Source organism: Lytechinus variegatus, chromosome 1 (genome assembly GCF_018143015.1).
Source record: "Lytechinus variegatus isolate NC3 chromosome 1, Lvar_3.0, whole genome shotgun sequence".
Lineage (NCBI taxonomy): Eukaryota > Metazoa > Echinodermata > Echinoidea > Temnopleuroida > Toxopneustidae > Lytechinus > Lytechinus variegatus.
In genome coordinates, this window is record NC_054740.1 from 36,348,512 (window position 1) to 36,420,600 (window position 72,089).

Below are 72,089 nucleotides of genomic sequence, written 5' to 3' on the forward strand. Positions count from 1 at the left end.
CAAGCAATAGAATTGTGCATCTTTTTCACACACGAAATACTTGATATTTCTTTCATATTCACCATCGTTACATTGCTTTGAGATATGTATAACCTTATATCTCCTCCCTCGGGAAGCTGGTGCACAAACGCTAGCACCCATTAGCCAGACAAGTATGTTTTTAATCTATGGTTTCCTTTTGTAAATTAACAATTTTTTTTTGGGGGGGGTGTTTCACAAAGATTTAATGTGACTTAGAGTGGCACTAACAGTTGCTTGCACTAAACAAAGCATCACCGCATTGGTCAGATTAAGCGCACGGGACACGCACTACCATCAGATTAAGCATTAAATAACAGGCAAGTTGACATTAAAATGTCAAGTCCACCGTAAAAACTGTTGATTTAAAATCTATAAAGAAAAATTCAACAAGCATTACGCTGAAAATTTCATCAAAATCGGATGTAAAAGAAGTAAGTAATGACATTTTGGAGTTTCGCTAGTTTTCACAAAATAGTCATATGCGCCAATCAGTGAGATGCAAATTAGATGGTTGATGATGTCCCTCACTACCTATTTCTTCTGTTTCTAATTGTTTGAATTATGCAATATTTCCATTTTTACAACTTTGCCAATAAGAACCAACTCCACTGAACCACAAAATGTTAAAAATGGTAATTCCACATATTTAGGGAGGAATAAAAACTCCTTTCACATGACAGTGAGGAGAAAATTAGAATATTTCACATTTCATTTAATAAAATACAAAGAAATAGTGAGTGAGGGATGCCATTAGTTCCCTCATTTGCAAACCGACCAGGATGTGCAGATGTTTTTGTGAAATTAAGTGAAATTTACAAATGTCATAACTTTCTTATTTTACATCTGATTCTTTCTCTTTTTATTCAAATTAACTTTCTGTGGGGGTGGACTTGTCCATTAAGCATGACTCTAATGCTGATTTCATACTGAAGTCGAAGTGGAGTTACTCCAGATTGAGTTGATACGCTTGTACCGCGTACCGACATTACACCCCCTTTCAAACTCGCAAGCTCCGCAGCGGTGTATCCGCTGTCGTTTCCACGGTTTCCAAGCAAGTTCGCGCCATATGTGTGGCACACGGAATGTCCCCATGCGGAAATGAAGTGAAGCGCGTGATAGGGGATACTGCACTTCCTGTGCGAACTAAATCCGTTTGTAACCCTCTTCTCGAATTGGTGGAGTACTCGGCTTTGAATCTGGATCAAAATAATCCTTGACTTTTCACACTGCCCTCCAAAGTGGAGTAACTCCTTCTGGACTCCGCTCCGGAGTAACTCCACTTCGGCTGTCATTACCCTTAGTGAAACCCACCCCCTGGAGTAAATAAAGACAAGCCAACTCTGCTGTTATATTGTACTGTGCTTTTTCATTGGAAAGAGCCCTATATATGACTTAAGATTTAATCGGATGTTGTAAAAAAAACTTGCAACCGATTCAGAAGATTCACAATATGGTGCGCCACAGGTAGGTTGCAGCGGACAGGCCAAAATTTACGATGCCTCATGGGTAGACGTAGAGATCTGCTGCGCGTGCTAGTGCATGCATGCGATTATGCTGTGCTGGCCAATGCAGCTACGCCCGCTTTCATGAAATTATGCTGTTTATCAGGGTCCAGGAGGTGACTGGAGAGAAATTTGCCACATATTTCTTTGCAAAATATTTGCGAATTCTTCTTCCGCTTTTGCCTTTATATGGTTTTAATTTTTGTAGCATCACAGTCACGTACAATAAACTGGCATTGTGTGCTGCCTGCGCCTGCTGCGTGCATGACGACCCTGAAAATAGAGATTGGCCTGTCCGCCGCAATCGATAGATGGCGCACCGTATGGTGAATCTACCAAATTGCTGGTCAATTTTAGGTCTTAAAATCAACCACAAATCTTATTGATTTGCTATAATTATCAAATTTATCTATCACTTGTGATTTTGCAACTGAAATTTGCAATTGATTGCTAAGATTTTCTTGCGACACCCTCTCAAGCCTGTACCCTGAAGTCACGTTTGATTCAAACTCTGTGGTCTAAAGCTGTGGTTTGACTGTGGACAGCGAGTTGTGACTTAAGTCTCTTACAAACGAGGTTAGATGAAGCAGCTCATTTGACTCTCAAATCATTTTTAAATATCTGGGAAGGATTAATCAGACAGCAGTCGTCACCAATCCAGGATTTGGAAAGAGCACAGTAAACATGATTAGCATAAAATGTACACAAAATTTTGACACGTGTGGCTTTCCATAATTCTAGCACAGACTTAGACCAAACGCGACGTCAGAACATTGGCCCTAGCATTGGAAGTTATTGTGTATAAACTTTGTGTACATATGCAGATTATCCCAGTCGTAAAGAAATTTCCAATTTCACTCTTTGCAAAGTATTGAAAATGTCCACAGATTATAATCACCTGTGCTAGGCAGTGGGAAAATTATAATTGCAGTAATCAGATTCATCGTATCAAAGCAATATTTTTCTTTTCAATGCATGACCCTTAATTCAAAGTTTTAAGTGCACCCAACATCAGGAACCCATTTCATAAAACTTGTTACAACACCTAACTTGCGATAGCAGTTTAAAGCTACTGAAATCCTCCAATTTGATTGGCTGATTGTAGACGTGCTAAGGAAATTGCTCATTTGTTATTATGAAACAAATCCCTGGTCATCATAACATAGTGACTGAATAACCTCATGAATAAATGCAACAGGTAAATGTCCGCTTAAACTCAGGACAAGAAAAAAAAATCTGAGTTTAAAAAATGCAGTAGAATGCTTGTAGTATAAAATATATCTATGCTCATAGAAAACAACCAATTAAATAAAGATCTGTTTGCGTGTGCTTAATAGTAGTCAAAATCATATGTCATAATTGACGGGTATAATGCCACACTAAGAAATAATTATGTAAATTATATTCAATACTCAACACACAATTAACAATACACATGATGAAAATAAAGTGTGTGAATGCACTGAAGAAATTGTACAAGCAAGCAAGGACTGAATAAAAACATCTGAAACCTCGAAATGGCGAATACAGTGCTGTTCTGATAACACATCAGCACCCCGTCATACAAAGAGTTACATGTACGAGTGATATAATCAACCTCGAGTATGTTATCAGCGTTTGTTTGGCGTCGCCTGTGCCAGGGAGGCAAAAAGCGAACTGAATCACTGTGACCTGCAGGTCTCTCCTCCCGATATAACTGATTGGGGAAGTGCAGGTGGACCTCTACACCAGGGTTTCCCCCTACTCCTATACGAATCATGCAGTGGGTTCCTAACGTGCAAAGGTGGTGACTTTCCCCTACACGGGGCCTCCATTTAACGTCCTATGCGAGGGATGGAGTGTTTTCCACTGTAACATGCATCTATGCAACAGGGGAGAGACGTTTACACACAACGCACTGGTTTCAGTCATCCGACTGGAGTGGACTCTAACCCATGATCTTTGGTTCGACAGGCAGACGCTTCACCGACTGAGCCAACTTTGTTCTAATGGAAATCCATCAATGTCATAATTTTTTCTTTAGGAAATTTGCAGAATGTCCTTTGAAAACAAAGATAAGCATACTGAATGGTCAAATGAACAATGAACGTATGAATATACAGCATACAGAAATTTTTTTGAACATGTATTATGGATGTTGATGGCTTTCCATAGTTGTGGTTGATTGGATCAATCGTAACTATTTGTAAGACAATGCCCCGACATATTCCTTAGTTAAACCCCCATTACAGAGAGCAAGACCTCTGAAAGACTGCTGTAAGACCATGAAACTTGCTTGATCTTTCAAGGGTCTTTCAGCAAACTTTCAAAGATCTCCGAGCTCTTTCACAATTCCTGATGGATTTTTCAGTGATCTTTGTGGTCCTCATGATTTCCCAAAACAGTCTCTCAGCGGTCTTTCGATGAACTTTTAAAGTTCTCACCAGTCTTTCAATGGTCTTTCGATAGTCTCTCAAAATTTTTACAGAGATCACTGTAAGACTCATGAGAGATCATTGAAAGATCCTTGAAAGACCAGGAAAAGTCCATGGAAAGAATTCTGAAAGATGATCACTTGTTGCATAAGAGATCTCTGGAAGACCATTGAAAGATATCTACAGGACTAGTCCAAGTCCAGTAAGACAAGACGTATCAATCAGTCGTTCAGAGTTCTTTGAGGTGTCTTTCTGAGACTGAGCCATTTCATAGAGATGAACAATTTCAGTGATCTAGGAGACTGCTGTAAGATCTTGCCAATGTTTGGTCTTTCAAAGGTCTCCCCTCTATGGAATGGGGGCCTTAAAGACATCAGTTTCTTGAAAAATACTAATACCTAATCTGTACCCTGTCCGTAGGCTGCATTGTAATGGTCGGGGATGCGAGGAAAACTTAAAGCGGACAGACCAACACTGTGAACGATCTCCCATTGGCTATGTATTATGAATGGTAAATTGCCAATTCGTCTACTGCCAACTCGTCCACTCACTTCATGGTCTACCTTCACTAGTCTAATGCCATTCTGTCCATCAACATTTGTCTTTAACCATTTGGTCCCATCAACACTACTTAATCACCAGTTCGTCTATTACCATTTCGTCTAATAACCAGTTGGTCTAATACCCATTTTCTTTTCATTCATTTTACACAATTAACACTTTGGTTTAATTAGACCAGATGGTTTTATGGACTAAATGGCTACTGGACTAACTGGTTATTAGACGGAATGGCTTACACTAAATGAAAGTAGACCATGTGGTGAGTGGACGAACTGATGGTAGACCAAATGATAGTAGACGAGTTGGCAATTAGATGAGTTGGAAACTTAGCAATGACTGTATAACATTTTTCTACAATTGATCGCATTGACATCAATGTACAATCAATCATGAAAATCAAGCGTTCGATTAATTGCTAACCTTTGTTATGAGACCCAGATCTTGAAGGGGAGGGAGGAAGCTATCTAAGCTCTTTAATAGAGCGTTGTGGCCCAGTAGATTAGTCTTCTGATTTTGAAACAGAGGGTCATGGATTCGAATCCCAGCCATGGCGTAATTTCCTTCGACAAGAAATTTACCCAAATTGGCTGCACTCAACCCAGGTGAGGTGAATGGGTTCCTGGCATGATTAATTCCATGAATGCATGAGCGCTGAAAGGCAGCTAGAGCTAAAGCCGGAGTAATAGTAATAATAATAACATTGCGTCTTGGAATAAAATATTTCTAGATACATCCCTATTATTTAAAGATCGTAACATCTGAGGCAGACATAATAAAATCGGTGTTGTAAGAAACAGGAAAGGAGTGCTGGTCATGCATATGAACAATATAGAATTATCATTGCATTCTGGGAAGATCACAAGGTCAAGAGGTCATATTTGGAGTGAAAACAAATTAGATATTATATCTCCCTTCAAACAAAACTGAAAAAAAAGAAAAAGATTTTAACAGAGAGATAGTGTTGTTTGCTCCAACAATATCACTATGTACAACAAAATGACATATAAAGAATTTTGTGTTATCTGCCGCGATCATGGAAAAAACAATAACATGTATATGCTGTCAAGTGGATAATGTCAAGTGTTCTACCACCCCCACCCCACACCCTAAGCTTGCAAAGACAGACTAGTTTCCTTTGCAGAACAGGGAAGTCTTCCATGAAACAAATACTCGGTGATCTTCACAATTTGTTATAAGCTACTGAATTCCTTCCATCTGATTGGCCAAGAGTAGATACGTCAGTGAAAATCACAGATAAGAAGTTTCATGAAATATGCCCCAGGTGGAACAGAGTCAGCGGTTCTTCTCACACTGAGCGTTTCTCAAAGGATAATGATCGCAAAAATGCAAATGCAGCAGGTAACAAGCCGTCCTGTCCATGTAATTGGCTCTAATACCATTCACGCAGCGTCCACTTTGAGATTAATGCACCGGAATCTCCTCCCCCACAGCTGCTCCTGAAGCCTTTACTCCATCTCAAACGGACACTTGTCTGACTTTGGTTTCGCGCACTTGGCACTGAGTTCATCGTATGATTTTCCTTGAAGCAAGCTAACCAGGACCACCGTCATGTTATCGCATCCAAGCCCGCCCATCGAGCAATCCGGAGCCAGACATCTGTTCATTAGTTCTTCGCATATCTGTTTATCAAACAGGATTAGTATGAAATAAAATTTGGGTACAGGAAAAAATACAGTATACTGGTCCTTAATCCATTTGAAACCTTCAAATGTTCTGTAAAAACAATGGTACAATAGATTCAGAATAAGAGTAATATTTAATAGTCAATTCAATTTCAATTAAATTAAATAATTTTATTAGAGATATATATTTTTGTCCCTAGATATTCCGAAGTGTGTACTGTATATAATAGTCCACCTCAGAACAAATTGTATCTAGATAAATGGCACTACATACTATAGTAATGGCGTTATTTTGTTAAGAGCACACACCGTTTGAAGACACTCAGGGCGCAAGCCCAGCAACAGATATATGCATATTGTTATCCATGAGGGTATGGTTTAAAAACTTCTGAAAGTTTTTCCGAACAAGGTTTTCTGATTGAAAAGTGCAACATACCTGTCCTTCATCCATCTTATTTGCTATCCTGGTTCGTACAAAGTCCACTACTTCCTGATTAGTGAGCACATCCCAGATACCATCGCATGCTAATAATAAGAACTCGCAATCGGAATTGATTTCTGTTTCGGTTACATCGGGTACAGCTGAAAAAAGAAGGATCATATCATATTTCAACGACACTGACTTTAATACATGTAACTGGAGGGAGATATGAAATACTGCAAATGTAATAATCAAAATAATTGTTAATTGTTTGGACTCTTTACATAATAACAATCAGATTCAGAGTTTGGATCCAGGGGTAAACACAACATGACCCATGCAATTTTTCATACAGATTGTTTTGATCTTTTCTGCATTGTGGCTTGTTCCTTGCATTTTCTAAAGCATTTTTAATCAAAAAGAGGAAACCTCACATTTCAATTCTTAGAGAGGAAGGGGATAGGCAGAGCAGAGAGGGAGAAGAGTACGGTAGAAGAGGTGGGAGAAAGAGGAAGTAGAAAGAAGGTAGGGGGAAGATGCAGAATAAGAACAGGGAAGGGGAGATGGGGCAAGAGGAAGAGTGAGAAGAGGCAGGGAGGAGAGGGAAACAGGTGAAATCAGGGAGAGAAAGAGAAGGAGGGAGGGAATATTGAAAGAGAGGGAATAGAGAGGGGAAAGATGATGAGAAGAGGAGGGAGAAAGGTGGAACAACGTGGGGGAGGGGATGAGGAGACAGTGGAACAGGTGGGAAAGAGGAAGAAGTAGGATAAATGGGGAAAGAGTAAGAGGGGAAAGATGAAGAAGAAAAAAACGGGGAGGGAGAGAGGTGAAGTCAGAGAAAGAAAATGGGGGAGATGAGGAGCAGACAGTGGATGAGGGGGAGAAATGTGGCAAGAGGGGAAAGAGAAGAAATGGAGAGGGGAAAGGAGGAAGTGGGAAAAAGAAGAAGAGTGGGGGGGGGCAAGGAAGAGGGGGAAGAGGGAGGGCAAGAGTGGAAGAGGAGGAGGGGATGTGGGGGAGAGGAAGGAAAGAAAAGAAAAGATGAAGAGGGGAATAAGAAAGGGGAAGGGGAAGAGGAGCAGTGGGGAAAGAGAAAGAGGGGAAGAGAGAGAGAGGGAAGGAAGGTGAACGGGGGGAGTGGGGAAAGAGATATAGCAGAAAGAGAAATAGTAGAAAGAGGGGGAAAGGGGGAAGAGGTGGAAGAGGGAAAAGGGGGAGAAAAGGAAAAGGTGAAGAAGGCAAGGCTGGTGAGTGGAGACGATGAAGAGTTGGAGAATGTGAAGAGGTGTAATCAGGGAGGGATGGAGAGCAGGAGTGGAGGAGGAAGAGGAGAGAAACAGGCATTTTCCAAGGTATCTAGGCACAACATATCAACTGCCATGCTCCTGGCCAGAAGATATAACACTTTGTCTGGTATGACTCAGTTAGGATCAGGGCATTGGCCTCCACGAGGGCACCATACCAAATCGACTAATATGGAATCACTACTCACCCGTCACTATCTGTTCCTCTGGTGGTTTCCTTGTATTCCTTTTGAAGACAAAATCTCCTAATGCTCTTGATAATGCAAGGTTTCCTGCATCAGACAAAAAAAAATCATATTTCTTCGGAATAAAGCTTTTATTTTGGGGTAAAACCCTCCCTCAAAAAATCCATGAGTTTTACTAAATAAATTAGTGCATTTTACATCAAAATTGAATATGATCGGGTGCCCTATCTAAATAAAATATCCCCATATTTATGTTTTATTCATATAAAACCCCTTTTCAAGCATGGAATGGACTGATAATTTAAATATATAATCTTTGAGAGTAGCTTTCGTATTTTAAGTCTGTAAAGTATGTGCTCGAAGCCAACTTGTTCCATGGGTTTCATTCTCCTTCAATATAGGAAGGAAAATTGGTTTATCACATTTAGCACAAGACCATATTCCGGTAATTTGTAATGTAGGGCATAACTTTACCTGCAGCTTAATATGTAACAGTTCCAAATTCAAATCATCTTACCATTTACTCTATCAAATTCTACCCATCCACCAGCTGCGATTATTCTCCTACTCTCGTTCTCATTGCCCGGTTTGTGGTCAAACGACAGAGGCTTCGCATGACCACAGATACTCATCACACAACGTGAATCACCTACATTTCCCTGAAGTGGAAAAATATGAAGTAAATCATAATCAATAACAATAACAAAATAACAGTAGTAATAACAAATGCAAAGAACAACATCAAGAAAACCATATTAACAACAATAATAATATCTAGAAGCACAATTGTCTAGTAGTTGTGACTCTCAGCGCTAACTTCCCTCAGCAAGAAATTCACCGCATCATGCTGCACTTAACCCGGGAGAGGTAAATGGGTACCAAAAGAATTTAATCTCCTAATCAATTAGTAAGCACCAAACACCTATATTGGTATACTATTTTTGCAAGGGTAATGTAACATTGCCTTAATAAGAGCCTATACTAATATCATCATTATCATTATCATGAATATATCATGAAATGCACAAATATATCATTCCACGTACAGATATTTTAGCCAGTAGCTCAAGAAAGGATTATACCCTTCACCCCTCCTCCAAAAAAAAAAGAACTCAGGACTTAAAATACAATACTTACACAATAAACTTTATTATTTTTCAACACAGCGACTAGAGCTGTCGTACCGGCTGGTTCATCTTTCATTGTTTCATCTAAAAGAAATGATTTTTTTTTTTAAATAGAAAATGTAGTCAGGATAAATAATTAACAATGTTGCCATTACAATCTTATTACAATTCTAATGGGCCTGATGACACTTGGCATATTACATGTTTCAAGGGGAAATCCCTATTTCTTCTTTTGGTAAAGGTTTCTTCCTACGGGATACTTCATTTTGATCTGAGCATAATCCACAGGTAATCTCACTTGTGAATCATCCGTCATGAATCGCTGTGGATTAATACACTCCTCCTTACATCAACATGGATTATAAAGGCCCATTTACACCAGGCAAATGATTTTCAATTTAAAGGGGGAATGAACTGCGTATGGCCTCTCAATGACTGTGTGTTATAAATACATAGTCTTAAAATGTGCATTTTCAGATATTTACTATAATACTACAGAGAACAAATTGACCTATAATTGCATTCATACAGAGAAACTAAAATGTTTGAGAAAAAAAGTAATTATTTTGCTACTTGCTAACATAATCATTGCGGTATAAATGTACTAAGTAGTTAATTAGCATGTTATCATTCAAGTGAGTCCATATTACTAAACTTTCTTCATTTCCAAGGGTGATCCACACTTTTACAAGCTTTGTTTTTTAGTGGATCCCCCTCATTTCCATTTATGCTCTATATTATACTGTTTTTTATGTTTGTTTTATGAAGTAAGAATGCCCTTCTGTGAAATTGTACTTGATTTGTATTACTTTATATTACTTTGTATTATGTTTTAAATGGAAATGAAATAAAGAATTGAATTGAAAAAACTAGACTACACTAGCATTATGGGTCAGGAAACTGGACAGGTGTGAGTAGTTGAGGACTCGAGATGGCGCTATTGATTCTTATCTGCTTTCAGACCTGTTTACCCTGCTTAAATTACTATTCAAACCAGGGCCCTATCTTACAATGAATTATGATTGATCCAATCAGCCTCAAGTATATTTCCATATACTTGAAGTTGATTGGATCAATCATTACTCTTTATGCATTACTGTACAAGCTGTTATTTTTGCGTACAGAATTTTTCGCGAATCGCGGGGGTCCCGACATTTTCGCTGGGTGTTAAATTTGCCATCGCAAGATGTCCAAAACACTTTCACAGCATTTCAAAGTAGTGAAACTAGTGCAAATCTATTCTCCTGAAAGTCCCATGCTGATGTCTTTTGTACATAACGATGTCCCATTAAAAACAGTTACAAAGTGTGGAAAAAGGTGGCTTAAATTTCACTTTTTTTACCTTTAAGGTCAAGTCCACCTCAGAAAAATGCTGATTTGAATCAATAGAGAAAAATCAGACAAGCGCAATGCTGAAAATTTCATCAAAATCGGATATAAAATAAGAAAGTTATGACATTTCAAAGTTTCGCTTACTTTTAACAAAATAGTTACATGTATATGAACGAGCCAGCCACATCCAAATGAGAGAGTTGATGATGTCACTCACTCACTATTTCTTTTGTTTTTTATTGTTTGAATTATACAATATTTCAATTTTTACGAATATGACGATTAGGACCTCCTTGCCTGAAGCACAAAATGTTAAAATAATGGAATTCCACGTGTTCAGGGAGGAATGAAACTTCATTTCACATGACAATGACGAGAAAATCAAAATATTTCATATTTCATATAATAAAATACAAAAGAAATAATGATGTCATCAGTTCCCTCATTTGCATACCGACCGAGGTGTGCATATAACTGTTTTGTGAAATGAAGCGAAACTTTAAAATGTCATAACTTTCTTATTTTACATCCGATTTAATGAAATTTTCAGTGTTCTGCTTGTTGGATTTTTGTCTTTTTATTCAATTAAAGTTTTTGTTGGGGTGGACTTGCCCTTTTAGATCTGAAAATTCATCATGTCAGTTTGATCTGTAATCTGAAGGGTTAAGCAATCTTTGGAATTGTGTTTTGTTAGATTCCTTTTTAAAAAAGTTGATAAAAGTACAAAAATGTTGAATTTTGTGAAAAGAATCTTACACCTATAAAAGCTCTGGTCACGTGACTTATGAATATTAATGAGTATGCAAATAGCTGCCAATATGTGTGTATAGAGTCAATCAGATGATAATAAAATCAAATTACAGTGAATGTGAGTGAATGAATATGATAAAATTACGTTAGAAAATAAGGCTCTGATTTTTGAGAAATCAAAAAAGTGAAATTCTAAGCTAACTTTTTGAATCACTGTACTTTCTAAATCTTATTTTTTGTATATAATAGAGGTACATATCTCAACTTTTTCACTATATACAAGATGTTTTCAATAGCAAAGCTTTGCAGTTGGGGATATTGGCACTAATAAATGTGTCAATTTTTTGCGTGTTGTTAAATTCGCGGCCAATTGGCAATTTGCGAAAACAGCTTATACAGTATCTTTAAGCAGTTTAGGAATGATCCATCAACGTCGTAATTTTTTCATCAGGAAATTTCCAAAATATCCTTCGTAAACAAAGAGAAGCACACTGAATTTTCAAGAAAAATATGAATTATGAATATAGGGGAGACCGGGGTTAGTTGGAACATGGGGTAAGTTGAAACATTGTAATTTTCTTTAGCGCCTGTAAAGTAAATTTATGCAATTCTGCCCTCAATTTATTGTTATTGATACTACAACTGTTGTATTATTAATAGCAATAAATTGAGGGCAGTATTGCATAAATTTACTCTACAGGTGCTAAAGAAAATTTCAATGTTTCACATTACCCCATGTTCCAACTAACCCCGGTCTTCCCTACAGCATTTAGGAAATATTTTGATCATGTATTTTAGATGTTGGCGTTGTTGGCTTTCCATTGCTATGGTTGATTAGATCAAGTGTAACTCTTTGTAAGATGGGGCCCACAACCACAAACAGAGCTGCAAACTCTATTATTCATCAGTCAGGATGAATTTACCGAGGAAAGAGGGAGATCTTTCTTGATTACACACAATCCCATGAAAAAAAATCAATGTATAAATTAGGAAAATGTTGAAAATCTGTAGCTTATCAATGAAAAATCAGTCAATTTTCTGCAGGTAGTCAGGTAGTCTGACATTATAAAAAAAAATCGACAGAGATTACACAACATACATTACATCTGTAAAGCACAAAATAAATACCTTTTAGCATATCTTCATCTAAGTTTAAGAATGATTCCCTGATTGCTAAGTGGATGTTTCCTGTCTTGTATGTCGGTTGGTTGGTTAGCTTTCGATGCAGATGCTCTCCAGCATATCGTGCTACCTTCGCTCCTGAAGAAAATTAAGGACACAAATCAAGTTGAAAAAGATGAAAATATTGCTCAAACCTGGTAGAGGTTCATTATTAAAGGACAAGTCCACCCCAACAAAAAGTTGATCTAAATAAAAACAGAAAAATTCAATAAGCATATCACTGAAAATGTCATCAAAATCGGATGTAAAATAAGTAAGTTATGACATTTTAAATTTTCGCTTAATTTCACAAAACAGTTATTTACACATCCTGGTCAGTATGCAAATGAGAATTGACTGATGTCACCCACTCACTATTTCTTTTGTATTTTATTATATGAAATATTTTACTTTTCTCCTCATTGTCAAGTGAAACAACAATTAATTCTGTAGAATTACCTTTGTTTAATATTACATGGTTGGTCAAGTTGGTTCTTATTGTCAAATTTGTAAAAAATGAAATATTGTATAGCTCAAACAATAAAAAACAAAAGAAATAGTGAGTGAGAACATCATTGACTGTCTCATTTGCATGTTATGACATTTTAAAATGTCATAACTTTACTGTACATCCAATTTGATGAAATTCTCAGCGTTATGCTAATTTGATTTTTATCTATTTATTCAAATCAACATTTTTTCTGGGATGGACTTGACCTTTAAATTCAAATCCCTCTTTGTCCTAGGCTTTATTACAGTGTTCATTGCTTGTTATCAAGATATGTGCATTTAGAACCATTTGTGAGCAGTTGATGCCGGTTGACACTTGCAGTTGTCAAACTTCAAGTTTGCTTTATTAACATTCCTAAAGAACTTGTACGTGCATTCTTTACTCTATTGTTTACTTTACAGTCTATGCAGAATGTTTGACTTCAAAGTATGTTTGCATTATAATGAAATATGCATGGGATGAACAGCAATATTTCCTCAATGCATTAGAATCATTAACCCCCATTAACAACTTCATCATCAAATCAATTGAGTTGTGAACAATCATTTTCAACACAAGCCTTCCAATTAGGAGGCAATTAGCATATAATCTACACCAATTGTGCGATCATTATTCCGATTTAGCTTTTGAAAATGTGCAAGGGGAATCACCTCATCAAGTAATGTATGGATGTGTAATGAAAGTGGTTATGAATAATATGACTGTACTGGACACTGTACATGTATAGCCTCATATTGTACAAATACAATCTGTTTTGGGGTGTGTCCAAAATATAATTGATTATCAAATTATAAAAGTAACATGCATCGCAATAAAAAATGCGGATAGAATTTGAAATAAAAGGTATGTTCAATGTCCCTCATTCTCGGTCATAAAAGGAAATGTCTTTCAGATCTCGAATCAGAGAAAAAAGGGCGTTTTCTGAAAGATGTAATCAGTATACTGATTTCAATGAAATGCAACATTGCCATCAGACATCAAATCTTGCAAGATCAATTGATTGCATATTTTTTCTTGTCAATTTTTTCAATTCTATGTACTCATACTGATTTAAGTTTATGTATTGATGCCGAATGATCATGTCTTGAGGGCCGTTATAACAGATATGTGTGCTACTAATACATGTACTACTACTACTAATAAATAACAATAAAAATAATCACAAATAATGATTAATATCATCATCATCATCATTATCTACAGTGAAAATGCCTTACCTCCATGTCCATCATAAACTGCAAAGAAAGAAGCATTCTCTCCATCAATACTTAGTATCATTGTGTGTGCATCTTCCATATCTGGTTGAATTGTACATATTAAGGCAAAATAGCAACTAAACTCAATGGAGTGAGGAATGCAGCCCTCCCTCACCTCCCCCTAATTCTATATACACATAGAATAGATTCAAAAAGTCTGAAAATCATCCGAAATGAGCTCTACACTACATGAAAAAAGATGTTTTCTACAGCTAAAAATATGTCGAAAAGTTCTGAATTGAAACTTTAGTCTGAAAAGTAGCACTCTTGCCCCCCAAAACGCAACAATACTTCTAATGAAAGTACCACTATGCAGAAATATTTATAGTCTAGTTGACCTTTAAGAGCTTCGTAAACTATACACCATATTCCAGGGAATAATTTACCTGGTATCATTATTCATAGTGCAATTTGCTCTAACATGCATTTTTAATATGATTGCTGCACAAAATGTCTTTTGTGTACTGTGAATGTTGTAGATAGGTTTTAATATGATTGCTATCAAAAACGACATATCTTTTGTGTACTGTGAAGCAGGTTTTGAATAGGACGTACCAGTATGCACACAAATCGTTTTTTCATCAACACAAACTGCTAATCCAATCTGACTTTCAAAACTATTCCTTGATTCTGTCAATTATATCCACTATATATATTAAAGGGCTGTTGTTGTTATTTTGAATAGGCAAACTAGTCAGTTTTGACTATTTTTTCCTTGTTAATTTGCTTTCCTTTTTTTTCCAAAACAGAATAATTTCTTTGTTGAATCTATCAGTTCAAACAGTAAAGTAAAGAAAAGTTCTTAGGAAATCGTACAAGACCACCTCTCCTACCCTGTAAAGCATGTTATCCTGACAAGCCCGCTTGAGGTGCTTTTCGAAGGTGTCTCAGGAGTACAAAAAAATTGTATTCCCTGTCTCTCAAACGTGAGCAGGGGGGGGGGGGGCACTCTATCCGATACCTCGTAGAACCTCCATATGAATTCCACAAGTGAAATTTATGTCAAATCAGATCAATATCAACGATTTTAAAAAATCTCTTTATAGGTCTGCATGTACAATTTATCTAGGTCTCAGAAGTCAGAATATTGGTTTTGTGAAGAATGAATCAGGAACAGTGGCAACCACTTTGAGGGGATGTTCCAACTTAGCTTGAAAGAAACTTCAAATGTGATACATTTGGCAACATGAATTCCAGTTAAAGCTTTCATGCCATAGCCCTTTGCATAGTGAACAGCAATTATGAGATTTCAATCCCCGAGCTGTCCTTCATAAAAATAGGTAATTGTGAAAAAAAACCTTACCCTATAGGCACAAGAAGATCACTTAAAGGCAGATTCTGAAATTAATCCCATTTTTAGTCTATTCTTACACTTTATAAGGGTATCATGATGAAAATAAAAAGCAGAAAAGATAGTGAATTCCACTGTTCCAACTTCCAGTCAGATCTACAATAGGGCAAGAACAACCCAAAGCCACAATGCCCACAAAGTTGCTATTTACAGTTTTTAATGTGCTCACATTAAACGTGTGCGCAGGCCTGGAGAGGAGATAATATTACATATGATCCATCTATACCGTATCTTTTTTTAGTATTGGTCAAAGCAGGTTGCCCAAATCTAAAGGTATTTTTCTGGGGTAATTGATGAATTTGAAAACAGTAAAGACACAAGATCTACAACTACAGTGAAATCACTCCGCGTGCCTGAAGAGAGGACACAGCCATTTTTTTTTACACTTGACCCATCCAATTATGACATACTTATGTGTATGCTATATTAATACCTATTTAACAATAGATCAATTAAATGTCGGTCTCCCAAATTTACAGCTATATAAAGGTAAAACAAAGTAGTTGCAGCAAAAAATGATTTCACAAGCAAGCTAGTCTTATTAATGCAGATTTAATTATCGCCCTATTATCATAGATCTAGATCTGGTACATTGAAATAAACTTGTCTTTATGAAATCATGAAATCTTAAATGATAACCTATAATTCTGACGATCACTTACACAAAAAGTCATATGTGGGACAGTGAACTAATATTGCTTGGAAAAATACCTGACATCTGATGGAATTCTATGCATATTTTGCTTTATTTCTCACCAATTACACATTTTCTTTCAGAGCTATTCGGCACATATTTTTAATCATTTGATTCTGTTCAAACTCATTTGGAGATTGTTACCACAACTGGCATTAAATACATGTATGACTGGGAGTGTTTAAGAACAAGCCTACCTATTGATGTAGGCCTATACAACCGGATGGTTCATTCGAGCAATCATCATACCACATGATATCTCAGTGGACCTTGACCTTTGGCAAACTACCAATTACTGAGTGACTGACTGACTGCAGATTTCTACCAAAAGCTGTATACACATGAAGGGGTTCCGAAGGAAACAATCGGGAGTCAGTCTAAATGATGGTACTGACTGAGGTTCAATGATGTTATAGTACACAGTAAACTATTTATTCTACCATTCCAATATTTCATATCAAGCAGGTTCTTTCTAAGAAATATTTAGATTTCTGGAAGTAAAGGCCCTTCAGACATTGGATATCAAAAAGCTACATGAATCCCGAGATGTTCACCCCGTTATGCTTTAGAAGGGTTTTAACATGGATGCATATGTACATACAACATGTACCAAAATAAAGCAAACAAAATCTTATCTTTCCTAGGGACCTGATCTTCTCAATTAATGGGCCATTCTTGGTCATGTGTGTGACCAAAATTATGAGAAATCTTGACTTTAATTTGTTATAACTCTCAAAAGTTTATAGATTTAGCATGTGTGTGACACTGAAGTCACACACGTGACCCACTTCTTTTGACCTCTGACCTTGAACATGCATATTGTTGTCAGCATGAAATAATTCCAAATAATAGCTGTTGTTGTCAGATAAACATTGAATTAATATTAACTTTTGAGAGTTATAACTAATTAAAGTCAAGATTTGTCATAATTTTGGTCACATATTTTGCAAAGAATGGCCTTACACATTCTCATTTTGTAGATTCATCAATAAATGTCATATTTTAGATCACATAAACCTTTTTAATGCAACATGTGTTTTATGATGCATCTGGCAATAAAATCAATTATACCAAAATCAATACAGGTGAAGACTCTGCCTGTGGTTGATACCCAACAAATTGCGGTCTTTATAGACAGGTGATTCCTTTACACAGGTTCTGATACAACATAATAAGCTGGGAACCCTTTTATGATACATGTATACCTGTCCATCCATATACCTGTAGGCAGATGGCTGAGCGCTATAGAATCACAAGTTTGACTGAGTACAATACTTGCTTTAAAGATACCAATTGTGGTAACCCGGGGGGGGGGGGGGGGGGCAGTCAAATATATTGCTATACACACGCGTGACCCCCCCAAAAAAAAACGTGTTTAAAGGGGTGTTTTATTTTCAGTTTTGGATGCGGTCCGCATGTGGCCTCCATAAGGGTATCAAAAAAACTGATTTTCAAGAAAAAGGGTGTTTTTGAAAGACTGGTCAATAGTCAATCATGGGGTCAAATGTATTTAGGGTATGTTGTTTTTTCCCCAAAGCTTTTTTTTTTCAAGACTAGCCAAACGTGTTTAGGGTATGTTTTTTCCCCAAGCTTTCCCCGAGGTCATATTTTGGCGACAATTTGTTTAGGGGCCAAAATGTGTCGATATAAAGCCCACAAAAAACTTGTTTAGGTGGGTTATTTTGCATACAGAGAAAAACTCGTTTAGGGGGTGTTTGGAAATTACTTGGTCACACGTGTGTACAACAATTATATTTGACTGCCCCCCCCCCACCGGGTAACAATCTCAAAATGAGTTTGAACAGAATTCAATAAAATTGCCACCCAAGTGTTTGTATTCATAGAGATAAAACATAGTGTGCCAAATGGCTCTGGAAGAAAATGAGTAATTGCTGAGAAAGCAAAATAAGCACGGAATTTAATCAAATGCCGGGTATTTATTTTTTATAACATTTATTTATTTATTTGTTTCTGCATGTCATGATAATTTACATAGTGTAACCATCACAAACTTGATTACATTGAATTTTACATAATAATAATGTATAATTATGATGATTAACATAACATTAACATAACTGATTATAACAAGGTTAATTTTTGCAGACATGCAGTGGTATGACAAAATAAGCAGATGCTTGAGCTGTTGTCAGACCTTTGAATATATGAAATGCATACATAAATATAAAAACAATACTGAAAAGTCAAAACTAATGATTACTCAAAGAAGGGAAAGAATAAGAAAAACAAAACAAAGAAAACTAAATAAACAAATTATTATGTTCCACAACTATTTACAAATATTTACAAGGAGTGTATGAGGCGTAATAATACTTGAAATTATATCAATCCTTAAGTTTAAAATGTACAGTACAACAAAATGTGTCTTGCTAAAGAAATTACATCTTAGAGACAAGTATGCGTTTTACCGCATTTTTGAAGGAATGCACTGATAATATATTCCTAATACTAGTAGGTATCGAATTCCAAACATCAGGTCCATAATGTCTGACAGATTTGTGAGCCAACAGTGTGCGAGGGTTATACAAATGCATATTAGATGCTTGTCTTGTGTGGTAGGTATGGATAGTATTATTTTGTTGAAACATATTGGAAAAGCAGGTAGGTAACATTTTGGCATCAAACCGATACATTTTCGATGCAATATTAATACATTTTCCCACATGTGCATTTCTGTTAAGTGATCATCAGAATTATCGGTTTTGAGCTGAGATTTCATGATTTCACAAAGATAAGTTTACATACCACATCTATAATACCATGGTGACAATTAGCCTTGATTTAACATACTTTCTCATGAAATAATTGTTTGCTGAAACCACTTTCTTTTACCTTTCAAAACCTTTTGAAAATAAAGTTGCAATGATCAACTTTGGCTCGTTTCCAAAAGGAAACAGAGTTACGGTCAGGAAAACAACAACACAACAGTGTTGCAAAATGCAAGATAGAAATCAGTCACATGATGACTTGCACGTAAATTTTGAAACTCTAAGTAAACTACATTCACATGACACGTTCATGGTATTGATGGTAAACCCCACTTCCTTTGATTCAATTGTTGATTAAAGTTATTTAATTTTCATCAAAAAGTTATTCATTTGTTCATCAATAATGGTTGCACAAGATGGTAACAGCAGTTTTAATGATGTAGATTGCATAGGCATAAAGTTTATCCATAAAAACAAGTTTAACTCTTTGCATGCTGAATTTCTCTTGGGGGATTACGAGGACAATTTTTTCCATGTTATTTTCTTTAATTTTAGATTTCCATATTGCACCATCGATGCTTATGATTATTATGTACATGTAGATGTTACCAAGAACTATTGTAATTTATAAGCTTCTCTAATATGTATGTAGAGGAGAAAACAAATTATTACGATTGTTCAATTCAACTGTACGAATGTGCAAAATTGCAACATCAGCGTGCAAAGGGTTAATGATCAGTAATTCTTCCGCTTCAGGTATGCACCCGAACCATGCAAAACTAGTTTGCCTGAAAGCAGTGAATGTTGTTTTCAGTAATTCACAGGGGATCGCACCAAAAAAATTGTAAGAAAGTATTAAAAGAAACAGAGTCAAACATCATAAAACGTTATAAATGCACACGCCAACCAGGGGTGTGAGTGGTCAGAAATAAAACGATCTGGAAAAAGCTGAAGAGTGCTGAAAAAGTCTGAAATACAAAGAGCTCCCATACATTTTGTACAGAGGGAAGCCAAAATAAGCTGAAATTAAGCTGAAAATAAAAACAAAAAAATCTGAAATCAGATAAAAATCTGAACTCTCACACCCCTGACATCGACGTATAAACATATTCTGGTATCACAATAGCTAAAACTGATATCAAATTCATTCATACTACAGAGCGAAGCGAGGTTTCGCGCATGCTTATCATATGACCTTTGACCATGCAATGAATATGGCAAATCTGGCCTGGGTTTTAGAGTGATATCTTTCTCAGGTCCATGGACGGTCTGGAATTGGACCACGTCTGGTGCTTCTCAGAGCAACGCAACCTTAGCATGGACTTTGGCTGGAGCCTTTCAGTAATTCCAAGACTTTATAGTGCAGACCAGCGATTTACTGTGAAAGGGGCATGAAAGAACAAAGTCCATTTGTTGACCTCAAAGGTCTTTATCTGACATGGTAGTGAGTGGATCATTATCTCAAGGACTTAAATGTTAGATGATAAAATAAATTCTACTGTACATACATGTATATATCGAACTTGTAATAATGAATTATTGTATGTAGACATGCTGCACTTTGAAAACAATCTACACTGCAATATGCAAAATAAGCAATGCATTGAATGTGTGTATTTAATTTTCTTTATCATTGAACCCCCCCCTCCCCTAGCCCCTGTAGTGGACGGGGGGGGGGGGGGGGGGTGGAATAATTTGATTTTTGTGAGTCTCCCTCTAAGTCGGGATGGAGGAAATAGCTTGTCTCTCACAAGGGGCCAAACTAGTCTGCTGGGCAAACCCTTCACTCAAGTAAAGGGTCTGAATTGCAGCCTACTCATGCCTTGTGTACTGAAGGCCCTTGAATTGAAACAGAAAGTTTTGTATACTGTGCTAGTCTTTGCCTGGAGACACACTTGTTGATTGAAGTTTCAATCAGGGTCTGTGCCTGCAGACTAGGGCCAATCTGGGCTAGGTGAGGACCAGAAAAGGATGCAGTTCACACAAGGATAGATTTAAACAGGGGCTCAGGGTATTTTTACTCCCAAAATCCATGGAAAATAAGAAAGAGCCCTGGAAAATCCCCATTCACTGCAAGATTATCCAATGTTCCAAATTAACCCGCAGGTTGTAAGAAGTAGCCCCCCCCCCCAATTTTTTTTTCTTTTCAATTTGCCTGAGTTCAGATATCATCAAGGGAACACTCAAGAATCATCAACGTATAATTATAAAGGATACTGATTCGCCATCCCTGCATCGAGGAGGCCCCAACTTTGACGAAATGGTTTGAAGCCGTGGACGTCTCTTTGACGGTGACGGGTTCTGATAACGTCTGACCCATCTCTACCTACAAAAATGACAAAGATGAAAGAAAAAATTAGAAAAACAGGGTTACGTGCTGTTGACATATTCCATTAAATTTGGAGCGTGGTGAAAGCGTAGCACTTCATTCATGCATACAATAAAGACAAACTTTTGCCGTACATTATAATTCAAGTAAATAAACTTCAAACCTGCAGCAGCAAACATATATTGTCATTGTCGTTTGATGCAAACATGTCGGATATAAATAAAGAAAGATGGGTATATAAACATGATTGTCTAAGAACCTGTCAGGGGAGGGGGGGGGGCTTGGGGTGAATCTCAACTACTGTACGTATATTATGACTATGTGCCGCAGCAGTAGAGGGTCAAGACCCAATGGTATTCTAACATACTCAGCAAGCGTCTGTTTCAGCAGACTCGGCATCAAAATACATACATAAACATGCCAACTTATGTTCTGCGAAGGCACACATGTAAAATGTACACATGTAGAGCAAATTATGCAAGAATCAACCATTGAGTTGCAAGAACATTTGATTATCTTCCATCAATCATTACAAGGCATTACTTGTACAATAGAAACCAGATATACAGTATATGCACTAGGAAGTTCATATTCAAAAGACCATTTATAAATTAAAGAGACTATCGGGACTTTCCCAAATTAGAAAGGTGTGTGTAACTTTAAATTTTGCCGATTTAAGTCGAATCTATTAGAAGTCTGGTACCACAGAAATGTGTGGAAATTTTTTACAGTGAAATATCTTCTATTTTGTATTATCTTGTAAGAAAAAAAAATTGCTTCATCTTGAGCAAATACTCAGCTTGCGGATGATAACCAGGGGGAGGGGGGCACTCAAATTATATTTTGATGGGGGTGTGCCTCACAAAACCCTGAAATGGGTGTCTATTAAAGGAACTGACCACAGGGGTAAAATGCACGGTCTCGGGAACTAAATATATACTGGGCGGTGTGAAAAACGGGGTCTACGGAATGGGATCGCAGTACAGTAGGTACAGTGCTCGCTAGCACTGTGCATGCATATAGTGTACATGTACGGGCGCTAGCTGCACATGATGCTACACAGCTAACGGAGGGAGTTGTAAAGCTGTGCGTGCAGCTCTAGCGCTACAGGGGTCTTGCGAGCGGGGCGGCTTTTGAACGGAACTTTTGTCACTCGAAGTATCTTGAGAACTAAGCCTGAGTCGAATCGATTTTAAAATCGGTGTTCGATCGATGTCATCGAACACCGGTGCAGATTTTGCAAAATCGGTGCATCGAAAAAAAAAAAATACGTCGGCCGGCCGATTCGTTTGGTTTACACAATCAATCATCAAAATATCAGTAATGTCCAACTTTACTACTACTTACTTGATTTCTATTGCCCCCAAAATGAAACCGAATGAGTAATTATGATGCTATTCACCATTAATTTGATTGAAGTTTATTTCGATCATAGTTCGAGTCTTACTCGTCTGCTCGTGCCGAGATAATTTATGCACGATCAATGAACTCATGAATGGAAGTCATGGCCATCAATCGTGCATGCGCAGTACTGTTCTTTAATCAAACCAGAAAATGGCCGGAAATTGACGCGATCAACGTAAAATAAATCTTGCTTTCATGAACAATATTAAAATCATGACCATAGAACATTATTTAATCGTAATATTTAACAATAATTTGCATATGATAATCATTAATATGAATTTAGAGCTTGATGTGAAACGTTTGTATTTCGTTTCAATTTTCAATGGCGGACATCTCATGACGATCGACTTGACTTCTTGAGTCGAGCTAGTGCACTTGTCTAAAAAAAATAATCATCACGTCAGGATTGATTCTCGAACATTGTCTACATGCAAAAACTCTGTTCAAGTTCGTAATATCACCATATGATAACATTTTACATGACAAAACAGAGAAAATTGCGTTTGATATTTTTTCCCATCAATTTGAAGCTAGTTTGTGCCCAACTTTGGGCTCTGATTTCATGAATGGGAAAATATGTCATACGTCATCAAACACGCATGCGCATTGTGCTTATTTTCTCGGAGCTCGAGGAGACGTCCAGAGATGGAATAACAATAGAAATAATCCCAATATTAATTCTTCCATATGAACATAACATACTTTGCTGACATCGTCAATATTCTTAGTATGACCATAAAATATTGTTAAATCGTAATAATTTAGATGAATTTAGGGCTCGATTCGAAACATTCGTATTTATTTTGATCGCATGCTCAATTGCGTCTAAAAAACTGGATTGTCATTATCAGGATTAATTCTCGAACATCGTCATAACTCATATTCCACAATCTTTCCTCACAATCGTTATATCAGCATTGAATAGCAATTCAAATGACCATCCAGAGAAAATTACGTATTTATTCCCATAAATTTATTTAGAGCTCATTTTGGATCCAACTACACAATCTCAGGCAAGTTACAGCGCTCTCCGTTGATTGCACTTGTTTGCTGGCGCTGACGTCAAGCACGCCTGTCGTTTCGGGAGAGTGAGTGTACGGAGCTGCGGACGGGGCTGGTGAATGGACTGCGAATGCTAGTCGACCGAAAATCATCCGGATCGACTCTGCGTGATTCATGTCTTTATTATTGTTTCATTTTAAACTTATATGTTGTCATCTGCAAATATCATTTTTGAAGATATTTTGGGAAGAATTCTGCTTTGGTCCCCGGCCTTTTTTGTGTGTTTTGTGATCATGGAAAATACAAACGAACTTTGCTCTGTCATCTGCTTGTGCAACGCTCACCCGGCCAACGCCAGCGCATACCGTCAGTGCGTAGTGCATATATGCAAAGCGCATCGCATATCGATCGACGCAAAAACAAATGACTAAATTTTCCCCGCCTTCAATATTCGATGCATCGATGTTCGATCGAATTAGAGCTGTCGAACACCGGTTTTCAAAATAATCGATATGACTCAGGCTTATTGAGAACTTAGAAATTAGATCTGAATCAAAGCAGCACGTCCCCTTACCACTAATATATCAGAGTGCCCCCCCCCCCCTGGATGGTCAACCTACATTACTTAGGCCATGTTTATGCTTCCACTTTTCAGGCCAGAATCAGCGTTTCCAAACATTAGTCCAAAACACAGTTGCGTCCATGCTTACTTTCATTTAAACGCTGTTTCAAAATGCCGATCGTAAACTCACAAAAAGGTGCGTTTGTAAACGTCATTTGACCAGAATCAGGCTTTCTGGGGAAGTATAAACAGAACGATCGTAAACGTGTTTAAATGACGTCATTTGGTACATGCTTCCGGTGAGATGAAAATCCGCGGGCAAATCGTATTGCTCCATGTTATCTCCACGTAATAATAACACTCGGAAAAAGAACTTTCGAAAAAAGGTGCGCCCAATTTGACCTCGCTTTACGATGCGAAGCCAGCTGGAGATCATAATTTGCTCTGAAACGTTAAGCATAAATAGCACTCCCAGAACCACGTTTACGATCGGCGTTTTGAATCAACGTTTGACAACGCTGATTCTGTCCTCGAATGGAAGCATAAACACACCCTTATACGTACATTACCAGCATATCAGTACGGGTACATATATGTACAGTAATCCATCATCTGATAGACTGTGGTCTTTTTACAAAACTATGACAATTAAATAATCTTTCTTCTCTTTTTTGCCTGATTTGATTTACAGGTCGACAGTACGTATTTAATTCATGCGATTTCTTTTCCTCTGGTTTCTCTATTCAGCAAGCCAGGTTTGATTTCCCCCTTTAATTTAATTGTAAATGTACTTCCTCCACACTCTCTGTATGTCTCTGCCACTTTTAATCAAATTTCACTTGACAAAATGAAGAGCAATCTTCATCAAACAAGTGAAACGAAGCAGTAGCACATGTACTGAACACGCACATTAATCATAATATAGAGAGAATAACATACAAAGACCTCGAAGATGCTTGCATTACATGTACATGTAGGCATGCATGTTTGATAAAAATATCTAATATGGATAAGTACATAATGTATTATTGTAAAGGGATTTTTTTCTCTCAGCCATCCATTTAAAAAATAAAGCGGTAAGAGTATTCAGACGGGGGGGGGGGGGGGGGGGTGGGGGGAGGGGTTTGGTGGCTGTATGCTGTGAGTATTAAACATACCTTTAAAAAAGCAGACGGTACTCCCACATTTTAGAGTGAGAGTATAAAAGTTAAAAATAATGAAGCTGCCTAACTGAGGAAGTAGATTTTACTTTATAATATGGATTCAATACTGTACATAAAAAGGAAGGGAAAAGTTGTCTTCTAAAACCATAAATTGTACAAGCAGCTTTAATTCCTGAGTCTTTTCTAGCTGTCTACCATACATTGTAAATGAACTTGTATTTACATGACATAATTAGGACATTTTCCTCGAATAAATTGATTACGATGTACATTTGCCAAACAAACCGATCAGTAACAGCACAGTGAGCACACTGATCGCATGCAAACACTCATGTTGCATTCATGCCAGAAAAATATTGTTTTGCATAGATATGATACAAAGGAAAATGAAACCCTTGAAACCAGTTAAATACAGAAATTTATATCACAGAAACAAATCAATGATATTTTGTAAATTATTGAACAACAAATAAACAAAATTATAAGCATTGAACGTTAAAATTACTATCAAGGGTATGTTACATGTAGATGCAGCAAACAATTATTGGATGAGAAAGTCTTTAAAAATCAATGTTGTCCCATATTATCATACGGTACATTGTATATCTAGATCTGGTACATTAAATGTAAACAGGTTTATCTTTGTGAAATCGTGAAATCTTAGCTCAAAATCAATACGGTAATTCTTATAATCACTATCACAAAAAGGCATATGTGGGACAGTGTATTAATATTGCTTGGAAATATACCTAACATTTGATGGAATTCCATTTTGTTTTCAATGATGGAGTTCCATTTCTCAGCAATTACACACTATCTTCCAGAGCCACTTATTTTACATACCTGGTACAAACAGTTGGGTGCTAATTTTCTTGGACTCTGTTCGAACTCATTTTGAGATCATTACCACAACTGGTATTTATTTTAATGCCATGGATATCTTCCCATAGTCAGTGCAACCAAGATGTGTGATTTCACACGTGTACAAACAACTTCCCCATTGTATGCTTTTCCCTTACTGTGTGTATCATCCTCTTCATGCATGTAATTATCGTTTCCAAACTTTCCTTAATCTTATTCCTTTATTTTTTCTATTTTCACTCTAGCAAACTTTACAGTTCCAAGGATTTCATTTTCCTCTAACATTTTTTTTATTTATTTATTCATTAATTCATTCATTCATTCAATTACAGGTATATATATATATTTTACTGGGGAGGGGGGCTTGGATAGTTCATACATACGGGTCAATCCATGTCAAATCAACCAATGCTTGTCACCCGACCCTCTTCGATTTTCTTTAAACTCGCACCAAATGTTGCCCCAAGTGTCTGACGGAAAAATCTGAAATATTTTGCCCCAAGGTCAAATGGTTGCTAAGATACGGCCTCCCATAGCAACCAATGCACACACAACAAAATTATTTTAAATAAAATTGCCTATTTTTGATTGACTACTGCAGCAAAGTTTGATTGATTACAGTCTTTATTTTAAGTAAATTGGAAGAACTTTTTGGTCTAAACATGCAGAGTATACTGTAGTGCGGACCTGTCAACCGGATTTCGCACACGAGGTCACCAAAAATGGCGTTAAGCATCCGTGTCAATGATTTCAGAAGCATGTTTGGAGGCTCATAAATCCAAAACTAAATTAGCTTAGAACCAAATATTATGCACATTTATGGACTTTCAGATACTCAACAGAATTACAAAAAATTGACCCAAGAGTATGTGTCGTTTTCCTGTAGGGCGCCCTCAAAGTTGGATTTTTTTCAAAAGATGCCAAGTTCAAGGTCACGGATCACCTCCCGTCCCATCGAGGAAGGGGACCAATTTCTGTGTTTTGATAGACATTTACCCATATTTTCAAGTGTTACTTTGGTCTACTTTGAGCAACATTAAGTATTTGAACTCAAAACTATATCATTTGACCTTGAAATTATTGCAAATATAGCTATTTGTTGCTTCATAAAGTAGCATATTCAAATCGCGCATGTACAATGTACTTTGCAACACATTTCAAAATGGATTTTCTCATAGAGAGAATACCTGATCAGGCTGATATTTGCAGTATTGGTAGTCTTTAATGAGTTCTTGGAGGATCTACAGATTAAGTACCTATTCTCTCATGACAATGACCTTGAAAATACAGCTGAAAATCATAAAAATCAATAAATCATACAATTTTCATTAATAATCAAGTGTTTTTATCCACTTTTAATTGTGTGTTATTCCATCTTAGATTGTAAGTTCATGCTGATAATTGCAAATCATGTTCCTCTTTTGGTCTACTTTAAGCTACATGAAATATTTGAACTCAAAACCATTTCATTTGACCTTGAAATTATTCCAAATATAGCTATTTGTTGCTTTATAAGTAGCATATTCAAATCGCGCGTGTACATTGTACTTTGCAACACATTTCAAAATGGATTTTCTCATAGAGAGAATACCTGATCAGGCTGATATTTTCAGTATCAGTAGTCTGTAATGAGTACTTGGAAAATCTACAGTTTAGGTACCGGTAACTATTCTATCAAGACATGAGTGGGATAAAAACACGTAATTACTAATGAAAATTGTATGATTTATAGATTTTCATGATTATCAGCTGTATTTTCAAGGTCATTGTCACGAGAGAATATGTACTTAATCTGTAGATCCTCCAAGAACACATTACGGACTACTAATCCTGCAAATATCAGCCTGATCAGGTATTCTCTCTATGAGAAAATCCATTTTGAAATGTGTTGCAAAGTACAATGTACACGCGCGATTTGAATATGCTACTTATGAAGCAACAAATAGCTATATTTGGAATAATTTCAAGGTCAAATGATATAGTTTTGAGTTCAAATACTTAATGTTGCTCAAAGTAGACCAAAAGTTGAACATGTCTTTCAAGTTTTGGCTTAAGCTCACCCTTTGTATTGAAATGACACCCATTTGAAAGTCAATGTAAACACCATTTGAATGCCATTTGATTCTGGAAAATTAGCCAATTTACTGTTTGTATTGAATTTTAGGTGTGTTTTCAAGGTCATTACCTACAACAAAAACTATTTCTGAAGATATATTCTTTTGATACTAATTACAGACTATCATCACAGATTCTTTCACAATGTAAAATAGGGAGCGGAATTATTTCATGGCAATACCCCCCCCCCCCCCCTTCCCAACTAACTGATATTTTCCAAGTCTCAAAATGTTCAAACCAGTTTGTGCTACAATGATTTCTGTTATGATTTGTCTTGCTTTTATTTTAAGAATTTTGCTTTTTTGCTGGTGTATTCCTTAATTGTATTTGTATTGATATGCAATTTGTTTGAAGAAAATTAATTATGGTATGTATCTGTGCAATTGTATTGTAACTTCAGGATGATGGTTAAATAAATAAATTGAAATTAAAGTGAACTGAAATAATAAAAATACACTGTTTATCCAGACAGTATTGTGAAGTCTCTAACAGAATCCTTGTATTCACATGTTGTGTGCAGACAAGTCATGATCTAATGGCCCCAGGGTAATGATATACATGTACATGTAATATCTGTACAGAGCTCATATACATCGTTCTGGTGGATTAAGTGCTATTTGACAGCAGAATATTAATACATGTACCTGGCTAGTACCTGCAAAAATCATCTTTCGGATGGAAATGCCATTTCAGCTCAAACAACAAAAATTGTTATCATTTGTTTTATTTTTGTACATGTACATGTATCATGAAAAGAACGGTACTGGAAATAAATATAAAGTTATAACCGGAATCTTCACATACAGTGTACATATGTGACGTTTTTATATTACCTTCTTGGAGCCAGATTCTTGTCACCATCTACTCACTAATTTGCATAATAGGGAAAATATTGCACCGGAGCCGGGGGAATTATTATACACTGTCCCACGTGCGCTTATCTGTGTTGGGGATCTTCAGTCTGAACATTTTTCAGCGTAGATTTCAAGATTTCACAAAGTTCAGTTTATGTAACTGTACCAGATCTAGATCCTCGATGATATACTGACAATTAAGCCTTGTTTTACAGACTTTTTCATGAAATCAGTGTTTACTGCAACTACTGGAATTTCTCTTTAAAGCTCACACAAAAGAATTCAATGTACTGTAGTGTGCACACATTTAGGCCTCTGTTTTTCAGGTACATGTAAGTTTTTTTCTTTTTTTTTTAACCGAGTGGAAGATACACAGGTAAATTGCCAATAAATCCACTGCCAACCTGTCTACTCACCACATGGTCAACCTTCATTTAGTCTTATGCCACTCCATCCACCGACATTTTGTCCAACGTTTGGTCTAATAACTATTTGGTCCAATCATCACTTCGTCTAATCACCAGGTGCCCCATTTCATAAAGGACTTGCAACTGTTGTAACTTTGCCATTATGGCAAATACCATGGTAATCTTGATTATGATTGGCTGCTGAGCCCTGCTACCATGGTAGCAGAGATGCCAACTTTTGGAAATCAGAATTAGGGAGGATTTGCAACCGACACCAAATTATGTGCGCGTAGCGCACATCTCGAGCGCGGAGCGCTTGACCCTTGCGGCCGGGGTCCAGGGCCCTGGAAGCTCTGGGTTTCTAGATGCTCTCTGGTGCAATCTGACCCTTATTTTGGAGCATTTCACATGTTTTTAAAAAAACATTGTTCCCACTTTTTTAACATAAAAAATATCAAATATGCATTTTTACATGGAAAAAAAAATGAGGGGACAATAGAAGAAAAGTACCCGTTCAACAATAATAATAAGGAGGAATTATCAGCTATAGGCAGGTTATGTTCCACTATAAATCCAGTAAAGAAAAGCTCACCTTCTGAGACAATTTCTTGGTCTTCTTTTGTTGATTTTCCGCCATTTCGTGTCAATATCAACCCATCAACACGCCGAAATCACACACCGATATTCCACCGCATGACTTGACAAATCCAGCGGCCGCGAGCGCACACGGCTCACGAAGCTAGCCAGGCCTACCGGCCTGGTGCACAGTGGATTCCCGTTGGGCATATCACATGCACCAGCTTTTCGCTGCTCCTTATTTGTCTGCCAATTTCACACAGAATTTAGTAGCATCAAACGTAATGGAGTTAATACATGCTTGAGTTAGCAGACAATACATGTACCGGGGTACTTCCAATCCAATTTGATCAATGCAAAAAAATCATAATTTCGGGAGGATAAGGATGGTAATCGTAAGGGCGGGAGTTGGGATGAATTTTCGGGAGCCTCCCGATGAAATCGGGAGGGTTGGCATCTATGTGGTAGTTGCCATTATGGCAAAGTTACAACGGTTGCAAGTTCTTTATGAAACGGGCCCCAGCTCATGTATGACCACTTCGTCTTATGACCATTTTGTCTAATAACCAGTTGGTCTAATACCCAATTTCTTTTCATTCATTTTGGCCAATTAACATTCTCTTCCAATAAAAGACTTCATGGTTTATGGACTAAATGGCATTTGGACCAACTGGTTATTAGATGAAATGGTGAGTGAACGAAATGGTAATTAGACCATGTGGATAGTGGAAAAAGTCGATGACAGACCAAATGATACCGGTAGATGAGTTGGTAATTAGATGAATTGACATTAGACCAATGAATAAACCAATACATGCAGTACTTGAACAAGTGCACTTGACGGTCTCTACAATTTTTATTGGCCTGACGACCCCAATATTTCCACTTCACCTTTGCCCAGCTCAGTATCTTGTCAAACTGCATAAACCACATCAGATATTGTATAGACTATGGAGAATCATAAAAGCTTTGCCTCAATATGTACTTTACATAAAACATTGTATGTCATCAATGAACATGAACAACTACACGTAATTGTACTCGATGGGGGGGGGGGTGAGCTGAGTATCTCCTCCAAAAGAATGTTGATGACCGCTTTGTTTTTGTATTTGTCACAATTTTTTTTCCAAGGGATCCTGGTTTGAACAAGGTTTATAGCGATTGATCGCATGATTGCTTGTAAATTGTAGTTAATGCAATCAATCGTCCCCTTTTCGCATCCGAGGGGGGAGGGAGGAGAACCCCCCCCCCCGCCTTACATCCGTCTCTTGCGTAACGAGTGAAAGAAAAATTTTCAAGTTTCCATTGCAGCTACCATACAAAAAAGAGAGAAATTTGACCAATCTTTTACTTGCCCATGCTCTCATTAATACCTTTACCTGCTGAAACCACACATCGCCATATAACCAGTACTGGAACCTAAAAAAAAAAACGAAAGTTCTGCCGCGGTATACCTCTCCTTCTTTCAAAATTCATAGCAAATGGCCGATCGAGACTGGGGTAGAAGGAGAGCTACCGCGACAGAACTTTTTTTTATTTTGAGGTTCCAGTCTGTGCCTAGATGTCAGGATACTGCCACACGATAGACCTTCATCCATATAATCGTGGTAGGTGCATAATTTCTGTTTTCACAATTTTCTTTCCAAGTTATTGTGACCACAATCTACCCTAGTCCCATGAGTATGAGTAAATGCACGGTGAGCTCCTGTGCTCCGGCACGCTTCGTGGGAGCTCCCTGGGTTAGACTATGACTATGGTATGCCAATGCTGTATTGAGCACACAGTTTAAAAAATCATTAATATATCACTTTTGTGACCAAAATTATTAATTTCCATACAGTTGCAATTCAATTTTCATTAGTAACCTAGAATAAATTTTGAACTGACCAGAGCACTCAAAAACTTGAATTTTGGGCATATATTTGTGTACGCCCTCTACTGGCGGAAAGTATTGGCCATATTTAATTAAGAAAAAAATAATTCAAAGAATCAAGTTGTATGATGAATAGGTGTAATGGAAACTGTCAGTGTAAACAAATCAAGCATTTATCCAAAAGAAAAAGAGAAAATAAGCCAAACATTGCCACCCTTATTTTGCCACACATGGAGATATAACTGAGATGAGAACAAGGTTATATCATAACCTTGTTCATTACCTATGGGTGTATCTCTGCCGCCGTGTACAGGAAAATTAAAGGCACGGCGCATTCAACAATGCCATAAATTCACGAAAATTTAATAAGACTTACAGAATGAAGTCCTCCAACGAAACTTAACAAACGATGTGAAGTCGATTCCTCCTAATATGATGAATATCCCTCAAAAAGCGTCATTTAAGCGTTGATCTTTCTTCTCGTTGACAAAATACATTACAAACCAACCTTGCGAGTTCTCAAATTTTTCGTCTAATAAGCGAAAGAGGGCGCGCAATTTATCTTCATATTAAAGACACTACAAGGGAAAGACTAGACACAAAAACTATCTTACACATAAATCGATGCAAAGCGTTACGCGAAGTCGACAAAACGTCCAATCTTTTTACTGTAAAGACTTTGGTGAAACGTTAATTGACAAACGAACAGTAGAACTTGCGTGGCTTCGTTCAAGGTACGTAGAATTTTCCATATTTTTTATTTAATTTGTCATCGTTTTTGATATTTTCCAAAAAGTATTATCGTCAGCAAAAATTATTGGTGTCTCTATTTTATCAAACAATCATTGGAATTGCGCATACAATGAATCATGAATCTAGTTTCAAAATACCGACGAGCTGAATTAAGGATGTGAACTGTATTAGCGCCACCAACGACCTTCCTTTTAGTTCCGATGAAGAGACGTGCGAAGCCACTTTCCAGGCCGAGGTAAGCAATTTTGCTATTTTTTGTGTCCTTTTTAAATTTAAAAAATATGTTAAAAATTGAAATTGGAACGCTTTTCACCAAAAAAGGCCCTGGTGGGTAGCAGAATAGGTTTCGGCTAACATCATTCATGTTATGAAGCAATGTTAACGACAGTCGGACAACTCTAAAATCCATTGCGTAAACAGTAACACGTTGGTTGTGCGAGGTTCATATAGCATACTAACCTCGCAATAGTGTGACTGAGTGAACAAGTACCGGTACATGTACCCAGTTGATGTCACTTGTTCATTGCTACCACCCTGCCTGTGGTGAATCTACAGTTAGGACTATGGTATGCCAATGCTGTACATAGCATACACTTTAAAAAATCATTAAAATATCACTTTTGTGACCAAAATTACTAATTTCCATACAGTTGTAATTTATTTTTCATTAGTAACTTGGAAATAATTTTTTTATTCACCAGAGTGCTCAAAAACTTGAATTTTGGGAATATTTTTGTGTATGCCCTCTATTGGCACGCGTCTGTAACGTTGGCGAAGAACAATAGGAAACAAGATGGCGGCGTAAACATCGGGCAAGTCTCTTCTGCCTTGTCATTATATTTTTCTCATTTTTTTATGAATTCTTGTTTAAAAATAAAATCGATGGCGCAGAAATGTCGGAAATGAAGTTGCATCCTATGTACATGATTTAGGGCTAGATCTTTTAGAAGGAAAGTAGAAGTCTCGGCGACGAAAGTTTCAGGTTTTGGCGGCCTACACGCACATGAATGGATAGGGATACCTGGCTTCATTGAGAGTAACCTTAGTACGTCAGTAAATGATTTTTACTCTCTAGCATGTCTAGAATAGCAGCCGCCTGGCTAATCCTAGTTCCTACCAGCTATCCAAGGTCACAAAGCCGGTAGTAGGGCATGTCTTAGACCAAAAGCTTCGGTCTCTGTTTTGTTGGTTGTTCAGCTTAGCTGAACTCCGTTGGCTTCACTCACCAAATACAGAGACCAAAGTTCTAGCGCGATCTGTTCAGGGGACTCAATGGCCATATGTATATGTACTTAAGATCGGATAAAACAGAGAAGTTAATTTGCGCGACAGCCGAGGTAAGTCACTGTTTTTGTTCCTTCCAACTTCATTTTTCTCTGTTTTTTGGCAATTACTGCCAAGAGGGAATATAAATTTGCATTTTGGTCGCATTAATTTGCAAAATTTTATTCATTATAGACAAAAATTGAAGAGCCCCGACGGGGGGATTTTGCATTGCAAGTTCCCTAATGCCAATGGTGGCTGCACGATAGCGAGCCGTCTGTGTACGAGGAGAAATTCTTTAAAAATGTCAAAAAACTCCTAGGTCAGTAGAGGCGCACGGCCAATATGGGAGACTCTCTCCAATCTCCCAGTTTGGAGACTTGCTTTGCAAAAGGTCAAAGAAACAACAGCAACAAAAGCATATTTTCCACTCAAAATTTTGTCACACTGAGGTCAGAAGCCCATTTGTTTTGTGTGTGATTGACAACAAAAATCCTTATCAAAACAAAAGTAGACGGTGAATTTTTAAAGTAGACAGTGAAAAGATGTAATTTTTCATGAGGAATCTGCTTATCACATTTTTATTTGCCGCCAAGGTAATCCTTTTGCCGCAAATGTAAACAAAGGAAATTGGTCTCCAAAACTGGAGACTGTCTCTGAAATTGGATACCCAAATATTTGACATAAGTCTCTGAAATTGGAGATAATCTCCCACATTGGATACAGTCTCCAATATTGGCTGTGCGCCTCTACTAAAGGTACCGGTAATAACAATTAACATGACAGACGGCTTCCAAGTTCCAGCTGTACCCTATTTTAGGCATGTCTTGTCGTGAAAAATAGGAGCTGGTTCCCAATTTCATAATAATGCCATACACGTCTGACAAAACTCAATTACACACACACTTGCAGCAATGTTTATCATCATTCAGCAGCTGCAGATGTATGCACTGCACTGGGCTGGCACTTCAGAAGAATGCAAACGAGGAGTAGGCCTAGTCGCATTCACACACTCAAACCACACGGACAGCATTCACAGTCACACTCACACAGCCAGACGGATTATGGTAAGAAGGGGTCTGGAAATCAAGAAAAGAAAGATGTTTTTCTCACCTCTCCTAATTCAAAACGTTAATCAGAATGGTCTTGATGTCATGAGATCCATGAATTTCAACGTCCTTCAAAAATGCAGAGTTTTTTTTCCCCCAATTCAATTCTCGTTTGCTAGTTTTCAGTGCGCGAAGCATGAAAATATGGCTTCGTAACGTATTTTTTGTGCTTTAACGTGGCGCCCCCTTCCGTTTTGAGATAGACAACATATTTTGTCTTCAAACTTTGCACTATAATGCTGCATGCTTAAAATTGCTGATTTTTGTATCAGCCAAAGAAATATCCCGGGGAAATATCAGCCAAAGAAATATTTAGTTGCGCCAGGCCCAGAATAAGGCCTAAGAACTAACAAACACAGATTATTGACTGAAGCCCATTTGCACAAATCTGGGGTTTGAACTTTGACCCTACATTGAACCAGAAATAGGACCCCCGGAATGAAATGAAATAAATAAATAAGTCGGGAAATAAGTACACAAATAAATAAATAAATGATAAATAAATGAATTATCAAATAAATAAGTTAATGAACAAATAAACAGATAAATAAATGAATAAATAGATAAATGAATACATAAATAATAATGATAAAATACATGAGTAAAACTTGTATGGCAACTTATATTCCAAAGCCAATAATGAGTAGACTATATACTACACTTTTCTCCTATTGCTTATTATATGTACTCCAACCACCCCCAAAAAAAATTAAATAAAAATAAATAAATAAAATAAAGTTCAAATCTACTGGCCCTATAGAAAAAGTTGATTTAAATCAAGACAAAAACCAAGCAAGCACAAAGCTGAAAATTTCCTCAATTTCGGATGTAAATCATGTAAAATAAGAAAATCATGACATTAAGTTTTTAATCACATTTTCCATAAAACACTTATACAAAACTAAGTTATTAAGCTAACGAGGGAATTGATTATGTCACCCACTGAATATTTATATTGTTTCTTATCGTTTAAATTATATAATATTTCAAGTTTTACAACTATAACAAGGAGGCTCTCAATTTAAGCCACAAAATGTTAAAACAACTATATTTCAACATCTTCATGGCCCGGTTCAGGGGAAATACAACTTTGTTTCACATTTCAATGGGTAGAACATCAAACTTTTCTGGACTTATCCACGGAGGATTATTTTATTGTTACCAGGGGTGCTGAGCAGTGCCCCCAACAACAGATAATCCTCAGTGGATAGGTCCATGCAAAATATTAGATATTTCATCATGAATACAAAATAAACTGGTCCCTATACATACCGACCAGGATGCGCATGAAACTGGTTGTGCGAAACTTTAAGAATAATGTCACAACTTTCTTACTTTACATCCGATTTGGATGAAATTTTATATCCTTGCTTAATTTTCATACTTTTATTTAGAATAAACTTGTTGTTGGGTGGATTAACCTTGGAATTGCAATAGAAAGAGGTCCTTGAAATTAGCTATACTTATTCCTTATTCAAAATGTGAAGTTACACTTATTTTTTTTCTCAAATTGTAAAGTTAGCAATTAACTTATTCAAATTGTGAAGTTAGCTACTTAATCATTCCCTTTTCCTTATTCAAACCACTCATTCCTTATTCGAATGCACTTTACCTTATAAAAATACACCTTTCCTTATTCAAAATAAACTTTTCTTTATTCAAAATACACTTTTCCTCATTTAAAATGCACTTCTCCTTATTCAAATGTGCTTTTTCTTATTCAAAATACACTTTTCATTATTCAAAATACACTTTTCCTTATTTGAAATACACTTTTCATTATTTAAAATGCACTTCATCTTATTCAAAATACTCTTTTCTTTATTCAAAATACAGTTTTCCTCATTTAAAATGCACTTCTCCTTATTCAAATGCGCTTTTTCTTATTCAAAATACACTTTTCATTATTCAAAATACACTTTTCCTTATTCGAAATACACTTTTCCTTATTCAAAATGCACTTTTCCAAATTCAAAATACTCTTCTTTATTCAAAATGCGGCACTTTTCCCTATTCATAATGCGTTTCCTTATTTAACCATGAAAAAGGGTGGGCACAGATTTAAGTAACTGTTGTTAAACTATTTCATTTTACAACCTGAATATCGGACATTAAAAGACAATTTTTTTTTGGGAATCATGAACATGATCTAATCAAACAAGTCGGACCTGTTTTTTTTACACAGCAAAAACTGTGGTGTTAACCGGTGTACATAGAGGACCACATCAGTTATTTTACACCGGTGTTAAATTGGTGGTGTTAGTTTTACACCTATAGGTGTTATTACAACACCTTTGGTTGTTACATTTACACTCTTTGGTGTTATGTTCAATCTTTAGGGTGTAATTTTAACACCTCAGGGTGTGGTCCTCTATTAACATCAATTGGTGTCAGTTTTAACACCACAGTTTTTACTGTGTATACGTATACTTGGAGTCGGATATTTCATGCAGTTTTTGTATTCATGAAAAGAATGTGTATCACGATATTTCAACTTGAAAACTATTTTTTATCGTTTGAGCACTGTTCTCTTAATTCTAAGAACAGACTCAGATTCTGCATCTATAAAAGAACAATTAAGATGTGCATATCAAACATAATGCGAGCGCGAAGAGCAAGCTATTTTTGTTTGTTTATTTATTAGTTGACCCAAAAGGGAACGTTTTGAGTACTCTCCAAGATGAAGGAAAATTTTGGAGAGTATATGGATCTCGCTATATAAATATATATGGTGTGAGCGCGATTTTGACCTTAAACCGAGACATTCTGATCACTGTCGGTATACACAGCAAAAAAGTGTGGTGTTAACCGGTGTACATAGAGGACCACCAATTATTTTACACCGGTGTTAAATTGGTGGTGTTAGTTTTACACCTATAGGTGTTATTACAGCACCTATGGTTGTTATATTTACACTCTTTGGTGTTATGTTCAATCTCTAGGGTGTTATTTTAACACCTCAGTGTGTGGTCCTCTATTAACACCAATTGGTGTCAGTTTTAACACCACAGTTTTTACAGTGTACAAACGCGAGCAGCTGACGACCTCTGACAACCTCAGATTCTAACATGAAGGAAAGCTGTGAAGAGGATAAGGATCTCAATAAAAATATGATGCGAGCGCTAAGCGCGAGCTGAAAATTGTTTGAGATTTAGACCTTAAAAATTAATCGGACATTCTAATCACTGTCGGTCCAGGGAGCTCCTTACGTTTGCATTGCGAATAAATATCACAAAAATTATTTAAAGGACACGTCCACCCTAACAAAAACTTGATTTGAATAAAAAGAGAAAATTCAACAAGCATAACACTGAAAATTTCATCAAAATCGGATGTAAAATAAGAAAGTTATGACATTTTAAAATTTCGCTTCATTTCACAAAACAGTTATATGCTGTATGCACATCTCGGTCGGTATGCAAATGAGGGAACTGATGACATCACCCACTCACTATTTCTTTTGTATTTTATTATACGAAATATGAAATATTTTGATTTTCTCGTCATTGTCATGTGAAATGAAGTTTCATTCCTCCCTGAACACGTGGAATTCCATAATTTTAACATTTGTTGCTTTTGGCAAGGATATATAGTCCTAATCATCAAATTTGTAAAAATTGAAATATTGTATAATTCGGACAATTGAAAACAAAAGAAATAGTGAGTGAGTGACATCATCGACTCTCTCCTTTGGGGTAAGCGATGAATTCCAATGACCGGAGTTAGAAATGAATATTCATTATGAATGACGTATTCTGTTGAATCCCGGGGGTGTTGAATTTCGGGAATTGAAGAGTCATAGCAGTGTCAGCGTTGTAGAGACGTACAAACTATTATGTGGTGCCAAAGAGAACTCGTTTGCATGGAGAACGGTGTAGAGAACTTATGTTGGTTACCAGACTTATTTTAATTTGTCTTCGCGATCTCGGTAGGTAGGTAAAATATTTTAATCTGGGTATACCCTTGAGCTGAGGGTCAAGTTTGAGAGATAGGCCTAAATAGCAGCTAGACTTAGCTGGCTAGCTAGACCTACTATAGGCTACGTACTGCATGAGCCAGAACTAGTCTTAGCCTTATACCTCTGAGCTCAGGCTCTGGCTAAGGCTAAGACTAGTTCTGGCTCAGTAGCCTACTAACTAGGTCTAGCTAGCCAGCCTAGCCAGCTAAGTCTAGCTGCTATTTAGGCCTATCCCCGGGGGGGGGGCACTCGGCCAAAAAAGTGGTGGGGGTGTGCCGCGGGCGAGACAAAAAACGGGGGCCTTGGAGCGGGCTTATTGTAAAAAGGAGGGTCCTCGGAACTGCATGGCTTTGGAACGACAAATGTTTGTGAAAACGGGGGTCCTTGGAACGGATCGCCAGCGTATGCATCCCTACGGAACGGTCATGCGTGCCATATCGAAAACTTGCATACAGTGTACCGGACATATAAAAACATAGCAGACGACGTTTGCAGACCTCGCTATCATCGTATGACTAGTGGTGCAGAATGTTCCATTGCGGCTTTATGGGGGAAATAGCATTACAGAGGGATAAAAGGTCTTCACAAATAATGTTTCAGCGTTGATTCGCAATATCTTATGTCGATTTCATAAATTACCCTTACATTCAAAATCATTTAAAGTGAAATGAATGAGCAAACTTGAATTTCAGACTTACCAATGCAGTGATAAGCTAGGATGCACCCCTCGTATACATAATGGACCCGTCACAACATTCAGAGACATATCCAATTCAGAGAATAAAATTGATTTTTGTTGGCAAAAATAATGGTATCTGATATATTTATATCCATAGTTCGGACTGACAAGGTATATATATTTATATATTCCTAATAAAATGTTCAGCACTGCAATGGAAAGAGCTAGAAAACCGCTGTGACTCGAACAACACACCGACGTACACAAAAGCTCTGTCCGAGCCCTATGTTGAATGCACGTCGAGTGTAGGTTTGCTCTTCGGACATCAGTATCACAAAGAAAATCTCCTCTGATTTGATGATAAAAGTGCACTATTTCCTTATTAACCAATCTCCATGGTTCTTTCATGAGTATTTGCCTTATAATGTGCCCTTTATTATAATCTGGGCGGAAATTCTTGATACCATCACCCAACGATGTGACGACGGATGTAATCCACCCGGGTACTATAAAAATGTCCCCCTAACCCATTATCCCAATACATATTCCTGACTATGGATGGTTTTTAGTGATTTTAATGTAATAAAGTGCCATATTTCCCACCAATTGAATGTAAAAAAAATATGGTCATCTGATAGAAGAAGTTATTAACATTCATTTCAGGGGGGCGGAAATTCTATCTGAATCAACGCTTGTCCTTGATACACATTTGTTTGTGAAAAAGGGGTATGATGCAAGGGAATTCTGCGTGTTATAAGGGTGCGCGCGTGAAGCGAGGACCTTCTGTCCGCTAGTTTTCCATATGTGATGCAGCTAGCGCGGCCTCCGCCGAGGAGCTCTGCGGCCGCTTTTCACCAAAATTGCAGCTCATTCAACGCGATCGGAGCGGCGTAACGAAAAATATGCGAAGCTTTGGAGCGGATTTCTCTCTTCTTTTTTCTCGATAAGAAGAAAATGCTATGCCTTGGAGCGGCTATCTTTGTTCTTTTTCTCAACAAGGCAAAAATGCTATGCCTTGGAACGGAAATTTGAGTGTAAAAATGGGGGTCCCCTCCGCGGCACATACCCACTATGCATTATATACTGAGTGCCCCCCCCCCGGGGGCCTATCTCTCAAACTTGACCCTCAGCTCAAGGGTATACCCAGATTAAAATATTAAATTTTACCTACCTACCAAGATCGAGAAGACAAATTAAAATAAGTCTGGTAATTACCAACATAAGTTCTCTACACCGTTCTCCAAACGAGTTCTCTTTGGCACCACATAATAGTTTGTACGCCCGGGGTTTGTACGTCTCTACAACGCTATCAAATTACGCGCGCTATGACACTGCCATGACTGACTCTTCAATTCCCGAAATTCAACACCCCCGGGATTCAACAGAATACGTCATTCATAATGAATATTCATTTCTAACTCCGGTCATTGGAATTCATCGCTTACCCTTGGATGTAACTGGCTCGTTCATAGAACTATTTTGTTAAAAAATTAGCGAAACTTTGAAATATCATAACTTTCTTATTTTATATCCGATTTTGATGAAATTTTCAGCATTGTGCTTGTCTGATTTTTCTCCATTGGTTCAAATCAACATTTTTCTGAGGTGGACTTGACCTTTAACGATAACAGAAATATGTAATGTGACATAATGTACGTGACTCAGAGACTGGGCTTGAACAAGGTACATTATGGAGTGAATGGAGCAGCCCTGCATGATCCGACAGTTTGTCGTTTTGCCGAAAGGCGTTAGTCCAACATCCTTGCACTTGAGTAACAGATAATTCACCAGCTTTTCCAACATCTCATGCAGACTCCGCATCTTTAATTACACCGACACACAGGTTTACCTAATCAAAACGTCGTCTACCCTGCATGTCTTCTTCTCTCTATTATTTTTCTCTTTCCTTTTGTGTTTCTTTCTTTCATTTTATTTCCTTCCTTCCTTTTCTTTTTCTCTCTCTCTTTTTTCTTCTTTATCTCTTTCTCTTCTTTCCCCTTTCTTTTCTCTTCCTCCCTTTTCCCCACTCTCCCCTTTTCTTCATTTTCCCCGACTACAGCGCAGATTTAATTACCGACGATATTTAGGGGGAGGGGGGGGGGGTGATGTCGCAACCCCCTATGGCGACGGCCCTATAATCTCAACCTCTTTCATTAAAAAAGGAGATAGCCCCCCCCCTAAAAAAGTCAAGTCAAGTAAATCATCGGTTATTTTCAAACCCACCCAAATGTTTATTTGTGAAAATAAAATGAGATGTAACACACTGTTTTTTAGTAAAACCCATCAATGCCACTTGATAATGGACAGCTTATAAGGAAAAGAGAACAAGGAGAGAGCCAGTTTCAAAAAGGAAAAATGAATTTTGAATAAGGAGAGGGCCATGTTGAATAAGGAAGGGCATTTGAATAAGGAAATGGCATTTGAATGAGAAGAACATTTTGAAGAACAAAAGTGACATTTTGAATAAGGAAAGGTGTATGTTGGATAAGGAGAGAGCAATTTTGAGTAAGGAAAAGTGTATTTTTTTGAATAAGGAAAGTGCATTTTGAATAAGGAAAATTGTAATTAGAATAAGAAAAGCTGAAGGAAACTTGTATTTTGAATAAGGAAAGGTGAATTTTGAATAAGGAAAAGTGCACTTTGAATAAGGAGAGAGTAATTCTAAATATAAGGAAAATGGCATTTGAATAAGAAAATGGGCAATTTGAATAAGCTGGGAGGGAGTCATTTTGAATAAGGAGAGAACCATTTTGAATAAGAAGAGATTGGTTTGAATAAGGCAAAAAGAAGCTGCTGTAAACTGCTTATCTAAAAACAGAGCCAATGGAGTAAATAAGAGAGTCAAAAGGGGCCTAAGCTTTCGATCCTAGCAGAATCTTCTTCGGAGGCAAAATGACAAACATATAAGGTTGACCTTACCTTATATGTTTGTCATTTTGCCTCCGAAGAAGATTCTGCTGGGATCGAAAGCTTAGGCCCCTTTTGACTCTCTGGTTTGAATAAGGAATAAGTAGCTAACTCCACGTGTCTACGCATTTCAAAAAATACTTTCTATGGTTGCGGCACTTTAAAATTTATTTTGGGTTTGATGATCTATGTATAAGGTGCGAGAGAGCAAAGGAAGTGTCGGAAATTTTCATTATAGATGGCATGACACGCGCATACGCCTAGAGAAAAATGCCCCGAAATATTAATTCATACAATTTTCATGACCAAAAATAAAAAAAAAGAGAAAAGGAAAAAAAATGAAAAAGAGTGAAAATTGTAAAAATCAATCACGAAATTAGATTAAGCATATATGTCAAAATTTTGCTCACTTGTTTCATACGCTAGCAACTTTATTATCATTGAAATTTTTGCCCCAAATTATCCTGGGTCCCTCAATCTATTTGCTCATTATTACGTCACTGTTTTTTATTATCATGTTTGATTCTTCTTTTTTTGTTAATGTTTTGTTTTCACGTTTCTTTTTTATTATCGTGTTTGATTTTTTTGTGCCTTTAATATTATTTGTATTTTCCTTATGTCAATCATTACATGGCATTGTTATAACCTATTGTATTTCTTCCATGCCCCATTGTCATTGTCGATGTCAATGTCAGCGAGATAGAAGTGAACGAACTTTTTGAAGTCAACAAACTTTTGTAGTTCTTCTAGGATACCTCTTTCAGTATTTGTCCAAAATATTACCAATTAAGTAACTTCATAGGAAACGAAACGACATTTATCTGATCAATATAAAAGTTTCATGACATAAAATAAATTTATAACCTCTATGTAGGCAAAATTCCACTAAAATGATTATTTTTGTTGTTGTTATAAATAAGAATGCGAAAATAATGTCTGTGTAGGCAGACTATGCCTGATGTTTATATTTACTATTATATAAAAAATAATGCGGGTAACCGGCCGGGTGTACGTATTATTCTGCTGCGATGAAATGCACTTACTGCGCCGCGGCCGCCGGTGTTGTGCTGTGTATGGTGTTAACCGTGTTATAACTCTATGGTTTGTATTCTTCTGAACGCACATACCGGTACACAGAATGAAGTAACTTGGACTTGGTTGGACGGACGAGCTTGGTCTGATCTTGGGTCTTGATTGCATTGCTGGGGGAAAAATCTGACAAATTCCTGGTCCCGAGGCGCGGCTCCTATATACATGATATAGGTGAGATAATAAAATAAAGGAGTACCGCATCGGTACGTTTGAATACTAACACGGTAGTCTCCGACCCCGTCTACGTACGGTACACTACACAGACAACAACACAGCTCTAGATCATGTAGATCTATTGTCTTGATCTCTAAGCTCTATTCTACCGGTAGTCTATCAGTATCTAAGGTAAACGGGCATGACGGGGGTGTAGCAAATATAGCATTGAAATGAGTCTGACTCTGTAGTGTAGATATAAAAATCATCATGACCATATTCATAGGCTGTGCATGTGCTGGGACTAGTAATAGTATGAATCGCCCAGATGTGCATGTGAACAACTTGAGACTGAGTGATCTTTTTTTTGGAAAGGTTTGATTATGATTTATCATTTTATGGAAGAATGCGAAATACGCGGCTGCCAGCTATCTAATGTGCGCAGACTTGATGTTGGTCCCCAAGTCTTCGCACAATAGACACCTGGCAGTCCCCTGTTTCGAGGAGTTTGTAAACCTTTTTTTTTTATTTCTCCTGGATCGTACACAGATGGCTCGCGAGCGTGCAGCCGCCATTAGGGGGTAAACAATGCAACGGTGTGGGGCTCATTTTTTTCTTTATTTAAAAAGAACTGGACCAAAATTAAGTTTATTAGATTCTGTTTTGCCTGAAATGCACCAAAACGGGAAAAAATAAACTTATAAGGAAAAAAAAAATACCAGACTTACTTCGGCTGTGGCGTAACTTCCACTTCCGTGGTTTATCTGACTTAATAGCCATTGAGTCCCTGTACAGATTGAAATTCGGTCTCTGTAATTGGTGAGTGGAGCCAACGGATTTCAGCGGAACAACCAATATAACAGAGACCGAAGCTTTCGGTCTATGCGCACATGGGGTGTCCAAATTTTATGGACATTTCAAAAATATTTATTAGGGCTTATACATGTAGGCCGAAATTTGTTTAAAAAATATTCACATTTGAGTAAAAAACCAATTGAAATAACAGCTATATATTTCGCTAGGAAAACTATGTGTTTATGGTCCAATTTGCGAGGGTATAAAAAGACTAAAATATACTTTATAAAGGATGTACTTTTTGCCCCAAAACTACGTGTTTAAGGTCTGATTTGAGCAAGGTGTGTGGGATGGTACTAAATCCGATGAAAGGTAAAGGTAAAGCCGACGTCAGTGACATAACAATTGAGATATCGTTGTACTCGTTTATGGGGTCAATTCAGGGAATTCTTGTCAAGGGCACCGTTTTGTTTCCAATACTTGTTAAGGGTAGGGTTTCATGTGCCAATACTTGTTAAGGGGTGCATTTTCAGAACATGAAAAATGCTTGTCGAGGGTGCTTTTCGAATCTCTGTGGTCACACATGGTATCCACTTGTCAATGGAAGTGGCCCCTTGGAAGATTCAAAACTTATAACAGTTTGGATGTGAAGACTGCGCACATGCACTGTACTCATTGAAAACCAGGGATGATGGAAAAGGGTCAATAATAATAATACATATGATTTATATCTTTAGCTTCTTTTCAATTTTGATTAAATGCTCAAGGCGCTTAGAAGAGAGCAAAACCGAAATAAAGAGAACTTAGAGAAGTACTTTAAAGGGTACTCAAGTAAATTACAAATGAGGAAAAATGCCTGTCTTCCAAACCTAGTAGGCCTACCTGCTGGTGAACAAATGCAATTTTAGGATGCCCATATGAATAATGAATGCCACAACCAACTGTAGACGATACAGTGTGTATTATGGTTGGTAATTCTAAGCTTTGGTATTGAATATTGAACTATTTTTTTTTTCAAAAGTACCAAGAAATTTATTGTAACTACCGTATAACTCGGCTATTTTCAAGTGGGATGATACGATTAAACGGCAGAGATTCATAGGCCCAAATTTACAAAAGTGGTTTCAATTGTACATGTATAGTACATACCGTGCTATGAAACCATGGACTACATGTACATGCAGATTTCTGGTATTATTGCGCTTCAAGTATGAATTTCATGCCCGTTATTTGCCAAAAGCGTGCATGGACTTTTCGTAGTGATATGCGATGAAATACGCCTAATTATGTACATAAAATCTGCATAGTCCATGGTTTTGTACCATGGTACAATTATGTAAACCCACCTTTGTGAATTCGGGCCATCGAGTCAAGAATCTGGAGCAAACAATCTCTAAATCATCTGTTACATTTTTGTTTCACATTGGATGCACAGGTGGTTCCAATTTGTACCCTGTAACTGAAGTCGAAGATAACTAACACATAGCCACCATGATGGGGGATGATGAAGCCCGAGAGGTGACATGCTGCTACTCCTCAGGCAAGGCACCAAGGATAAAGGAAACAGGATTAGATGTCAAAGATGCAGAGCCAGATCAGAAGGTATGTTTTTAACCGCCCTTTCACATGGTTGAAAAATTGTGATTTGAATGATGATTCCAGTGAAAAATAAGGCTAATGACAGATTTTTAGCATGTGTGAAACCAAACTAAAACATGATCAGAATAACATTATGCTAATCACAATCACAAATTCTTCTCCGGAGGTGAATTCCATTCAGGTGACAGTTTCGAATGAGCGTGTGAAAGGTCTGATGATTCTAAAGACAAATTGCCATCATCATTACAATGATGATTCAAGATTCACGTGTGAAAAGGCCCTTAGAGATTTTAGGATAGGAATTTTTTTCTCAGAGGCATCTGAATCAAAATATGAACACTCATTTGAAAATGTAAGATTTGTTTGTGCCTTTGCAAAGGCCAGTTCCTGTGCCTATGAAGTTTGAAAAACATCACTTTCTTTGACATGGTAAAAAGGGGTAGGTCTATTATACTCTATACCAAAGAAACAGCCATCAGGTAAATTTCTGTAACACGTTTTATTAGACTGAGGTGCTGTGGACAAGTTGGTACATCCCTGGACTGTGAACCACAAATTCTGGGGTTCAAATCCCACCGCAGCAGTCATTTAGCAAGGTATTTATGTACATTTGCCACTTTCCACCCAGGTGCAGTAAATGGGTACCCAGTAGGAAGATATTCCTCAAATGCTTGAGTGCCTTAGGAAGCCCAGCTAAAGCTAAAGCTGGGGTATTAATACCATTATCATGTTAAGTAGGGCCCGCTGGAAGAACAGTTTTTGGAACCTGAAGTGACTACCCTGGGTAGATACAACGTAATTGAATTATTATTAGTAGTATTAAATGTCCTATTTGATTCTTCTTTTCTTTTCTCTAACCAGAATCGATTGTCTCGATTCTGCGAGGTATTTGGGAAGATCGCCCTCATCGTCGGTGGATTCATCATCTTCTTGGGAGCGCTGCGGAACACCCTCACGTACTATCTTCAGATGTTATGGGGCGTGTCAGGCGATTTTTGGATGAGGCAATGGGGGAAGGTCTGTGATGTCTTTGAAGAGGACAGATTGAATATCTCATTGGGTAAATTTCATATTAATATTCCTTTACTGAGACTCTTTATAGACCTTCATGTGTATGACATCATAATCTCAAAGCTCCCTCCCTCAGAATATATGAAAATATGCATAAATAAAAGTGTTGTCACAGATGCGCCAGCTGCAGATCACCAATGCATGCAAGGCAATGGCTTCAACCGGCACAATGATGTTGATATATAAAGTCTATCAGACCAAATAAATTAGGTGTCAATGTGTGTAAAAAATTATCAGGCTTTAAAATGTATTTTCAGATTGGTTTTGTTTGATTGAAGAGTCATAATAAAGATGGAGATGATTTAAATATGTGTAGATTATGAAATTAATCTGCAAATTGAATTGCATAGGGAATTCTTGAATGACTGCTAAGAAGAAAGAAAATTGTACATTTTGTATGGTAAAACTTATTGCATGAATTTAGGTAGACGAATGGCACATATTTCTGATTGCTATGCATTTCTTTCCAAACGGAGTTGGATTGTTCTAAGATTTGGCCAGCTCAGGGCAGCGTTTCATCAACAATTTCGTCTGACAACTTTCCTTGATGACGATTGGCTGAGAGGCACTGTTACCATAGTAACTGTTGGATAAAACGTTACTTTTCGGATAAAACGTCTGACAAGTCCTTTCACGAAACACTGCCTTGTACTCGTGTAGAAATCCAAATTTTTTTGGTTGGATTAATATCACACTTTCAATGATTACTCTGAGTTCTCGCTCCTCCTTGTACTGGTTTATCACTCTTTATGATCATCACCATCTTCTGCTCTTTATCCAGCTATGTTTGTGGCCATCATCGTCCAGTATTGGCTCGTATGTGCTTTTTTCCTGATCGTCGATCTCACAAGACCATCGTTCATCATCAAATATAAGATACAGCCAACTCAAAATGACCCTGTAAGTGTATTTAACAGCTACATTGAAGGACAAAAAAGAAAAGTGATTAAAACATATACCGTATTAATTTGGAAATTAAGTAGAAGAGTATAAATCAGTATATGGAATAAAAATGGTGAAATTCATTTGTAAAAATTATGACTGTAAACTATTCCATGTTTGGCTTGTAATTTTCTATTAAGCCTTTTGAATTTTTTTTTTCAAGAAATGTTAATCAGAAAAGATTTCTCTTGAATACATGTAAGTCTGCATTTTGAAGTAAGGCAAAATTTTAACAAATTGCACACTGGGGATAAGGACAAGAATAAGACTATTGTGTACTTGATTTGTTTGTTTTGTTATACATATGTGCTTGCATCCTAATTGCAAGGTCTCTCTTGCATTGATCCTGACAGAGTGAGTAGCTATAAGGCATTCAACACCATGCATTCGCCATTGTAGGACACATATTATAAAAAGTTGATTTGAAAGCAAACTCTTGCTGAAATGTCAGCTACCATGACAACGGTGAAAATTCTGCTTCCTGATTGGCCATTCCATTGAAAGTTGACATTCCAGCAAGAATCGCCATCAAAGCAACTTTTTATGATATGTTGCTATATCCTTGCTTCTTGAAGTAGTTTGAGACCACAGTCAATTTCAAATTTTATGATGAAGTCTCTATCTTGGCCCAGTTTTTTTGTTATCATGATAGTATTGATCTGGGTCCTGTTACACAAAGGTTAGCGATTAATCGTACGCTTAATTTTCACGATTAATTGTACATTGTAGTCAATGGAATCAATCGTAGAAAAATGTTCTTCGATCATTGCTAAGTTTTGTGTTACGGGCCCCTGGCGGGTGTTTCATGAAAGTTGTCAGTTACTGACTAAATTGTCAGTGCTGACAATTTCAGTGAAATCCTTGGTTTTGATTGTTTGAAAGGCACTGGCCTCTGACTGTTACTATGGTATTTGTTGGAGAAAGACAACTTGTCAGTGCTGACAACTTTCATGCAACGGGCCCCAGAATTTGGAAAAACTGGCCTGTGGTCATTCAACATGTATCTCTTATGACCTTTTCTTTATAGATACCAGAAGGTAAACTGCGCAAGGCCGTGCTGACCGTCATCGCCAACCAGACTCTGGTTACATTCCCTATAGCATTTGGTCTGTACCACTTCATGGGATGGAGGGGATGTGGCGTCGGTCCTGCAGATCTACCGTCCTTCCAATGGGTCATGCTTGAGCTCTTTGTGTTCCTCATCGTCGAGGAGATTGGCTTCTACTACTCCCACAGGTCGGCAACTTATAGATTGTGTTTTTATTGTTAAAAACATGGGACAAGAAGTTCTAATGATGGTTTAAATCATAGTTCTGATTTCAACCTCTATTAAGGGTCCAATCCCAGCCTGATGGGTGTTTCATAAAGCTGTTCGTAAAGTTACGGACAACTTTACGCACGACTGGAACATGATCTTAGGTCCTAACTCAATTACATAGGGATATATCACTTGGCATGAGAAAGGGTTACCAGTTGTGCATAAAGTCATTCGTATCTTACAAACAGCTTTATGAAACGCCCACCTGGTGGGTGTTTCATAAAGCTTTTCGTAAGATAAGAACGACTTTAAGAACGACTGGTGATCCTTTCTCTTGGTAAATGGTATACACCATAGGCGATGGTTTAGCGCGTAAGAAAGGATCACCAGTTGTGCATAAAGTCATTCGTATCTTACAAACAGCTTTATGAAACGCCCACCAGGTATTTAGAAAATTATTCTATCTGGTTTCTTATTCTGATCTTATCTGATCGCGCAATGTTCAGCCAATGTTGCACCTTATTTCTGATCACTAGGACAACTGAAATAAATAAGATAAATGATGATATAATTTTCAGAATACTGGCCTAGGATATTAGGCCTAGTTGGAGGCGTGAGAACGTAGCTGGTAGAAAGGGGGTTCGTATTCCGGTGACCCGGGTCCGAATCCCACTTGGTATGCTAGTACGCTTTCGTAAGGCATTTATACTTATTACCAGGTCACTCAGTAGGGGACCTCAGGCCTCCGGTCCTTTGGTTTCATCGCATTCTGTTAAAAAAAATCACAAGCTCCATTTTGACCAATGAGAAGTGGACAAATTTCTGTTGTATTTTTTCTGGCATGCTGAATTAAATGTAAAAAAACAAAAAAACCCTGAAGAATCTGATTTCCCATTTTAAGGTCTTTGTCCCCAAGAAAAAGATGACAAGCAAGGAACAAAAAAAAATAGAGAAAAAAAGGGGAAGGGCATGTGTCCCCAAGACCCTGATAATCATCCTGGCCTTCATATAAAACATATTGGTCACCAAAACTTTAAGAGAGAAAAAAAATCAGGATTGGATAATCATCATTGCATTTTTTTAGGGTACATATACAAGCAATGTAGGAATTGAATGCGTTTTAAATCCGATCTGAAATGTCAGTTTAATTGAAAAAACAAAACTGGGAAAGTCTCTTTCATATCGCAAAGAGCTCAGTGGTGTTCGCGTAAGTTAATCCTGATTATTCCTTTGAACGCTGTGTTTCATCTTCCCTGTATCAATGTACAAGAGAGTGTAATTGAAGTAATTGAAAGAAATTGAATATCATGTCATCAAATTTTCCTCTTCCTCTTTCCTTTTCCTCTTTGTATCTTTTTAATGCAATTCTTTATACTACATGTACCATCACTAATATTGCATTAATTTGTACTTCTGTGCCTGAGTGTAGAACTAACACTATAAAAATGTCAAATTTAACAAGGGTTACATGTAGCATAATGATAACCATTAGAATACCAAGAATTTTGTACAAATGTCAAATAATGAAGAATTCTGTGTGACCTGTGAATTTTCACTCCTCTTATTTGTTTCCTTCTCAAATTCAGATTGTCCCACCATCCAAAGCTTTACAAGTACGTCCACAAGAAGCACCACGAGTGGGTTGCGCCCATCAGCGTGGTGGCCATCTACGCCCATCCCATCGAGCACATCTTCTCCAACACCCTCCCCGTGATCCTCGGCCCCATGATCATGGGCTCCCACGTCGCGACCCTCACCATGTGGACCATGCTGGCCCAGGCCTCGGCCATCAATTCCCACTGCGGGTACCATCTGCCCCTCTTGCCGTCCCCGGAGGCCCATGACTTCCACCATCTAAAGTAAGTAGGGGATTCCCCGGATTCCAAGGCACTGGGGCATTCTGGCCAAATAAAGCACTGGGAACGTGAGCTACAGACCTTATGTATATATAGCGCCCTCTCTCAGAGGGTATAGGAATACATGTAAATGGGGTTGTCAGAAATGCGCCAGCTAGCAACAGATTGCCAATCCATGCAAGGCCATGGCTTTAGCCTCTAAGATAGCGGTGTGATGACGTCAGTGCATAAGATCTATTGGGGAATAAAAGAATGGTTATAAATGGTTTCGACCCCCACCCCAAAGCTTTGTCTGCTTAGAACGTTCCAGTGCCACTGCCCAGATTCTTTCCTTTTCATCATTGACAAACTGGAACAGGGTAATACTTTAAAAGCCTAGTATTGTATTTACTGCATTTAGTAGTCATTGGCTGATTGATAATGAGGATAATGAGATATTAGGTTAATCATAGGGGGAAAATTCACCCTAAACATCCTGTTATTTTCATAAAACCAGAAAAATGATATGTGTAGCTTCATAAAAATCCATAAGAACAGGATTCTGGATTTTCAAAGCAGCTGCAGCCCCACTTTTTATGCAATATAAATTCCATTTGGCAATTCTATGAAATATTTACGTCCGACCCCCTCTATGTGGGACCTTCATTAAATTTTCAGTCTCTGATTTTTTTTGTTCTTCTGACAGTCTGTAATGTTTTCAAAGGACCATGACTTGGTCAGTTTATGGAGTGAAGTAAGACTTGGGGAAAGATGGGGGTTGGATTTTTAAAAAGGTTTATCATTTCATGACGTTGTCCCATTCCTATATTTCAATGGTGCAGTGTGTCTAGAAAGAATATCTTTCTTGTAGGAATGTGTTTGAAGAAAGATTGGAGTCTTCATCAGCTCACTTATTTCATTATATGCTTATCAGTGTTCTAGCTAGACCCATTTTAGTGGTGGTCACTATTCACGGCATTACAATTTCTTCAGGCCGAGCTAGTGGCCTTAAAGCCAAAAGTGAAGAAACATCAATGTAATAACCATTTGACATCAGCAAATCTCTGAAATTAAACTAATATATGTATTTATCAAATCTAAGTATATTTGATGTAAATTATGCAAATAAAACATTTTAAAGATTGAAATGACTGCAAGTGCAATATCTCTTTGCAGGAAGTTTGTTTTGAAACACTTTTCATTTGAAATTAGTGGTGGGTGGAAGCAGAGTTTTTCATGATGAGTGCTGGTCAGAAATCTGTGCCGGTTGGGCCGACCACTGCCACCCACTGTAGCTGTAACATATCGCTGTTCTGAAAATGACCGGGTATGAAATTTTAAAGTACCAAAGTGCAACTGTTTTCCATTCAATTTTGATGAAAATGTTCAGAGTTTTTCTTATTTGATTTTACTCTATTCAGTATTCATGTAAATTTCAGGCTGGATGACTCGTCTAAAACCCAAATAACATAACATAGTTTTCATAGACATTTGATGCAACACATTTCAAGGGGAACTTTATTCTTGCTATCTTCTTTATCATTCTCGTATCCTCTGCTCAGGTTTACCAACAACTATGGGACGCTTGGCATCCTAGACCGCCTCCACGGTACGGACGAGATGTTCCGCAAGACCAAGCCCTACCTGCGTCACTTTCTTCTCCTAGGACTTACCCCAGTCACCCAGACTTACCCCGATGACCCCAAGTGCAGGGATCTACCCTGTGACAAGGATGAATAACCAGGGGTGACCCCCACCTCTTCCCCGGAATCCCCCCCCAACATATATGACCTGCCACCCACCCCTAAACCAACAATAAGTTGCCCAAAATGAATTTTGAGATTTTTATTGAACTTGTAAAGCACACCCAAGCATTTAAAAAAAAAAAAAAAAGAATTGACTACAAATTACTTCTTTACCAAAAAAAATCAACAATAAATCTCAAAAATGAATTTTGAGATTCTTTTATTGAACTTGAAAAGCACACTAAATCTTTTTTTTTAATTAAAAAAAAAATATTTTACTGAAAATAATTATTTTTTACCCCCCCAAAAAATCAAGTTATTCTCAAAAATGAATTTTGAGATTTTTATTGAACTTAAAAAGCACACCGAAGCTTTTTTTAATAAAAAAGAAACTTTTTTTACAAATAAAATGCTTTTTGACCCCCAAAAATCAACAATCAATCTCAAAAATGAGTTTTGACATTTTAATGAACTTGAAAAGCACACCCAAGCTTTTTTTTTAAACAAAGAAAAAAATTGCCCCCAAAAATACTTTTTAACAAAGAAAGATCAACAATAACCCACCAAAATGCTTCATTGAATGTGAAGAAATTCAATGAGAGCTGAAAAGAATTAGGAGAGAAGGTTTTAAGTTGGAGTCCAACTCAAGAATGAAATGTGCACACTGTACATATTCAGTGAAACTTCCAAGAAAATCTGGAAAAAGTGATGTTAGAGAAACTCTTCTTATCTCATATTTTATTAAATTTTACAACTTCAAAATTTACCAGTGTATGGGAGAAGAATCACTCTCTGGCTGCTATTTCCTCAAGCATTTTGCTTACGATAGCTGGCCTTGTTCATAATTACATGTATATCCATGTAAATTATTCTACTATTATGTAATTGTCACACTTTTTAATTCTATCATTTATTTTTGTATTTATTTTTTAACATTCATTATGGTTACTCTGATTCAGTCAAGTATTGAAATTATCAATAAATGCAGAAACACCTGCTACTGATGTAGGCTAATTTTTCATTTTTTTTTTACTTTTTAAAGACCAGATTTTACTAGTTTTATTATTTCCTGAGAACCTTTCATGTTGATTAATTGTTGGTTTTGGGTTGGCTGGTTGCCCCCTTTAGACATTTGTTTAAAATTCCTTTTAATAAAGCAGCAAGAATCTCTTCAGAAACATGACCAAGAAGCCAATGTCCACTGTACAGGGTCTGTAAGAATTTTGGAACCAAGTACAGAGAAACATCTTTAATTATATATCAGAGTTCTTTGCCAGTGATCTTCTGGTTGGTATTAACCCCACCCCTTTGCCATGTACTCGTGGGTCCCGTCTTACAAAGAATTCAGGGGTGTGAGAGTACAGATTTTTATCTGATTTCAGATTTTTTTTTGTTTTGACTTTCATCTGAAATTTCAGCTTATATTTGGCTTTCCTCTGTACAAAAAGTATGGGAGCTCTTTCTATTTCAGACTTTTTCAGTACTCTTCAGCTTTTTTCAGATCTCTTTATTTGTGAACCACTCACACCCCTGAGAATTGCGATTGATCCAATCAATTGTTAATCTATGGAAATCCATCAGTCATAATTTCATTTACACCGTCTTCTTAAATGTCTTTTGTAAACAAAGGAAAACACACCAAATTGTTAAGAAAACAATAGATTTATGAATGTGCATCATACCAAGTAACATTTTGAACAAACATGTATTTTAGATGTTGACGTGGCTGGCTTTCCATAGTTGTGGTTGATCGGATCAATCATAACTCTTTGTAAGACGTGGCCTTGAACTTTTAATGCCAGTGTGAGGGCTTTCTTGCCAGATGAGTGGTAGTGTCAACCTGGAATATTTGAAGATTGGGAGCTTACCCAAGTCTAGAAGCATGTTGAAAAGATGCAACTGCAATGTGTATGACAATCAGTGATGACTCCCAATACAAAACAACTTTGTCAGCAATTTTGTGTTCCAGAGGGTTGTGACCCACTGCATACAACCGTATTGGGTTCCATGACATTGTTCCTCTCTAAATTCCACCCATAATCGAATGACCAACTTCAAGCCTAGATTTAACACCATACCCTACCCTAAAACTAACCCTAACCTAATATGAACCCTATTGCAACCCTGACCCTAACCCTACATCTCAAGACGAAATTCAGCCCGGAGCAATTGTTGCAGGAGCAACTGTCGCGTCAATCTTTATTGACCCATATTTAAAAAAAATATACAAACGCTCTTCACCATGTTGATCACACCAGTAATTCATTAACTTCTTTGTGGCTCCTTAAGCGGTCCATGAGTAGCACCTTTTAACACTGTGACACCTATATATGATACACAAGCTGGTAACACACTCGTTTAGTAGTTACATTGTTCAGTGCACAAAATTTTACATTGTTTTTATTTTCTTTCTGTACGTCTGCTGAGTATGCAGATGGAGCATTAAAGATAAAAATGTAGAAATAGAATTAACTAAAAGATGGTAACCTTAACCCTTTGAACCCTATAGGCCGGAATACCGGCCTGCCAGAAAACATGCAAATACTCGATACCATGTGACTTCAAAAGCATGGATTCTAAATGTCAGGTGATCTTCTAAAATGACGTCATCTTTCTAGTACGTGTAGGAATATTTAGTCGATAATTTCAGTCAATGTCGGCAATGATTTCGAAAGGATTTAGCTTAAAAAATGGCCAAAATATGCCACTTTTTTGTGAGTGCTTGTGTCGTAGGTGCAGTAACACACGCTGTAATACGCGGCGAGTCACGTGCTTACTATGGGGAAGCAATTGGTATATTTCACTTTGGTGAAAACAGTGATTTTGAGCCCAAAACAGACACTAAATTTGATATTTCTGATTGTAGACTAGGTCTACGAGAAGCCAAACAACTTCAGCCGGCTCGGTCCGGGTACTAGCGGGGGGAAGGTGCCGTTGGGTCTCGAATCATGGAGGATTGTGTGAATGTGGTCGAGAAGTCATTTATGTGCAAGTAATTGAGGGTGTATGTCACGGCCGCCCCTAATAATTCAGGGTTCAAAGGGTTAAGTGAGAATAACAGAATAGTTAAAGATTAAAAAAAAAAAGAGTGAGGTCTTCTGGAAACTGAATCCTATATATTCAGATGTTATTTTTTTATGTATGGTCGAGAATAGAGTTCTCAGAAAAATAACATAAGACTTTGGATGATTTTCATTTTTATAAATAATGCATTTTGGGCAAATTATTTGTCACCTAGTAGCCATGTGTCATACATGTGGCAGACCAGCTGTATGCTCAGTGCCATTGCCACTGCCACAAGGTAGATTGTTCAAAATATACCATTCCTAGTATACATTTGCTGAAATTGTGTGAGAGTGATGTCATAAGGTCGGCTACTGTCAAAACTGGGACACAACATAAATGCTGAAATAAGCCTTGGTCTGTTGCTTTTTTTAAAGGTTGTTGCTAGGCAACATGGCTATTTCTTTATTGCTTGAAGTAGATTGATATCTGATGATATCAGAATTTTCTTCTGATCAGAATACCTGGGGGTATGTTTTTTTCAAGAGGGAAGTTGTTTCACCCTCTGGCACAGTATTCCCACTAAAGAGAATGTGATATGACTTGTACCCCCATTTATAGTAGCTTATTCTCTGGGGCTGAACTCTCTGTAGCCTATATTATATTGTGTATTTTGCACTTGTAAAGAAACTTACCTTGGGAGTAAATGTTGAAATAGAAGCATTCCTGGAGGAAATGAAATTGGATACCTTACGAAATAGGAATTTGTGCAATCGTAGCAGGTCATGAAATCTGATACATGCACACACAGAAATATGTCCATCTTGAATAATCTTCACGATACAATTAAGCAATGAAAGTCATTAAGCAAAACTGACTTGTAACTTCAAAGTGGCCTATCAGAATATATTTTGTCTAAACTGGGGACCGTTGCATAAAAATTGCCTTAATAAAACTCTGGCAAATAAACCTAATTTCTGGCAAACAAAATTATGCCATTGAAAATTACACATTATTTATGGCATTATTTATTATGGCAAAAGTTTTATGCAATGGGCCCCTGGTATATGTGTGTACACTATGTTGTTAACTTTGATACATAAATCAGAAATGTACGTTCTAGTGGGTACAAGGACATAATAATCCTGCATTTTAAACTTGTATGGGAGACCAAAACAAAAGGGAGAAGGAAATAGTGCTAAATTTTATTAAGTAGAATAGTGTCATACATTATATACATAGCTTCATGTAATATCTATAGGAAAAGTTTACTTGTTCTTTTATGCAACATAGCATTCGTGGATTTTGTGTGGAATCTTTGGGTAACACATATGCAAAAAAAGGGTTCTGTCGATATCGCTCAAGAATGCCGAAGCTTGATTATAGATATATGTAAATAGATTTTATTGATGAAATGATATGAAAAGATGTCGCTCAAAAATGCAGAAGCATGACTATACACAGCAAAAACTGTGGTGTTAACCGGTGTACATAGAGGACCACACCAGTTATTTTACACCGGTGTTAGATTGGTGGTGTTAGTTTTACATCTATAGGTGTTATTACAACACCTTTGGTTGTTACATTTACACTCTTTGGTGTTATGTTCAATTTCTAGGGTGTAATTCTAACACCTCAGGGTGTGGTCCTCTATTAACACCAATTGGTGTCAGTTTTAACACCACAGTTTTTACAGTGTAGATATATGTAAATAGATTTTATTGATGAAAAGACATTTGCCGTACCTTGGCTCTCAAGATTTTTTATTAAATATTCTATTCGAGACTAATTTTTTGCACATTTACTCCTTGTAACGGTATGATTGTGAAAATGTATGATATAGAATGCTGCACCAAAGTTAAGCAATATCCTTTATAATCAACTTTGTATCAATGGTCTAATCCTTGTGTTATGTAGTTGCTCGATGTGCTATGCAGCTACATTTTTTAGAAAAATAATTTTGTCCAAAATGATTTTCCCTATTCTCAAAATGGACTTCTTTCCCTTTCTCCTGTTTTAATCCATCACGATATTTGCCTTGCCTTGCTGCTGTGATAGTGGATTTTAAGAGTGCACTATTCTTATATTTAATCAGAAATATATGTTATATTCCTGTTATATAGTCCTGCTAGGAATAGTGTAAGTTGTATTTTTAGTGAACAAAAATCATGTATGTCCCTTTTTTCAAATACAAGTAAGTAGCTCATCTAGATGAATAGTTTAGATATTGTATTTGCTTTAACTTTGCATGGATGGTTGCTTTAAATGTGTAATTGGTGGCTCACGTTGAAATATACATGCATATCAATAAATATATATGAAAAATATATCAAAGAGTGAAATGCTAAGAACAATTGTAAAGGATGATTATTTCATTTTGATATGTGAGTTGGGAAATGCTTGGTTTATATCAGTGTATGGTCATATTAGCCCATGAGATATGTACAAGCCTATCAGTCTAGTCAAAGTGAGGATGGTGGGGGTCGGGGGGGGGGGTATTTTATCCTACCTATTGGATTGAACATCAATGAATAAGAAACTATAGTATATTTTCTTGCCACCTGTCGTGATAAGATATAACAAAATATGGGTATATGCACGGAAGATTGACAGGTAAACCCATTATCAGCGCGATAAAAGATTTTTTCTAAAAAGGAAAAAAAAAATTACCCCAAATCCCCTTAAAACAAACCATACTACATTATTACATCCCAGCCAAGATGAAAGTGATGATGATGATGGTGGTGGTGGTGATAATTGATGGATTTTTTTCTAAAGATTTTTTCTAAAAAGGAAAAAAAAAATTACCCCATATCCCCTTAAAACAAACCATACTACATTATTACATCCCATGATGAAAGTGATAATGATGATGGTGGTGATGATGATTGATGGAGGTGGTTATTATAATAATGATGATGGTGACGATGATGACGATGACGTCATTGATGGTGGATGACGAAGACGATAATAAAACAATGATTACAGTGATAGAGTCTCGAACAATCCAGCTCAAAGATAAATGAATAGCCCCATCTTCGTCAAAAACGATTTTCCCCCTAGACCGAATGAAGAGGGGGGGGGGGGGGGGGGGGGTCCATGCGTAAACGATATGAGAATGGTGAACGAAAAGAATTTCGGAAGATGGTAAAGGCCGAAGTGATTGCATCTGGGAGGCATTTTATTCAAATTTTGTTTCAAAACGCTCTACCAATCATATCAAATGCTAGAAATTATTTTTTTTTTCTCTTGGCAACAATAACAACAGCAACAAAATTAGTTGTAGCAAGAACAGCGCTTAAAACTGTAAAGAACGAACATAATTGATTGATTCTTATTCGTATTCTGCTTGTTCAACCAAGGAGTATTTGCTATGATATACTAATCCCATTTTATCCGATCTCGGTAAACCAATTAACAATGTCTTCTCATTTACGGCGCAGAAAATAATCTTCATTAATTTATTCGTGGAGTTACTGCTATATGAGACAGTCTCTACAACCGATGTACTAAGCTATAATCATTAGCTTGGCCCTAAAAGGGTCTCAACATAACCATATTGGAACCTATATACACAATATCTCTAAAATATAAGAAAATAAATTGCAGGAAATATAAAATTGTAACATTTTCCCGCAAAAATTGAGTCGTGTAACATGCAGTTTTCATCAGGTTCTGTAACGCGCTATAACATTATAATGGCCTATTCATAGCTAGTATAAAAGAAGGAATATACAACACAATCTTGTTACTATATGGAAGCAATTTGTTTCATCAGTCTTCATCCCATCACCCTCAAAACGAAGGGCCGCATCTCTATCAGATTTCATTTGTATGGAAACAATTATAACATTGGACTTTATCGAAGCATATTGTAAAAATTTTATAGGTTTAGATCAAGGGCTATACACTTCGTAATTCCGAAACACGTAAATTGCCTATACCTCGATGTTCTTTAATCCGAAAACGTATAAAATGGTTCGTTAATCCGAAAATCTGTGGCGTTATTCCGAAGGTTCGTTAATCCGAAAACGAAATAAGGTTCGTTGTTCCGAAGATTCGTAATTAGTCCGAAAACGAAATGAGGTTAGTTCGAAACAAGGTTAGTTAATCATTTAGTTTTCGGACTAACGAACCTTCGGAATTACGAACCTCATTTCGTTTTCGGACTAATGAAAAATTCGGAATTACGAACCTTCGGAATAACGAACCTTCGGAATATCCGAACCTTCGGAATAACGAAGCTTCGAAATTAGGAATGTATATGAGAGATCAAGTGGGGTCAGATGAGATGAAGGCAAACTGGTCTAAATGTATATTTAATTAGAGTCCTAATCGCCTGTCAAATTAGAACCCACATACTAAGCCCGAGTTGAAGAATCACGGGAAATAGTCAAATAAATTTTAGCAGACTAACGAACACCAATTATAAAAAAAACTCTTACCATTTTTCTCTTCTGGCCTATATTTCAATTTTAATTTTCTTCTCTTCCCGTCTCCTTAATCATTTACTTTCATTTAATCACCTCTCATTGGTGTGCACACTGTAAAAACTGCGGTGTTAAAACTGACACCAATTGGTGTTAATAGAGGACCACACCCTGAGGTGTTAAAATTACACCCTAGATATTAAACATAACACCAAAGAGTGTAAATGTAACAACAAAAGGTTTTGTAATAACACCTATAGGGGTAAAACTAACACCACCAATTTAACATCGGTGTAAAATAACTGGTGTGGTCCTCTATGCACACCGGTTAACATCACGATTTTTGATGTGCAGTTTCTCTTCCTTATAAGGGCATATTATTACATTGTCTTTAAGCGACTAGTCAGTGTTTCCACTTTGAAGGAAATTTCAGAATTCCGGGAATTAAATCTGGATTATTTTCAGCTAATTTTCGGGAAATGAAAAAATAATCCATGAAATTCTGGGAAATCAGAAAATTAGTTAAATAGGCCTATACAATTTAACGCTGCAACTTTCAATATTCATGTTAGATTAAAAAGAATTGTTTGCATCATACGTAGTCCAAATTGTCTGCTTGCGCCCGCGCTCGCTTTTTTGTATTTTGGTTGCTATTTTTAATAGGTGCATTAATTAAAAAAAAAAAACGATTAAATTCCTTGATTTAAGCTTGCTTAGTTATTGTCCAACTTTCGTTAAAAATGAAATTTGAAAATTCCGGAAAATATCTTTATGAATTTTAGTAAATTTGAGATTCAGTATCAGGAAATTTGTTTTGGACCACTGGAAACATGCACTGAAGCAACTTAACCCGTATCCAGGACCCGTTTATGCATAGAAAAGTCAATTTAACGTGAAGATCAAACTCATCAATAATTCATAATGATAAATAATTACCGAGAATTAACCTTCAAATCACGAAAAGCCAAAATGGCTTTCCACTTACTTTACATATTTCTTAGACTGCTAGATTCTGACCCCTGAAATTAAAAAACTTATCAATCAAAGCTAAATCCCGTTTGAAAGTTACATGTAAAGAAACAAGCCATAATCTTGAGGTTTTTTTTTTCTTTTTGAAGACAACTCACGCAGCTGTCCCTCACACAATTTGCAAGTCCGTTAAAAGGTTTATTAATTTAATTTGTTATAATGACTAGAGCTAGGAAAGGGTACATAAATCTGAATTTCATTACCTGGTAATGGATCAAGTGCATAATTATAGAATGGATATGTTTATACTCACTGTATGCACGAAGAGCCCGCAAATGTAAAGTTTGAACGAGAAAATCAAACGTAATGGTAAAAATCTACCTTTAATTGGAAAATCATGCAAATATCATAAACGGAATTTCCTGTAAATTCCAACAACAGTACAAACGATTATGCAACAGTCAATATTACAAGCAAGTGCATTATGTCTCTGTATAAATAGTGAATATTACTAGTATATATATAGTAGCTTGTACCGTTTTCATTTAGTTTTGTTAAGTTTTATTTATTCCTCTGGAACGAATGTTGCTCATTTTGCAGAAGAGCAATGTGAATTTTGTTTACTTGAGATAAAATAAGATGATTACAAGTAAAATACTAAAGGAAAACTCGTGGATCGCACAGAATGGTACTCAAAGGTCATTGAGTCCCACCAGAAAGTGAACTTATTTAAGTTTCAAATTTTGCTATATGTCTTAGATATTTGATAAATATTGTGAAATTAGGTGATGAAATATTACATACAATAAAGTTTATTTCTGGTCTCACGGAACATAGTAGTGCTGTTGTCTACATTCAACACTCAGCATGAAGGAGTGCATCATGTGGTGGGGTTAACTAACTTTTGAGCACGACTGTATGAATGTGTTGTATGTATGTATGTATGGGTGTATGTATGTATGTATATATATATATATATATATATATATATATATATATACATACGTAAAAAGAATACTTAAATTTCATTTTCCTATTTTTGCGCCCCCAATAAGGGAAAGGCAACCGCTTCGAGTCCCTCACCCGGATTCGCCCAAGCCACCTCGCTTCCGGTTACATTTCATTATATATGATATTTGAGTGCTCTCTCTACGTATATATATACAGTGCGTCCCACCAAAAACGAAACCGAGATTTATCGATGATTTATCATAACTTAATCACAAATACAATAGACAAATGACCTACCATTGTAAAGCTTAGAATCTCCTCTTTCATCTGAAATTACTTAGATTATTTCTTATTCACGCATGAGTGAGCAAAAACGATTTGAAGAGGGGATACCAAAAAGTCACTTGGCGGGCTGTATCTGTGTTTCAAAAAGAAAATAAAATTTTTAGAAAGTTCAATATCTGTTCTTTAATTTGATACCTCAATCACAGAAAATGGTCAAGAAATAACAAAGTTCTGGTTATTTGAAATAGGGCTTAAATTTCAATAATTACATAACATGAAGAGGTTTTACAGGCTAGCGTTCAAACTCTCTCGACACTCCGTTTTGTTGACGATCAGCCATGCATTCAGTCTTTTGTTACCGTGCGATAGCTTCTGTGGGAAACCGGTGAAACACGTTTATTTAATGATATTATGGAAATACAAGCATTTTTTGAGGGATCATAACTTTTTTACTTCTTGACCATTTTTGTGATTAAGGTATCAAATAAAAGAGCAGATATTGAACAATTTAGGCAGGTGATTTTCTTTTTGAAATTCAGATACCCCAGCCAAATGAGTTTTTGGTATCCTTTCTTCAAATTGTTTTTGCTCACTCATGCGTGAATGAAGAATAGTCTAAGTAATATCAGATGAACGAGGAGATCCTAAGCTTTACATTGGTAGGTCATTTGTCTATTCTATTTATGATCAAGTTATGATAAATCATCGCTAAATCTCGGTTTCGTTTTATGTGGGACGCACTGTATATATATATATACATACACATAATATATATATACTTAAGAGAGAACACTCAAATATCATATATAATGAAAAGTAACCCGAAGCAAGATGGCATCGGCGAATCCAGGTGAGGGGGCGCGAAGCGGCTGCCCCTCCCTTATTGGGGGCGAAAAAATAGAAAAATATTGAGAAAAGAAGAGAATGGGAGAAGATGATAAAAATACATAAAATAAGAAATAGGAAGATAAATCAGCAGACGAAGAAAAGTTACGAAGGTACCAAATCAGAATAAAAAATCTGCTCGTGCTTCGCATTGCCTGTTTACCATAATTATTTGATGAGATACATGTCCTCTTCAAGTGGATTAAAATGGCGTCTAAGATATCCCATTAAAGAAGAAGATCTGATCACGCCTCGAGCTTTCATCATTTTGTTTATCTTTACACTCATCCTGTTCATGATTGCATGAAGTATTTACATTTCCTGTTTCCTGGTCTTAATCTGCAAAAATTGCGCTCACATTATTTATTCATTGGCATATGTACCCTATTATGATGTCAAAGTCAAAAGTTGAAGAGCAAAACACTCACACAAAAAGGAGGGGGACTCACTCCAAAAAGAAGTAGATTTCGGTAAGGAAGAATTTGACAAGCAAGCAAAAAATGAAAAAAAAATATCAATACAAACTGAAGATGACTTTCTACTTTTAAGCATAGGCCTACCCACCTGATTTCCGGGGGGGGGGGGCGATGCCTGTGGGGAATAATATACGCGACACCCCCAGGCAAATCTTGGGGGAGGGGGGGGGGGTGAAGGCGGTTACATGCATGCAGCCATGAACATGCAACAGGGGGCTAGGGCAAAGTAATGTCATGTTCCCGCTCTCCATTCTCTTTATTTTCATGAATGCATCCCTTGTAACAAAATCAGTTACAGCGAGTTTATCTTACAGATTAATTCAGTAGTCAGACCATTTTTTTTTTCGTTCTTGGAGGACAAAACTTGAATAATACATTGAGTGACTGAGACAGTTTGAGAAAATCAATGCGAGGTCGGATGCAGACGTTTGGTTTGAAATTTTAATCGAATTGAAGCCAATTAATGTCCTTAGGGGTGTCATTGATAATGGTAGTGAATATGAATGTTCGGTTGTACGTCCTTGACAGAGTTTGAATTAAGTTATGGTTGTTTTGGCTAACGCGTTTGCGTTTTAGGGGCTACTGCATGCATGGTAGCGCTTACATTCTAAGTGAAACACTAAAAAAATCACTAAGTAAAATTTTACCCAATATTGGGTAGAAATGGAACATGCATGTTTGCTGTGTATTTTTTATACCCCATATTGGACAAAATACATGTTAAATGGTAAATTTCAACGCAACCTTGCGTAAAATTTACAAAATGTTTGGTATCTTTATACTTAACCAACATGCATGTTTTACCCATGCAATATTTTTTTTAGAGTGAAGCAAACTTTAATCTTTATCAATTCACCTCCCACTCCTTTTCTTTTCTTCTTTCTTCTTTCGTCTTCTTCTTCTTCTTTTCTTCGTTTTCTTCTTCTTCTTATCTCCAATTTCTTTTTCTTCTTTTCCTCCTATTACTCTAATTTTTTTTATAGTGAAGCAAATTTTAATCTTTATCAATTCTCCTCCCACTCCTCTTCTTTTCTTCTTCTTCTTTCTTCTTTCGTCGTCTTCTTCTTCTTTTTCCTCTTTTCTTCCTTTTCTTCTTCATTTTCTTTTTCTTCCTCTTATCTTCTATTTCTTTTTCTTCTTTTCCTCCTATTACTCTCATTTTTTTATAGCGAAGCAAACTTTAATCTTTATTAAATTCTCATCCCACTCCTCTTCTTTTCTTCTTCTTCTTTTTTCGTCGTCTCCTTCTTTTCTTCTTCTTTTTCTTCTTTCCCCTTTTTTTCTTCTTCTTCACCTCCTTTTTACATTTTCGCATTTGATGTAGTTAATATTCATAGATTTGACCCAAAAATCTCTCAAAATAATGTATTATCAAAATCATGTCATGTTAGTGTCTCATTACCAATCAAGTATACTTATAGTCTGATTTTGAAATCCATCAAATTGCTTACTAGTACTTGATTCGTATTTAATCAAAGCTTAAGCATTAACTAGATATCTGAGTTTTGTATTATCAAAATCATATCATGTGAATGTCTCATTACCAATCTGATTTTGAAATCTGTTTTCATGAAATGATAGTCTGATTTTGAAATATATCAAATTGCTTATTTGATACGTACATCAGCAAGGCTTAAACATTAACTAGATTTTTATCTGTAAGGGTACCAAAAATGTACAACTCCGTTATCCCCCCGATATCAATATTTTATATTCTATGGTCATCATTTTTTCAATCATCTTGATCTTAAATAACGATGCCTTTTTTAGACCTTGTATCTTGTAGATGTCATGATTGTGATTCCACGTTTCGAATAGTATAATTAAGCTGATTGAGTGTTGAAATAAGTGACACATTTTTCAAATCGTATCAATATTAGAATTTTTATTGGTCCGAGAGAGGTAGCGTAGAGGTTCACTCTAAATTCCAAGGATTGTATAGGTTGCAATATAAAGATTTGAATATAAAGGTCAAGTCCACCTCAGAAAAACGTTGATTTGAATCAACAGGGGAAAAAAAGCATACACTGAAATTCTCATCAAAATCGGATATAAAATGAGAAGTTATGGCATTTTAGATTTTCGCTTGTTTTTCACAAAACAGTTATATGCACAACGATCAGTGCTATTTATGCAAGTGAGAGTGTCGATGACGTCACTCTCTCACTATTTCTTTTATTTTTATTGTTTGTATTATACAAAATTTCAATTTTTACTGATTTGGCAAAAAATAACCAACTCGACTTAGCTATAAAATGTTAAAAAGATATGAACAATATTACATGTTCAAGAGGAATAAATTTTTGTTTCACTAGACAATGAGGAGAAAAAAATATTTCACGAAATAAAAAATACAGAATTAGTGAATAGGTGATGTCCTTAGTCTCCTCATTTGCATACCGACCATGATAAGCATGTAACTATTTTGTGAAATTAAGAAAAAAATATCATAACTTTCTCATTTTACATCCCATTTCAGTGTTATGCTTTTTGGATTTTTTTTCTTGTTTTTCATCGACTCAACTTTTTGATGGGGGTAGACTTGTCCTTTATAGTTTTTTTGTTAGATTCAAAGGTTAACCTTTAACAGGTGACACATATTGGTGACGGCATGCACAAAAAGTTTCCACCAAACATTCTCAATACTGCTAAACTTTACGATTCAATAGTTTTTAAAAATCAAATTTCGATCAAATTTCCAGCGTTTTAGTAGTGTAGTTCTACTGTTTGATTTAGACGTTACATTTTCGGCCTGGAGTACCCATTTAAATAAATCTTCATAAAAACTCTTCCTTCCTATATCATATACTGATCCACATTGCATTAGAAGATTCAACATGTCTCCGTTTTTTCTGGGAGTTATTTGCAATTTCGAACGCATGAAATAAGATCCAGATAATAATGAAACCTATTTTATAATTACATTATGTAATTATGCATAAGATCCTTTCCTTGTAATCTATCTCAGACATAGACTTCTGCATGGATACGCCCGTGCAAATCTAATCGAGACATTAAAAAAAAAAGCTGATTCAAACGGACTGTATCGTGTTCAAGGGGGAAGGGGACTTTTAAATTGAGGTTTCGGCGACATGTCATTGATGTAAATGAACCGGGGGGGGGGGGGGGGGTTATAGGCGATACGGCCTCTACTTGGCACATAAATTAGTACATTTTTATTTGCCCAGCTATCTTTGGGCTGAAGAGGGCATATCCGGTACATACGTTGAGAAATAATGATAAAATGAAATAGAAATAAATTTTCTGAGAATTACCCCTTTAATATTGTTCCCCTCACAGAAATCTGTCCCTTATTTGGGTAAAGACCCTTCTTAAGTTTTCGCTTTTCAGGGAAATTGGACCCAAGCATGGCGTGTACAAGAAATTTAGACGAATTTTAATGCCCTGCGTGTTCTCCCTATAGTGACTGAGGTATAATGGCAATATGATTTTTAGGCTGCGTTCTTTCTTATACATGACTGGAATCGTATGTAGATCACCGAAAGAGGAATCTTCACGCCTCTTAAGCAGAGCAGTGGCGGTTAATGTGCTCTCTTAACAGTACGGTAAAAATTGAAGACAGAAGAGAGAGAGAGAGAGAGAGTAGGAAAGAAAGATACACATTGTGTGAGGGAATGAGAAAGGAAGAGATGGATGGAGGGTGATAGATAGATAGATAAAGAGAGAAAGAAGAGAACAGAATGAGAGAGAAATGGGAGAAAGAGATGGTCTCGAGGGGGAGAGAGAGAGACAGACAGGGGGGGGGGACATGGGGGTGGACTGGGACACCTCGTTCATTTATTTTCTACTTAACCGAAATGTACTGGTACTCAATCGTGTATTTCCAATAACTGAACCACATGACTTAGAAGAAACAGACAAAAAGATAGATAGATAGGTAGATAGAGAATAGGTAGATAGTTGGGTAGATAGATAGATAAAAAGATAGATATGTAGATAGATAGATAGATAGATAGATAGATATATATAGATAGACAGATAGATAGGTAGATAGATAGATATGTAGATAGAAAGAGAGAAAGAAAGATAGATAGATAGGTAGATAGATATGTAGGTAGATAGATAGGTAGAAAGATAGATAGATGGATAGATAGATATATGGATAGACAGATAGATTGATCGATAGATATGTAGATAGAAAGAAAGATAGATAGGTAGATATATATATATATAGATAGATAGATAGATAGAAAGATAGATAGATAGATAGATAGGTAGACAGATAGGTATATACAGATATATAGATAGGTAGATGGGTGGGGTGTGTCACCTCGTTCTCAAATGTGAGTTTCGAATAACTGAGCCACGCCTAAGGAAATCAAGAGAATAGTTAGCATAATTCATAAGAGTACAAAGATAGCATGTGGGAGGATAGGCGACTGAGGAGGTCGTGGATTTAAACATCATTTAACGGCTTATACCTGCGATTTCTTCACTCTCACGGAATATTTTACGGTATGATACGTAGATGCTCTCAAACCCGGGAGAGTGTATTCCATCAAAATTTAATCATCTTGCGACTTTCATGAAAGTTATTTATTCTAAATATTCGATTTTGCCAGGAGCATAGCATGTATGAGGAGAAAAATATAAGAAATAAATAAAATATACAAAATGTATAGAAAAAAAATGATATCCATATTTAATGTTATTGTTGGAAATAGAAATCGTCGTACATTCATTTTACCCAATTAATCGCGGAGCGGCCCTGCAGTCACTGAGAAGAACCAGATCGACGTTGCTCTATTCCTTAAATCATTGAAAATGTGTGTGTGTGTGGGGGGGGGGGGTGAGTGTGTGTGTGTGTGAGTGTACGGTATGTTGCGTTCTTTTTTTAAATTTCCTTTAATATTGATATCATTATTAATAGAGAACGCCAAATCTATCCAAAAATGGATTTTGTATTAATTTGTCTCACTTTTTTGGCTCGCTCTCATCTTTCCAGATTTTTTAATGGCCCCCTCAAAATGTTTGGCTTACTGATTAATCATTTTATTTGTTTATTTCATTTATTTGTTGGTTTTGTAGCGCTTTCATAGCATAGCGAGATTATAGGAACCGCTTTGCACGCGGCGGCGTCATCAACATTGGAATCTAAACCAAAGGTTAAGTTTTTGAAATATCACAACTCTAGTTCATTTAGGGTCAATGAACGTAGTAGTAGTATTGTACAACGCCCACATCTCGTTGAAAAGAGCATCTTTCTTTCACCTCATGCAAAATCTCGCATCATCGCACTCATGCCTATTCGCTATTTGTATATTATTACATGTATATGAAAGGCGGTTTTTGTGAATACAGTAATTATTTCACGTCCATTTTCAAAGTCGGCACTGCTGCTATATTGAATCGCATAATGCAGGCGAGACTGCCAGAGGCGCTCCACTTGTTATCATAATTATGAATGGTGTTTTTGTGAATAATTACTCATCGTCTCGTCTCGATGAAATTGTCAAAATAGATGATATTGATAAAAATAATAGCAGCGCATGTACTCTCAACAAAAACAGAGAGAAGAACCGATGTGATTAAAAGGCTCACTGATCAGCTCCAATTTAAGTTCCTGAATATGAACAAAGTGAAAATCGAATATTAAAGTATTTGTAAAACTTGCTCTTATTGACGAAATAGTTTTGTCTATGTCCACTAACATCACCTGTCATTATTATGGATTCTGTAAAAAAATATAATGCACAGTTCAATATCTTTAATTTGAAGGCATCTGAAGTTGATATGTCACACCATAGTCGGACGGGTTTGTTTAACTGAGTCACATTTTACCAAGGAGTTGTGACCGAGTGTTGCCGTTCCTTGCGATCATTGATAAAAGCTTATATGAAAATTCCAATTGCATATTAACTAAATAATTCAAATATAAAGACAAAAATACAAAAAAGGGAGATAAAACCGAGTTAAATGATTTCAAAGATATCACTGCCGCGATGGCGACCATTCCTCTTCTTCCTCCTTAAAAAAAGGGATAATTCTATTTTTGTCACTGATTTTCCGGGATTCTGACAAAGAAGGCTCTTGAAGCATAAAGTAAAAAGCGTTGTCACTGCTTATGGTGAAATGAGTTGTTCAATATAAAGAAGAATTTCTCATACGATTTTCAAAGAGCTGTTGTCTGCAGTGGTTTTAAAGTCATTCCTCTCCCGTTCTTACCCCGGGCACCTTCTATAAAAAAAGTAGAACCAATGAGAACTTTATTTTGTTGGATTTCATCTTGGTTACACCGTGATTTAAATCCTTCAAGCAAGAAGGAACAAAATCCGCTGCGACTCTTTTCATTAAATGGATTGGTGGAGATTTTATAACGAATGACCTTTACACCAGTTAGACATATCGCACTGGCTCATATTATCATGAGTGTCACTTTGATATATTGCGAAAGGTGGAATTTCGTGTTGCCCCAAATGTGTTCGTTTGCAGAATGAGTGAGGATAGCGAGCAAAAGAAAAAAAAAAGGTCGTTCTACATAATGTAAAATTGTCATCAATGAATACACATCAGGGTTTGTTGATGTATAGAAACATTTCATATCATTTGAAAAACATCTGCAAAACTGTGAATAATCATACGACGGAACGCAGCGACAAGGAAAAATAAGCACTCTCAGTGGTAACATTGTAACTTGTCATAAAAAACATTTAGCCAACGAGATGTATAAATTATTGCATTCCGAAACTGTTTTGTAAAGGAAAGAAAGAGAGAAAGAAAACAAAGCAGAGAGCAAAACCTCTTATTTTCTCTTGTTTTTAATATTCAAACCCCCTTTGAATTTCAACCCCAAACCCAGATTAAGTTTCTCTATTCTACTCTCTCTCGTATTTTGTCTATTCCTGCCAAGCGCGTCTACTGTTTTCAAAAGGGAACCGCAAGCCTTTAGTATCCCCTAATGACGTTCAATAAAAATACACCCCTAAACCTCTTAAACCAGAATAAAACGACCATTTTCCATTTCGGCGCAAGCAGAGATTAAAGCAAGTGCAATCGAAATTACGCGCAATTCTTAGGTCACGATCGAACGATTATACCTTTAATGCCACGAGGCATCAGCCGTGTTTTCCAAAAATATAACAGGCAATAATAAAGACACTGTCAAAATTCTTGGAAATTATAACCACAGTTTGGGAATAAAATGAGGCTTATTTCAGAAAAAAAGCAAGAAAGAGACTGTAAAAAAAGGATGCGTAATGACAAGAGATGAGCTCAGTACATAAAAAGCAACTAAACAACATAGAACAAAACAGATAACGAAACAAAAGAAAACAAATCTGTGTATTTAGGACATTGCTCTCGTTTATTGTGGCGCAGATAATCTACTATATAGATTGAAGAGCGCCAACCAACCTATACCAAATGGTTTGTAAAAAAAACAAACTCAATTATAATCTAAGGGCCGTCTAAGGGGTGCTTTACAAATCTTCGTTGGATCCGAATCGGATATCCTGGGGCCCGTTGTAGAAAGAGTTGCAATAAATCGCAACTCTAAAACTCATGCGCAACTTCATTTTCAACCAATCAACGGCGCGCATTTGGGACTTGCGATTGATTTTTTTGACTTGCGTTTGATTTTTTGACTTGCGTTTAAACGCAACTCTTTCTGCAACTAACCCCAGGTACATCGCGATGATTATGCCTACATATTTCTTAAAATCAGAGAGAGATGGAGGGAGAGAGAGAGAGGGAGAGAGAGAGAGAATCACTATATTGGGCTGCAAATAGAATAGTAAGGAAGAAAATTAATTGATTTTTAGTTTCGTGTGTTTGCCATGTTTGTGGAAAGCGATCGTTGT

General features: G+C 36.7%; 2 protein-coding genes across 4 annotated transcripts; one reads left to right on the plus strand and one right to left on the minus strand.

The window, feature by feature from the left end:
• Positions 1-201: 201 nt before the first annotated feature.
• LOC121412993 (probable protein phosphatase 2C T23F11.1) lies at positions 202-35,424 on the minus strand. Its single transcript, XM_041605759.1, has 9 exons — positions 35,241-35,424; positions 21,180-21,288; positions 14,150-14,230; positions 12,389-12,520; positions 9,189-9,262; positions 8,569-8,710; positions 8,055-8,138; positions 6,578-6,723; positions 202-6,138 (listed from the first exon to the last, which is right to left on the minus strand). The coding sequence occupies exons 2-9, from the start codon at positions 21,280-21,282 to the stop codon at positions 5,965-5,967; spliced, it is 936 nt and encodes a 311-aa protein (XP_041461693.1). The 5' UTR covers positions 21,283-21,288; positions 35,241-35,424; the 3' UTR covers positions 202-5,964.
• An 8,413-nt stretch (positions 35,425-43,837) lies between these two features.
• LOC121413004 (fatty acid hydroxylase domain-containing protein 2-like) lies at positions 43,838-53,398 on the plus strand. Of its 3 annotated transcripts, XM_041605769.1 has the most exons (8): positions 43,838-44,033; positions 45,869-45,872; positions 46,254-46,422; positions 47,281-47,479; positions 48,272-48,390; positions 49,460-49,668; positions 51,277-51,549; positions 53,088-53,398. In XM_041605769.1, the coding sequence occupies exons 3-8, from the start codon at positions 46,312-46,314 to the stop codon at positions 53,263-53,265; spliced, it is 1,089 nt and encodes a 362-aa protein (XP_041461703.1). In that variant the 5' UTR covers positions 43,838-44,033; positions 45,869-45,872; positions 46,254-46,311; the 3' UTR covers positions 53,266-53,398. The 3 variants fall into 3 exon arrangements, with proteins under 3 accessions (XP_041461703.1, XP_041461710.1, XP_041461716.1); XM_041605776.1 differs by lacking the exon at positions 45,869-45,872 and having other exon boundaries at positions 43,838-44,036; XM_041605782.1 differs by lacking the exon at positions 45,869-45,872 and having other exon boundaries at positions 43,838-44,032.
• The last annotated feature ends 18,691 nt before the right edge of the window (positions 53,399-72,089 follow it).

Bases quoted from the DNA above. Each gene is read 5' to 3' on its own strand.
- LOC121412993 (XM_041605759.1), bottom strand. From the start codon at position 21,282: ATGGGTCAGACGTTATCAGAACCCGTCACCGTCAAAGAGACGTCCACG. The intron at 9,263-12,388 runs GTATTTATTTTG...CATTTCTTTTAG, and splicing joins AGATGAAGATATGCTAAAAG to ATGAAACAATGAAAGATGAA. The intron at 6,724-8,054 runs GTGAGTAGTGAT...TTCTTTTTTCAG, and splicing joins AGAGGAACAGATAGTGACGG to CTGTACCCGATGTAACCGAA.
- LOC121413004 (XM_041605776.1), top strand. From the start codon at position 46,312: ATGATGGGGGATGATGAAGCCCGAGAGGTGACATGCTGCTACTCCTCA. The intron at 48,391-49,459 runs GTAAGTGTATTT...TTTTCTTTATAG, and splicing joins AGCCAACTCAAAATGACCCT to ATACCAGAAGGTAAACTGCG. The intron at 51,550-53,087 runs GTAAGTAGGGGA...TCCTCTGCTCAG, and splicing joins CATGACTTCCACCATCTAAA to GTTTACCAACAACTATGGGA.